The sequence below is a fragment of the Phaeoacremonium minimum genome, assembly GCF_000392275.1.
Source record: "Phaeoacremonium minimum UCRPA7 unplaced genomic scaffold PA7_03_scaffold_476, whole genome shotgun sequence".
NCBI lineage: Eukaryota > Fungi > Ascomycota > Sordariomycetes > Togniniales > Togniniaceae > Phaeoacremonium > Phaeoacremonium minimum.
Window position 1 is genome coordinate 1 of NW_006921378.1, and position 67,510 is coordinate 67,510.

General features: G+C 52.7%; 18 protein-coding genes across 18 annotated transcripts; 9 read left to right on the forward strand and 9 right to left on the reverse strand.

Moving 5' to 3' along the window:
* Window positions 1-6,767: 6,767 nt before the first annotated feature.
* On the forward strand, window positions 6,768-7,556 carry UCRPA7_6457 (putative frequency clock protein; the record flags this gene model as incomplete). The annotated part of the gene is made up of 1 exon (XM_007918995.1): window positions 6,768-7,556. One exon carries the CDS (start codon window positions 6,768-6,770, stop codon window positions 7,554-7,556), a length of 789 nt encoding a protein of 262 aa, XP_007917186.1.
* Window positions 7,557-8,126: 570 nt separating this feature from the next.
* Window positions 8,127-9,164, forward strand: UCRPA7_6458 (putative prefoldin subunit 3 protein; the record flags this gene model as incomplete). The annotated part of the gene is made up of 6 exons (XM_007918996.1): window positions 8,127-8,158; window positions 8,301-8,435; window positions 8,535-8,646; window positions 8,708-8,806; window positions 8,861-8,986; window positions 9,042-9,164. 6 exons carry the CDS (start codon window positions 8,127-8,129, stop codon window positions 9,162-9,164), a joined length of 627 nt encoding a protein of 208 aa, XP_007917187.1.
* An 819-nt stretch (window positions 9,165-9,983) lies between these two features.
* Window positions 9,984-11,212, forward strand: UCRPA7_6459 (putative sec14 cytosolic factor protein; the record flags this gene model as incomplete). Its single annotated transcript, XM_007918997.1, has 4 exons — window positions 9,984-10,181; window positions 10,238-10,287; window positions 10,344-10,467; window positions 10,532-11,212. 4 exons carry the CDS (start codon window positions 9,984-9,986, stop codon window positions 11,210-11,212), a joined length of 1,053 nt encoding a protein of 350 aa, XP_007917188.1.
* Window positions 11,213-11,655: 443 nt separating this feature from the next.
* Window positions 11,656-12,416, reverse strand: UCRPA7_6460 (putative kinetochore protein; the record flags this gene model as incomplete). Its single annotated transcript, XM_007918998.1, has 2 exons — window positions 11,656-12,162; window positions 12,237-12,416. The coding sequence occupies 2 exons, from the start codon at window positions 12,414-12,416 to the stop codon at window positions 11,656-11,658; spliced, it is 687 nt and encodes a 228-aa protein (XP_007917189.1).
* Window positions 12,417-13,676: 1,260 nt separating this feature from the next.
* UCRPA7_6461 (hypothetical protein) lies at window positions 13,677-14,362 on the reverse strand (the record flags this gene model as incomplete). Its single annotated transcript, XM_007918999.1, has 4 exons — window positions 13,677-13,792; window positions 13,868-13,910; window positions 13,971-14,038; window positions 14,167-14,362. 4 exons carry the CDS (start codon window positions 14,360-14,362, stop codon window positions 13,677-13,679), a joined length of 423 nt encoding a protein of 140 aa, XP_007917190.1.
* A 1,333-nt stretch (window positions 14,363-15,695) lies between these two features.
* UCRPA7_6462 (putative 26s protease regulatory subunit 6b protein) lies at window positions 15,696-17,026 on the forward strand (the record flags this gene model as incomplete). Its single annotated transcript, XM_007919000.1, has 2 exons — window positions 15,696-15,991; window positions 16,057-17,026. The coding sequence occupies 2 exons, from the start codon at window positions 15,696-15,698 to the stop codon at window positions 17,024-17,026; spliced, it is 1,266 nt and encodes a 421-aa protein (XP_007917191.1).
* Window positions 17,027-24,740: 7,714 nt separating this feature from the next.
* On the reverse strand, window positions 24,741-26,340 carry UCRPA7_6463 (putative amidohydrolase family protein; the record flags this gene model as incomplete). Its single annotated transcript, XM_007919001.1, has 2 exons — window positions 24,741-25,831; window positions 25,926-26,340. 2 exons carry the CDS (start codon window positions 26,338-26,340, stop codon window positions 24,741-24,743), a joined length of 1,506 nt encoding a protein of 501 aa, XP_007917192.1.
* A 1,259-nt stretch (window positions 26,341-27,599) lies between these two features.
* On the reverse strand, window positions 27,600-29,263 carry UCRPA7_6464 (putative protein-tyrosine phosphatase 2 protein; the record flags this gene model as incomplete). The annotated part of the gene is made up of 2 exons (XM_007919002.1): window positions 27,600-28,828; window positions 28,882-29,263. The coding sequence occupies 2 exons, from the start codon at window positions 29,261-29,263 to the stop codon at window positions 27,600-27,602; spliced, it is 1,611 nt and encodes a 536-aa protein (XP_007917193.1).
* Window positions 29,264-30,824: 1,561 nt separating this feature from the next.
* On the reverse strand, window positions 30,825-32,615 carry UCRPA7_6465 (putative rrna processing protein; the record flags this gene model as incomplete). The annotated part of the gene is made up of 1 exon (XM_007919003.1): window positions 30,825-32,615. One exon carries the CDS (start codon window positions 32,613-32,615, stop codon window positions 30,825-30,827), a length of 1,791 nt encoding a protein of 596 aa, XP_007917194.1.
* A 2,931-nt stretch (window positions 32,616-35,546) lies between these two features.
* UCRPA7_6466 (putative sec34-like family protein) lies at window positions 35,547-38,230 on the forward strand (the record flags this gene model as incomplete). Its single annotated transcript, XM_007919004.1, has 5 exons — window positions 35,547-35,564; window positions 35,844-36,157; window positions 36,215-36,554; window positions 37,065-37,565; window positions 37,628-38,230. The coding sequence occupies 5 exons, from the start codon at window positions 35,547-35,549 to the stop codon at window positions 38,228-38,230; spliced, it is 1,776 nt and encodes a 591-aa protein (XP_007917195.1).
* Window positions 38,231-38,679: 449 nt separating this feature from the next.
* Window positions 38,680-39,827, forward strand: UCRPA7_6467 (putative carrier protein ymc1 protein; the record flags this gene model as incomplete). Its single annotated transcript, XM_007919005.1, has 2 exons — window positions 38,680-38,788; window positions 38,989-39,827. 2 exons carry the CDS (start codon window positions 38,680-38,682, stop codon window positions 39,825-39,827), a joined length of 948 nt encoding a protein of 315 aa, XP_007917196.1.
* A 218-nt stretch (window positions 39,828-40,045) lies between these two features.
* On the reverse strand, window positions 40,046-42,673 carry UCRPA7_6468 (putative rint-1 family protein; the record flags this gene model as incomplete). Its single annotated transcript, XM_007919006.1, has 4 exons — window positions 40,046-40,465; window positions 40,516-40,565; window positions 40,618-42,598; window positions 42,656-42,673. The coding sequence occupies 4 exons, from the start codon at window positions 42,671-42,673 to the stop codon at window positions 40,046-40,048; spliced, it is 2,469 nt and encodes an 822-aa protein (XP_007917197.1).
* Window positions 42,674-44,270: 1,597 nt separating this feature from the next.
* UCRPA7_6469 (putative metalloreductase fre8 protein) lies at window positions 44,271-46,728 on the forward strand (the record flags this gene model as incomplete). Its single annotated transcript, XM_007919007.1, has 3 exons — window positions 44,271-44,655; window positions 44,797-46,141; window positions 46,518-46,728. 3 exons carry the CDS (start codon window positions 44,271-44,273, stop codon window positions 46,726-46,728), a joined length of 1,941 nt encoding a protein of 646 aa, XP_007917198.1.
* A 5,098-nt stretch (window positions 46,729-51,826) lies between these two features.
* On the reverse strand, window positions 51,827-52,573 carry UCRPA7_6470 (hypothetical protein; the record flags this gene model as incomplete). The annotated part of the gene is made up of 2 exons (XM_007919008.1): window positions 51,827-52,488; window positions 52,549-52,573. The coding sequence occupies 2 exons, from the start codon at window positions 52,571-52,573 to the stop codon at window positions 51,827-51,829; spliced, it is 687 nt and encodes a 228-aa protein (XP_007917199.1).
* A 1,394-nt stretch (window positions 52,574-53,967) lies between these two features.
* UCRPA7_6471 (putative bromodomain-containing protein) lies at window positions 53,968-57,445 on the forward strand (the record flags this gene model as incomplete). The annotated part of the gene is made up of 3 exons (XM_007919009.1): window positions 53,968-54,976; window positions 55,028-56,193; window positions 56,246-57,445. 3 exons carry the CDS (start codon window positions 53,968-53,970, stop codon window positions 57,443-57,445), a joined length of 3,375 nt encoding a protein of 1,124 aa, XP_007917200.1.
* A 955-nt stretch (window positions 57,446-58,400) lies between these two features.
* Window positions 58,401-59,222, reverse strand: UCRPA7_6472 (putative grc3 protein; the record flags this gene model as incomplete). Its single annotated transcript, XM_007919010.1, has 1 exon — window positions 58,401-59,222. The coding sequence occupies one exon, from the start codon at window positions 59,220-59,222 to the stop codon at window positions 58,401-58,403; it is 822 nt and encodes a 273-aa protein (XP_007917201.1).
* Window positions 59,223-61,215: 1,993 nt separating this feature from the next.
* Window positions 61,216-63,647, forward strand: UCRPA7_6473 (putative dna-directed rna polymerase i subunit protein; the record flags this gene model as incomplete). The annotated part of the gene is made up of 4 exons (XM_007919011.1): window positions 61,216-62,468; window positions 62,526-62,839; window positions 62,954-63,381; window positions 63,435-63,647. The coding sequence occupies 4 exons, from the start codon at window positions 61,216-61,218 to the stop codon at window positions 63,645-63,647; spliced, it is 2,208 nt and encodes a 735-aa protein (XP_007917202.1).
* Window positions 63,648-65,653: 2,006 nt separating this feature from the next.
* UCRPA7_6474 (putative pap2 superfamily protein) lies at window positions 65,654-67,092 on the reverse strand (the record flags this gene model as incomplete). Its single annotated transcript, XM_007919012.1, has 2 exons — window positions 65,654-66,632; window positions 66,695-67,092. The coding sequence occupies 2 exons, from the start codon at window positions 67,090-67,092 to the stop codon at window positions 65,654-65,656; spliced, it is 1,377 nt and encodes a 458-aa protein (XP_007917203.1).
* Window positions 67,093-67,510: the final 418 nt, after the last annotated feature.

Sequence of the window (67,510 nt, forward strand, 5' to 3'; positions counted from 1 at the left end):
CTAGTTTGCGAACATCTTACCGACAAATAAGATAGATTGTTTGATAGTCAAGGCTTTAGCAGGGCGGGAAAAAACGACTCCAAGTAGCTCGCTTCTCTGATGATTCGTGTGGCGTTGAGACTAGACTTGGTCAAGTGCTTAAGCTTTCATGGCATATTTCTGGCTCTACTGCGGAGATCGAGGTGAACGCTTTCCGTTGAAAAGTAGTAGAGACATTCCAGTCTGGCGGCACAGGCACGCGGTAGCATATGGACGAGAAGGCTCCTGAATGGAAAGGCCATTGATATTTTGCTATCCTGGTTTACGTAAACTAGCAAACGAGATGAAAGTTTAGGAAGGCGCATCCGGGGCAAGGAAATGCGTCAACTACACGGTTGGCTTAGGGGCGGGACCGAGATGTTGGAGGTGTGAAGCTACAAGATCGTGTATCTGCTGGGCTATTCTTAGGGGTTGTTCAAATAAACATTGAACGTTGCGATCTCGTCTTGAATCTATCAAGACAACAATTGGACATCAGAGATACTCCGAGCAGGGAAAAAAAAAGAGAAGGGTACTTCAGGAGCTGTTAGTCGGGACAGTGCTGAGCTAGTTCTGCTTCCGGACCTCTTCCTACACGGCACTTGGACTTCCGCTCTTCATTTCGAATGGCGATCCAACCTGATAGAGGGAAACCATGAACATCGACGACAAGGGACACGCATGCCATTCAGGGTTGTGAGCTCGAATGGCTCGAATGGGCAACTCGCGTAGTCTGTTGAGCTGAATTTGGGGCACCTAGTCAGGAACGGGTTGGCGATCGGCGGGAGGGCCGCTTCGTGGGGATCCGAGAATCTGACAATTCCGCTGCGATCACTGCATCTCAGGGGAGGACATGTGAATCTTACGGAGGGGTAGAGAGTTTATTATAAGGATCGACGCCGAAAAGGAGATATTTTGCCTCCTGGTGGGTAAGGGTTGCCACTCTGGGTTTGAGGCTCTCACAGTCTAGAACGGGGACGAAAGGCTTCTAGACCCCGTCAGCCCGGAGTGTCGTGCTCTGAGGGTGGCAAAAGAGCGAGAGATCGCTGTGAGGGCCGTATGCCGCCTCCGGGGTGGGGCCGTGTCCTCGAGTCACTCACGCCCTCTTGACACGAGAGATGGTGATAGACACTTCTGGTCTCCTACGGATGGAATGCTTTGGGTGCAGATTATTGCACTTGTCAAAGGCAGATGCCGCAGGCGAACCCGAGATGCCATGTTGCTCGGGAAGTGAGTGGCTTGCTAGTGGCCATCGCTTTTCAGGGTCCTCGCGATCGACAGTAAGGAGGCAAATCTGTTGGTGCTACAGGCCATGAGCACGTTCCTGAAAGGGGGAGAGGCGTGTGTCACGGCTATCACTCTGTAATGCGGGTGTGCCGCTCCTGAGCGACGCTGCGATGAGTCAACCCCCGGGGCGTGGATCAAGGCGGTGCCGCGTGGGTCTCCGGATGGCCCAGCTGGCCCGGCCTCCGGTGCTGGCAATAGGTGCATTTTCGTATTGGACCTTCCGGCGCAGGATGGAAGGAAAACCTGCTTTCCACGCTTCACGCGCTCTGGTAGCGTCTTCCAGCCTCACCCACACCATCTCGAGCCCTTGAGATACTGCATAGTAGACCAAAGCCAATTTTTTTATGCCAGCTCCCCAATTGCCCGAGAAGTAAGATCTTCAGGGTCTTCCTCTTCTGGGAGCCATCCGGCACCGTTTGCCCCTGGCACAAACGCAGGCACAGCAACGATAATTGCCGAGGTCGTCTTATATTGCAACACACGACTATTCTTTCGATCTTGGTCCTCGAGAACCATCAAAATCAACCAGCATAACAAGCATCTTCGTCTCTGGTACCAAAGCGATGTGATGTCATCTGACAATACCATCTAATGATTACTCCACCAGCGTGATGGTTCAGCCCCTCCCTCATCGCGATGCCGGGAAGGAGTGACAGAGTCTTCCCCACAGGAAGCACGCAGAAAATATACTGCATAGCAGAGAACAGTGATTTTGATATTGCATGGTCAGACAAGCGGTGCGATCCGCAGCAGTTTGTGTCATAGGGGTCGCTCAGGGCAAAAGACAGCAGCTGGGCGAGCACTCAATCGGGTAACAGTACTGAAAATCAAGTTTCTTGTACAGCCACCGCGAGCCCACCTGCCTGGAATGCCCACTGGGCCCCGTGGAAGGCGAGTAGTGTATTTTTCACCTGGAGACAGGCACCAGAAACAAGTGGCATTGTGGGGGCTCACCAGGAACCTGCAGAACACAGCAAAGACACATGTTTGTCGAGATACACACCAAATGTGTGCGTGATTCTACGGGGCTCTCCTGCATGGAGTCTGAGCCAATTGTAAGGCATCAAGTCTTGGAGGCATGTCGAATGCCAGCGGCCAATTTCAGAGCCACACCCTGCTGGCAGACCCTCCCGAAAGGCCCCTAGGGATGGTGTCGCGGAGAGGAGCAGTCTGGCCAGAAACTGAGGTGCCGAATGCTGTGAGAGATGATATATGATACGGGAGTGGACAGTTTTGGCCACCCGAACTCGATGCGGACCAGTTTCACGATCCAGCCCCGGGAGAATGCATGGGCATATGTGGTCGATAGTCAGCTCCTATTCGACGCACGCCAATTATATAGCATGGCATAGCGATCTCTCACCGAGGGGAGGTTAGGTGGTACGCTGTATCTTATTAGGTATGCAGCAAGAAGGGGCCGGGGGGCCGGGGGGCACCTTTCAGGTGGGCTTTGTCGTGCCAGGCCCGCATAAGGGAGTGCATGGCGCATTGTCCTCGAGGGAAAGAGCACTCAAGACACTGTACTGCATAGTAGAAGATAGAGCAGGTGTGGTGGGTGGAAAGCGATTCCTACACAAATTGACGATCGTCGGATCCTGGTGTGCGGCAGCGTGTTACCAGGAGTGGCGTGTCCGCAAGGGGAGTCCAGGCCCTCCCCTCCTCTTGCTCTCCACTCCACAGGGTTCAATCTTCGATGAAGAGGGGCGCCATTATTGGGTGGCTTCAGTGGGAATCCCCCAGCTGCCACTGGGTTTTTGACAGCCCGGCGACCGAGACTAACGGCTTGGGTCCTGAAGGACCTTGCTCGATGGCTTCCCGATGGGGTTATGACGTGAGAATGCGGCCATATTGCTGGACACACCCCAGACAGCCCGCTGCTCACACCCCCTTTTGCCACCTACTGGCCTATCCAGTGCTCTCTAGCCCAGGTACCTACCTGCATAGTAAGTGTGTGTGAAGTGGATATCACATATTGTAGACGGGAGAAGCCATAACCCTTATCGTATTAGGGCGTGCGTGTTTGCGCCTCGATGTTGGTACCAGCCAACTTTACAGGACTGCATGAAAACAAACAAGAAGACGATACTCCCATCTCGTCTCATTTGCATCGTGGTCTGACACTCTGACCAACACGACACATCAGCCAGCTCAGATTTCGTCTCGCTGTGCTGTGACCCGTAGGACTGTGAAGACCGACAAGCATACGCCCAGACGGGACGTGTGTGCGCGACCAAGGGACCAAAGGACGCCGCTAACTGGGCCCCCCTGGGTTGCCACTAGCCGATTGCGCCGCTCTGGCAAAGATCACTTCGATCGGGGCGGCGGCTACGATCTCGACGCTCTCCTCGCAACCACTGCCAAAGTCCTTCCACCACTGGGGCAGACGGCCTTTTTCTCCAGCGAGGAGTCCAGCTCCTGGATCTCGATTCCAGGCGCACGAGTCGCCTGAATTGGCTGGACCCTTCTTTGATCCTGTCGATACCGATCATTATGATGTTCAAGTTCATCAGCCCTCTCCGGTCCCTGTAGTGCCTAGCCGTGTTGTTTTCAGACACACACCTTCGCGATACATAGCCCCCCATAGCCTGCCACTGCTGCTGGAAGCAATCTTTGACCGATTCTGGCTCCCAACCACATTGTCACAGATACGTACGAACTAGCAATTCGGACACGCATACAACGATCCATTCATACCGAGCATCATCGTCTTGCACTCGTCGCTGCTCAATGTAAGTCATGCAGACCGCCTTGTCTTTTAACGCTCCCAGTGCCTTACCGCCGCGCGGTTTGCCTGGGGGGTTTGCATATCGTCGAGGGGATTCCGGAGTCCACTCCACGCCGTCCTCGCACGACCAACCCCTTTAAACTACCGCGCTGCTCGCCCGTGACCTCCTCGAATGTTTCTCGATCGTCAACCCTGTTTGGAAAGCTGTCGATGTTGGAAAAACCTTGTCTTACTGTTTAGTAGCAGGTTCCTCATACTCGAAATCGCCTCATAATCTTCTGGCCATTTCACCCTGTGCCAAACGTCCCGCGATTCCGATACGATCACGTTCCGATTGTCCAGTATCTCTTCAGTTCGAGAATCACTCTTGGATACGATAACTCCAAGTTTGCTCATAGAACGCCTTCTGCGCTCTTCGCTGTCATACCCGTCCTCATCCTCTCCCTCGCCCTTCGCCCCGTACGCGAAGAGAAGAAGTGTCGTATCCGAGTGGGCATGTTTCGGACATGCTATTTTTTGAAAGGGAAGTTCTACTCATAGAGAGTCATCTATCGGCAACATGGCCGACCGCAACAAGTCACCACCTGGCCGCGGGCATCCTATGCCACGAAGGTCCACCCCGGAGAAGTCGTTGACTTTGCAAAATCACGGTTTGCACAGAGGAGCATCGGCGCGGCTGTCCCCAGGTGCTCAAATCAGTCCCGTCACAAAGTCTCCGCAACGAAACTCTTCGGACGAGAGCCACGACACTGATGCCATGAAGTGGTTCGATCGATCGAATAAGAATCCCGGAACGCGTTTTAGTGGTACTCCTATGGATGGTGAGCTTTCAAATCTTCAACATGTATTACTCAAAACGAAATCTAACAACGATTTAGTTGACCCACCCTTCTTTCAGAAGGAAAGTGATTCGTCTAACGAGGAGCCGCAAGTTGCTCTCCCAAAACCACTCTATCCATTTGCTCCTCATGGCGTAGCATCACATACGCTGGGTCCGAGGCCGGCAGCAACCCCAAGCAGCCGTGCTGATGACTTTCGTAGTGTCATTGACGATTTGACCGTAGAGAACAAGAGACTAAAGGAGGAGTTGAAACGATTCAAACAGTTCGGCTCGGATATGATGAACAAGGAGAAGCTGTTCGAAATCAAGATGCACGGTCTGCCGCGCCGCAAAAGGAGAGAATTAGAGGCAACCTTGCGAGACTTCGCCGCCAGCCTTGGTGATGGCTCAACTGACGCTTCTCCATCTCGCAAACGGACATCTAAACACGGAAGTGCTGGACGTGGCTCAAACACTTCTAATTCGAAGCATCCATCTTCATCAACCTCAAATTCTCGGCCGGCTGATTCGGCGTATGCGTCTGCATCGACAGGACCTAGCTCCGCCGCACCGCACTCGACACCCGGAACATTCACTAGGCCTTCGGCAGAACGATCTCGATCATCTGACCAGAAAGTCGATGCATACTTGAAGGGCATCCCAGAAGGCATGTATCCGCAACGCCCAGCCATGACGGAGAGGGAGAAGAAGAAGTGGGTGGTTAAGCGTCTGGAACAGCTATTCACAGGCAAACTGGCGACTACTCAATTGGTACCCGGTTTGGACCGGCAGATGAGTGACACAATATTGCCTCCCGTTCTGGAAGCAGCAAGAGAAGCCCAGATGCAGCCACCTGAGCTAACGAGGAAAAACCGGACCCGGGATCGCTCAACCAACGATTCCAACGGCGAGCAGACGGATTCGCGGGACATCGGTATTGGCGAAGGCAGTGGGAGTGGCAGCGGCAGTGGCGGACGAAGTGGAAATAACAATTCCTCACCCACCGATCTTCCACCCGACCAGCGACCGACACGGGTTCTCGATTTAGATCCCGACCGGGCTCAGATACCTGCCGATAATCTTGATTACATGAGGCATGTCGGTGGCTTGAGTGAAGGGTCGACGGCAGCGAGAGCATTCCGATCCCAGGATGTGTCCATGGACGCTGATGGATGGATGTATCTCAACTTGCTTTGCAACATGGCACAGCTGCACATGATGAATGTGACACCGGCTTTCATCCGCCAAGCCGTGACTGAGAAAAGCACAAGGTTTCAATTGTCGCCAGACGGACAAAAACTCCGTTGGAGAGGTGGTACAGAAGGTACCAAGTTCAGCGGTGAAAGCAGCGGTGACAATTCCAAGCATAGCCCAGTCACGGATGAGTCCGAGGCATCGAACGAAAATGGCCAGAGAAAGAGACGCAAACTCGACGAGCTGTCGGAGAACCAGTCGAAGTTGGGACTGCAGTCGCAGAATTCATCTGGAGATTTTCATTACAAGCCACTTTTTGCTCATCAACATTCTTCAATGGAAACATCGCTAGATGAATCAGAATCGCCCATCTCAGCGGACGACAGTAAGCCTACTAACAATTCGCGGTGGAGTCTCAGTGGCACGGCCTCTTCCGGTCGGAAGCGGCGTAGAGTCGACGGCACCATTGTGTACTACAGCGGGGCGCCATTCTGTACAGACTTGTCGGGCGATACCGGTGATGTTTCTCCAACCACATATATGATCTCGACGGGCCAGGAACAGTCAACTGAATTGGAATCATCTGGACTTCTCGATGACGCTCGGCCAAGTTCTGGTAGGACTTGGTCCGGGTCTTCTTTGTCATTCCGGCCGTTTGTTGATGGATTATCCGCCGTTGCTGAAAATGCCTCGTCATCTCCAGATTCACAGCCGGATCTGACTATGGATGACACAGATAGCGCCATTGAGTTGGATTTCGATTTTCCGTGGTGCGATGAACCCGGAAAGGTCCATGCGAAGACCCTTCAGCCTTTGCTCGAACCCTGTGGCCTGGGCGGTGTGATGCCTGAAGACCACTTTGCAGTCCTCGCCATCACACGGCATCCTCGGAACATCAGGTTTGACTCTGATGACTACGACACAACGGAAGCCATCATCAACAGATTGGCGACCATGTCCACGGCGTCACCACAACCCACTGGGCCTTCTCGACCAGTAACACCCGTTGTGAAGTATGATTTTGTATCAGCCAAGATCCGACCTCTGAAGCCCATGCCCCTCCCGCAGCCCTCTATGTTCTATCCTCCTTTTAGCACCAGCTCTGAGTCAGAGGATGAGAGCAGTCCAGAGTCTGCTGGAGAGGCTGACGATGACGAGATGTACGACTCGCCGCTGTCTGTCCACAAGCGGGTCAACCGCAACAAGTCTAACGTCAACACCTATCCGGAAGGAGCCGATCTCAGCTCGAACGACGAGGAAGACGATGCTGAGGACGACAATGGCTACGAAGCCTCCGTCGGCAGCTCCGTGTCCCCAAGAACGCGGAATGCCAACAAGCAGCGCAGGCAAAAGTCCATGAGTGTGGCTACCAGCGCCAGCGCCAGCGCCCCAGCAAGTGGCAAGAGTGTCGAGGCTGTAAGGGCCGGCAGCTCTCTCGCTACCGCCGGTGACGTGGGTAGTGTCTATATTGCAACTAGCCAGGAGGAGGATGCATTGATTGATTTCGGATGATTTCTTGACGAAAGGGGGCTCACTGATCTGACGAGACTTTCGGGGAAGAAAACTATTTGTTATGGAGCAGGCGTTTCGAACGGCGACGATTCTCTACAGAATTGGAAAAGTAGAGAAGCCATGATCTTTCAAGCGTGGGAAGGGCATTTCACCAAAGTTACCCCAGTAGCAGGCGGTTGCGAGATTCTTGATATCCCATTAGTTCATATCATATGAGCCTTGTAGCGTAAAGGAAATCTTCGAGGACTTTATTTTCTGCTTGTGTGAATAAATGTGACATGCAAAGAGCTGTTGGCTTTGCCATCGATGATGTGAAATGGATATGCGATATAAAGTAGGTAGTTAAATTGATAAAAGGCTTGACTTGCCCTCCATGCGCCTGCCCATAGGTACCTTCCCCTATCACTGCCAACCCCACCTTAGCTGCCCCACCCCTGCAGGAAGCTCGACAACTAACAAAGCGTAGCTGTGCCCAAAATTTCCGTGCCGTCACTTTGCACTTCCAATACTGACTTGGCGACATACTTCCAAGAGCCCTCCGACCGGGTCAATGTGAGAGCCTTGACGACCATGGCCAGCAAAGGAAAAGAAGTCGCATCCGAGTGAGCAAGCGTTCCTGATCCTGTTCTAGAGAGAGGCCCGCAGAGCATCACAGAGCAGCAGGCCTAGAGCTGGCTTAGGCGGCGTCCATGCTCCGGGGCAAGAGGGAGCACAATGAACTGACCTCGAGTGTGTGTTGAACAGGAGCAGCAGCAGCAAGGATGCGCCCACGAACCCACGCGGCATTCCGTTCGCACCGTTCGTCGACAAGGTCGAGGACTATGTCTCGTCGAGGGCGGATGTCGAGCCCACGCTGCGCAGCTTCCAGGAGATGATCTCGTGAGTTTCCGGCTCCACTCAGTTGCTCGATCGGCTGCAAGACTGGATGAGGTATCCTTGCGCATGGACACGATGCTAAGAAAATATCCTCTCCGATAGGAAGTACCAGTTCATGGAAGCGAATCTACAGCGGAGGGTTGCCGGCTTGAAGGACAAGATGCCTGATATCCAGAAGACGCTGGACACAGTCCGGTTTCTGAAAACGAGAACGGTAGGCGATGGATGAATCCTGGGATGACATGGCTCAAGCACAGGGCTCAAAGTAATGACAGGACGAGTCCGACCCTATCGAGACGACATTCGAGCTCAATGATACCCTTTTCGCAAAGGCTGAGATCCCTCCGACCGACGAGGTTTATCTGTGGCTCGGGGTGTGTACAATCATGTGAAGAAAACGGCGTTCGAGATGCTGATTTGAGCTACAGGCGAATGTGATGCTTTCATATCCGATCGAAGAAGCAGAGACCTTGCTCCATGGGAGGTTAAGTGCCGCGAAACAATCACTATCGAATTGCGAGGAGGATCTAGACTTTCTCAGGGAACAAATCACAGTAGGTTACTTCACTCATAGTGCAACTTCATGGTTTGCTAACTTTAGACTTCCAGACGATGGAGGTTGCTGTTGCAAGAGTTTACAACTGGGACATTGTACAGAAACGGAAAGATCAGTCGCAAGACGAGAAGGGCAAAGGCGAAGACAAAGAGGAAGATGATCCGTCGGGCGGCTGATGAAAGATCAGAATCCAGTATTTCAGGAAAGGGATTAATATACGCCAAAAAGAATGTCTATCAGGAAGCTGGTGGTTGTACATCGAGCAACTACAGGCGACACCTATCGGTCTTCGAGGCCTATCAAGCCTATGCCGGTGTCTGAGGCATCCTTCACCTCACAATAAGCAGTGACAAAACGCCGCGGCAAAACAAAGATGATGAAGACAATTGCACCTCCCCTGAACATGGAATCGTATAAGGCTGAACTGCTCTCGTGCTCGGTGTCCGAATACCTTAGTCCGCAATACAGTTGTCACAGCTTTTTCCTTGTAAAACGGTTCTGATATCGTATGTCATATCAATTTAGAGAATACCGAGAGCACCTCCTGCGCCTCTGAGATGCATTATTCTGGATGCTGAGGCATGCCCTCTCTTCCTATACCAAGGCTGGCAGGGGTTACGTAAGCGGATATGCGTCAGGGGCGTTGAGGGAGGGATGTGGGGTTGAACAGCGCTATTCGTCGAGGCGGCAACAGCCAGCAGCAGCCAGGCAAGGGCAAGCTGGGCGGTCGCCTCGCCTATGACGAAAATTTGGACCTAACCCAGAAGCAAGCCCTCGACTATCTTCAATTAATATCGTCCGCGCGTGTTGTGCTCCACCATAGATTCCCCTAGGAGACAAGCCCAGGGTATTCTGCCCAACACCTCCCTCCATAAGCTTAGCCTCAGATAGCCACTGCAACTATCGAGACTTGTTTTTTTTTCTCCTTGCCTTTTCATAAATTAGGATCTTGACCGCCGGCTTACCTACATCAACACCCCCAAATCTGCATCGTCATGGCTACAGAGAACCCCGCTGCAGGCGGCATGGAGCTTGATCCCAAGTATGATGACTACGACTACCCCATCATTGCTCCTGTGGCTGCCTCTGGCCATCCCGGCCACTTGACGCCCCAACAGCAGGCTCAGGTTCACCAGCTGAGAATGCTGCTCGAGTCAAAGGGCTATAAGGACCGGCTGGATACCCTGACTCTGGTATGGAGTCTCCGCGTGCCCCTTTGTCAGAAACAGTCGCTAATATGTGGTCTCAGCTGCGATTCCTACGAGCGCGGAAGTTTGATGTCAACCTGTCCGAGAAGATGTGAGAAGTTTTGAACATACGAGGTGTGTCTGGGATTGCGTGCTGACTATTTGAAGGTTCATCGACTGTGAGAAGTGGCGGAAAGATACCAAGCTCGACGAGGTGCTGCCCACATGGGACTACCCCGAGAAGGCCGAGCTCTTCAAATACTACCCGCAATACTACCACAAGACCGACAAGGTACGGAGATTTCATCCCATTTCGGCTTGATGAGCCTGGATCGCTGATATATGCTACCTGACAGGATGGCCGACCCGTGTACATCGAGCAGCTGGGCGGCATCGATCTGACCGCCATGTACAAGATCACAACCGCAGAGCGAATGCTGACGAACCTAGCCGTCGAGTACGAGCGTGTGGCTGACCCTAGACTGCCTGCCACCAGTCGCAAGCACGGCCACCTGCTCGAGACGTGCTGCACCATCATGGACCTCAAGGGCGTCGGTCTATCCAAGGCTGGACAAGTGTACGGCTACATCAGACAGGCCTCCAACCTATCCCAGAACTACTACCCGGAGCGTCTCGGTCGCCTTTATATCATAAACGCGCCGTGGGGCTTTGCCGCCGTCTGGAGCGTTGTCAAGGGCTGGATTGATCCCGTCACCGTGCAGAAGATCCACATCCTGGGCTCGAGCTACCAGAAGGACCTGCTGGAGCAGGTGCCCGCTGAGAACCTCCCGAAGCAGTTTGGTGGTAGCTGCCAGTGCGCAGGCGGCTGTGAGCTGAGCGACATGGGCCCGTGGAAGGAGGCCGAGTGGGCTAAGCCTGCGAAGTGGGAGAAGAAGGCTGAAGCGCCCAAGGCGGAGGAGACCATTGAGAACACCGGCTCGGTGGTTAAAGAGGCTGACGGCAAGGAGACCCAAGCAACAGCTGAGGGAGCCGCTGAGACGGCCGTGGCTGAGGACAAGGCAACTGCTACCGCATAGAGGCTCTTAGGCCGAGGCTCGTTGTTGTTTTTTGGTTGATCAGTCAGACTCGGCATACGGCGTAGAAAGATGGAAAAGAACAGAACTGTGGAGGTGGCATATACAGCGGTGCAGCAACTTTCAACAGTCAAAGACCGTTCGCTCTTCACGTTGATGGGGTGATGCAGTGCAGAGATCCTGTAATTAGGTGGCTTCTTCGGCAACAATTCCCCCGTATTGTGCGTCTATTATGAACAGACTCACGAATTGAATGTTTTAGATTATGCTATGTGGCATGTCGTGGTATCAATAAGCCTCCCAGTGCCATCATCCTTTTGTGCCATGCCGTTCTGTTCCATCCCGTCCTATCTCAAAGACTCCAAAACGCCCGTATAACCTGTGGCTCCCTTTCATCATACAGTACACTCGTAACGTAGGTCTTGGCAATGAAGCCGAGATATGCATCACCTCTCTGTAACAACATACTCTCCCGCCACTCTTGCCCTCTCCATCTTGGCCACCGTGGCAGGCATCTCCCTCTTGAGCCGCCCCAGCGCCTTGACCGCTCCCTCGTACGCCTCCTCCACCGCGTCTTGCCTCTCCAGCCCGCCCACGTCCAGCATCTTCTTGTCGCCGGCCTTCCTGCCCTCCAGCACCTTCGCTCGCGCCGCCTCTAGCGCTTCCTCGTCCGCCTTGACCGACGTCCGCAACTGCTCTGCGTACTGCGCGGCCGCGGCCGCGGGCACCTTGCGCTTCAGCGCCGCGATCTCGCGCAGCAGGTCCTCCTCCTCGCGCGCGAGCTCCTCGACGCGCTGCCGCCTGCGGCCGTCGAACGGCTCGTACTGCTCCTCGGGACCGCGGGAGTCACCGTCATCAGCGGAGCCAATGCCCGAGAGGAACGTATCTGGGCTGACGGGGAGGCCGTTGATTGTGAGGTTCGGGGCTGCGAGGGTGAATGTCTGCTTGATGTACTGCACGGTGTCCACAACTGTCAGTATAATCCTGGTCTATTTCAGGCTTTGACTGAGGAAAGGGCAAAACGCACGCTGTACACCAGCTGCTCTATCCGCACGCGCAGCTCGTCCTCCTGGTCCTCGTGGCCCTCGACCGGCGGGAACGCGGCGTTGATGCTATCGGCCGCGGCGCGTCGCACGTTGTTGATCAGGTAGGTGAAGTCCTCTGGGGACTGCAGCTCGATCGGGCGATGGATCGAGCCCGAGTCCATAATTTCAAGTTTTTAGAAAAGTCGAATGAAGTTCAAGCCTTAGCGGTGCAGTTGTTGTGGTATGTTTTCCGTAGATTTTGATTTCAATCGTCTCTTCAGTTTTCGGGTCCTGTCTGTTTACTTAAAGCGGTACCCGGACGGCCTGTCCAATTTGGGGCCCCGCCATCAGTATCTTATCGCTGGTGGTATGGTCCGTGCGCTTAGCTTCCTCTCTCCTGATAAGAGCCGACCTTCGGACCCTCGAGTCACGTCAATGACGGGAGAGTGAGCCAGTGTGTAAGTGGGCGGGGTTCATTCACTTTGTCGGTTCACTGCCCTGAGCACCTAGCCAGGCTGTAAGATTGTCTACCACAGGTGGCGGATTAGCCGTCCTGAGACCTGCCGATATGCAAAGTTCATAATTACAAGACCTGCACATTGTTATGAGATTGGGAATTCAAAGGCTCTTGGTGACCTGGCTAGGCCATCTATCGTCCCGTAGCGCATGCCACACGTGGGAGCTTTAGAGATCCTGGCTGTTGCATGCTTGCTCTGCAGAAGCGCTGGTAATTCGCCTGCTCTGCTGTGCACGTGGGCTAAGGTTGCATATATGGCTGCTGCTGCCCCCTTCATGCATATTGGGTATTGGGTACTGGTTGCAGATGGCATGTGTTGGACAGATGCGGGAATTGATGGGCTCAGACACAGCGAACACGTAGATTTCTGCCTTACGTGTCTCGAGAGTAGTTGCAGGTCCGGGCATAAACCTCATGAAATGACCAGGGAGTTGATAAGACATCACTGTCGAGCGTATTGAATGGAAAAGACAAGAGCATGACACCAGACAAAAGTCAAGAGAGTAAACGTTGATATGAGCTGTGACAACCTATTCCCCACCAATGCCAAACGGACGCCAGAAATCCAAGTTCAAATGTAGAAACGGAACGCAGATGATGGATATAAGGATAAGCCCTCGTGAGACACCATTGAACCCCCATCCGTGTAGCAGTAAAGAGACCCAGTGATATCATAAATATGTACTCCGTCAATCCGCTCCTCGCAAAGAAGAACAGCCTGAGAGTCTTCGCAGGCTCCCAGAACCTTGTAACAAGCGTAAAACCGTCAATCTGGCCATCCGAGATACACCACAAAACGAAAAAAAGAAGTCAAGTGCCAGACGCCGTGGATGAAAATGTGTTCTCGCGAGAATGATGGGTCTAATAGCGTTGCGAAGCATGACCAGAACGATAACCCCGACAGTGTTGTAGTACACGAGGCAATTTATTGCGGGAGCATGTTCTTGACCTCCTCGTCGCTGAGCACGATGTCATGCACCGGCTCTCGTCGGTTCTCCAGAGGGACGTAATCGCAATCGATGTAGGACGGCAGGAAGATCTCTATAGAGGTTGTCAGCAGCCGACCATGAGCATAGGCGGTGTGCCTTGAGAAACATGGGATGATGAGAGTCTCACCTGGATTCCACACGAAGCCCTGGCTAGAGGAAAGATAGCCGATCTAGGAGAGTGGGAATCAGTCATACCCCTTAGGCAATGAGTAAGTCGGTGTGACACTTACCAGGCGAGGGGGGCCATCCGGGTCCGCAATGTTGATGAGAGTGCACTCCTGCTTGGAAATTGCCGTGCCTGCGAGTTAGAATGTTAGTCGTTGCTCGACACTTCACATCAAGAGTTTGGGAGCGGTAAGGCTCCAAACCCAGAGAGGAGTTGGAGTGCAGGTGCAGCAGATAACAGGAATGTGGCATATAACTTACTCAGGAGGCTCGGTCGTCGCTCATGGGTCATCTTCTGCTTCTGTGCAGAGTTGGGTGTGGAGTTGAGAGACGAAGACGGCGTCCTGGGCGAGCTGGAGTAGGTGGACGAGGAGGAGCTGGCGGGGGCCTTAGAAGAGCGGCGGTCTTCATAAGCCAGGACTGAGGGGCCGGCGGGGATAGCAATCGAGGAAGACATTGCTTGTGAGAAGAGGAGGAGTTTATAACATTAAACGTGTTGCAACTTCAGCTGAAGGCGGGAAATGGTGTTGTCGCCGAACAGACGGAAAGAAGGAGAGGAAACGAAGCATTAAACCCTCCGTTCAGTCCAGAACACCGACAAGTAGCAGTTAGGGAAGTGAAGTCACGGAGAACAAGAGACGAACAGTAGCAACAGCAGGCGGGACACAGCAGAGGAGGATCGAGGAGAGAGTTAGGAGACTGTGTGCAGCCGAAGCGGTGCTGGAGCGCAGATTGAGGTTTTGTATTGTATGATTGAAGAGGAGGCCGAAATCAGGTCTAAGTTTAGGAACGAGGATGAGTCGGATAAGAAAGGACGAAGATGACTCTTTGGCTGCTGGGCGTGTTAGTGTCACCAGTCAACCGGCGGCTTGACGCTAACTAGCGGGAGTTGCTCACACGACGTCTAGATGTTAGTGGGGACGGTAGCTAAATACAACCAAGCAAGCAGCCCACAGTAGCTCTAGACTGGCCAGGCAAGCGGCCAAGTACCTACAGTATGTATGTATATACTATCAACTGTAATGGAGGGTAGTGGAGGGGAAGTTGCGGGTAGGCAGGACAAACAGATAGTCCAGATGCCTGAAGAGCAGCCTCATGCTTAACAGCGGCCGGCCAGCGAGCACGTCTCCTCACATCATCGCCAATGCCAGCAAGAGTGGAGTAGGTAGCCTACCTAGGTACGGAGTAGGGGTCCTTACATGGTGCCTGCTGGGCTTGCAGAGCAATGTGGCAGGAGGTCTCTCTCAACACGGGCAACATAACGGGGAGTGTGATAGGTCGTTTTACAGGCCACTCGGACAGCATCGGATGGGGAATCCTGACTGAAGATGCTGGTTTTCACAAGCACCTGAAGCATCCCGCCTCGCCTCAGACGCAATCCTCAGCCAATCCTATCCATCCATCCGATGTGGGCCCAAGGTGATGCAGTAGCTTGTCCAATGACGCCAAGCTCCACCCTCGGGATACTCTTTCGGGGTGGGTCCTTCCTTTGCGTCGCATTCTACTTAATCCGATCCGGAGGGAAGGAAGGGTAGCGCACGGGCCATGCACCTCAGCTATGGAGCTTACCTCACCATGTCCAAAGGAAGGCTGGCTGGCGTTGCGTTGACCTGTCGTGCCTTGGGAGCCAGCCAGAACTCCATCGACCAGTTTCATCAAACTCATAACATCAACCTCCCCATCCTCCACCAAGCGCTCATCCGACCTCCTGTCCCACCAAGAACAACTCACATCAGGCTTCTGCTACCCTCACATCATTCACACCGGCAGATTCCTCTCCCGCCGCAACCATGGGTGACATCCTCGTGGAAAACCCAGCCAACCACGTCCCTCCTCACAAGAAGACAGCTCCCTCAACAATACCGAGCATCGAAAACTTCGAGGGCGTATCGGCAGAGGCAGGCGACGACTATGCCAGCCTAAAGAAGCTGCAACGGCAGCTCGAGTACATACAGCTACAAGAAGAATACATCAAGGATGAGCAAAGAAGCCTGAAGCGAGAGCTCGTCCGGGCTCAGGAGGAGATCAAGAGGATCCAGAGTGTGCCTTTGGTCATCGGTCAATTCATGGAGGCTATCGACCAGAAGTATGTTTATGATGTCCGCTGTGATTACGGCGTGTCAAGATTTACATGGCTAACCAGAACACCAGCACCGGCATCGTCCAATCGAGTACCGGCTCTAACTACGTCGTCCGAATCCTCTCTACCCTCGACCGCGAGAAGCTCAAGCCCTCGTCATCAGTTGCTCTGCACCGACACTCAAATGCCCTCGTCGATATCCTGCCGCCCGAGGCTGACTCATCTATTGCTATGCTTGGTGCGGATGAGAAGCCAGACGTGACATATGCTGATGTCGGTGGCCTGGATATGCAGAAGCAGGAGATTCGCGAAGCTGTCGAACTACCTCTCACACATTTCGATCTATACAAGCAGATCGGTATCGACCCTCCCCGTGGTGTACTTCTCTACGGACCCCCCGGTACCGGCAAGACCATGCTCGTGAAGGCAGTAGCGAACAGCACGACTGCCAACTTCATCCGCGTGGTCGGCTCCGAGTTCGTGCAGAAGTACCTGGGTGAGGGCCCGCGAATGGTGCGTGACGTCTTCAGAATGGCTCGCGAGAATGCACCAGCCATCATCTTCATCGACGAGATCGACGCCATTGCCACCAAGCGTTTCGACGCTCAGACCGGCGCCGACCGTGAGGTACAGCGTATCCTACTCGAGCTGCTCAACCAGATGGACGGCTTCGACCAGACCGCCAACGTCAAGGTCATCATGGCCACCAACCGCGCCGACACGCTCGACCCCGCGCTGCTGCGTCCCGGCCGTCTCGACCGCAAAATCGAGTTCCCCAGCCTGCGCGACCGCCGCGAGAGGCGGCTCATCTTCTCCACCATCGCCAGCAAGATGAGCCTGGCGCCCGAGGTCGACCTCGACAGCCTGATCGTGCGCAACGACCCCCTGTCTGGCGCCGTCATCGCGGCCATCATGCAAGAGGCCGGTCTGCGTGCCGTGCGCAAGAACAGATATAACATCATCCAGGTTGATCTGGAGGATGCTTACTCTAGCCAGGTGAAGGGCACGACCGACGAGAACAAGTTCGACTTCTACAAATAAGCGAACACTGCTTCTTTGCAACCTTGGGAGGTTCACGGCGGAGTTGGGTTACGGTAGTCGATGGCCAATGCAGTGGCCTTCGGCCGACCATAGAGAGAAGATAGCATGCGAAGAAACGGGGGTCCTTTTGACCAGCTTGTACACTAATCAGCATCAAGATCAAGATAGGCAAGGTAGCACGGGCGAAAAGGAACCGTCAAAGCTGTAATTCTATGACCAGTCTTTTGAAATATGGCGTCTCCTACTTTGGAGCTACCTTTATCTATGCCCTCCCATGAAATTGTCTCCTGTAGTCTATCTTTATTGTCTATCAACCACGGGAAGAGACAAGCCGTCCATCCCCACAACTCTGTGGCACCGTTTGCCTTTATCAACGAAGCCGCAGGTTTTTCTATGTATCCCGAGGTCTCCTCTATTCCCAGCAGATGCTTTAATATGACCATCCGTACTTAATCCATGCCCAACTCCAAACACTTGACAAATCGCAAAGCACAGATAGCGTTGGTACATGCGACTGGTCGCTGGTTCCTTTCTTCCTTCTTATCTTTCCCATCTCTTTCTGCTGTACCAAGCAGTCCCAGTCTAGATTGGGTATTGGGTATATCCCCCGTGCATAAGATCATCAACAAGAACAGCATAGCCTCCATCAATCCACTCTCTCCCCTCCGGTGAAGATCTCGACTCCCCTACTTTCGAATGGGTAAGTGCGTTCATCAACTCCTCATTAGCATTACCCTTACCAGTCTCAACGCCACTGGTCAACTCTACCGAGGAACAAAATCCTCAAAAACTATGTCGCAATAGATGCATGTCGTAAGTCGTGTGTGTATAAATATGATTGGACGAGTGAGCAGCCGTTTTCCCAGTCATTCTCATCACGTAGAAGAACTAGTGCTTATTTGGCGTGTCCTTGTGAGTTGCCTCATCCTATGAGCTTAAGACGACACCAAGTTCGAGAAGCAATCGAACAAAGCGTGAGTGCAGCTCTATGAAGAAGTCTGGGAGCCCAACAAGCTCTGCCAGTCCCCGAGCCTTCAAGGAGACACCTCCACCACCGTAGCCACCACCCAGTCGACGTGATAGACCGCCGACACCACCAGTCAGAAAGCTACTCCCGCCCGAGCTTTCGGTGGGCTGAGACTGCGGCTGCGTGAGACCCAGTCCGCCGTAACCACTGCCTGGGTTTGCTGTGATGGGACTGCTGGTTGCGCTAGCGTCGCCGAGAGCTCTCTCGGCTTCTGCCTCGGCTAAGGTCTGAATCCACGTGGCCATATCTCGGAACGCATTAGATATGAAAGTAAAGGCCTTCATAGCAAGACGCTCCCGATGAGTACTCAGAGCCAGAAATGCATAGACTCTTTTGTGGCCGCGCGCGTGGACGTCCGGAATGCGGAAGATATAGGCTGTGGTGTACCCTGCTACCGGGTCTCCGAAGAAGATTGGCCCCCCGGACGCAGCAGCCCCGGCGCTGTGGGTTGTGACAAAGGGCGAATTCTGAGGAGACATTATCGGCGTAGAAGCCGGTGAGGTAGTCCCAGGTGTAGTAGCATGGCGAGGCAGTGTCTCGAAGGAGAGTGTTCGAAGACACGATGCCCGAACAATAGAGAAAGAGGAAGGAATAACAGGCTCGTGCGTTGACGTGTAATCGAGGTAGTGTGTATGTGTGCTAAGCTGCGAGCTTGAACTACTGGACCTAGATGTTGTCGATGTGATGGTCCCAGTACGGCGGTGCAAAGGTCTCCGTGGCTGCTCGTCGCCATCTGTATCCGTGTCTGTCGATGTTGGAGGCGAGGCATCACCTGGTATCCCACCCCCGTAGACCTTAGCATACGGCGCGCGAGTTCGTAGTGTAGGAGTGGATTCAGCACCAGCTCCCCGGCTACTGCTTGTTTCCTGCCGTCGTGGAAGGGTCAAAGCACAGTTCTCGCAAGGGCCTGCCCGCTTGGTTGTATGCTCGTCATAAGTTCTCCGGTAATTTGATTCGCGTCGTGACAGATCTGAGGGTCGCTGCAGCTGCTCGGGGGCGTAACGAGGGCTGACAGGCGGAGTTTCGACCGCAGAGCCGGGTGAAGCTGTATTCTGGGAAACGCGAAGAAAGGCTGCTCGCTGAGTTTGAGCATCTACTTCGGATGCTGGTACAGAGGAGCTGCGAGCAACACCTAGATTGAGCGTCCGAAGTGCCTTCTCTATGGCGGCACTCGCATTCGACGAGACGCCCCCTGATACCTGAGAGCTGGTATGCGGCCGGTCATTAGCCGCGTTGAAGTTCGGCAGGCCATGGTCGTAGCACATGCTGCAAGGTACTGGCAGCCCCTCGGTAACCATCAACGGCGTGGGGCCATGGACGTCACAGTAGTGCGCGAGGCACAGCTGAAGGCCTGAGGTCAGCAACATGTTGGTGAACTCCCCCATAACACCGTCACCACATAAAGAGATAACTGTCGAAGAGAGAGCGAGAAGACATGGTGCGGTCAAGGCAGGACATGGAACAGGAGGGAGGGACAGCTAGGCAACGACATTATGTAGGTAGGTACCATGGGGATATGAGTGAGCTGGCCCTGGGGCGAAGGGTACACGAGAATTGCATATTATAAAACAGGGCCGGGATAGGTAGGTTCGGGAGAATAAGAAAGGAGGGTGAGGCGAGGCCTTGTCAGCGACATGGCTGTCCCGTCGCCCAATGCCAATGTGGCCTAGGCCTAGGGCTGCTGGACAGCACGTCGTGCAGGACGTGGGGGGGCCGGACCGTAGGCCGCGGCGTCATTAGGAACGTCGCGAAGTGCAGGTCGCGGGCCACGGTGAGGCGGTGTAGGCGGTGAGGAGGGATGGAGGGGCGAAGATCGCGAGAGGCAGAAGCAAGCAATAGTGTAAGATGATTGATCGAGAGGGAAATTGCCGGAGAAGCGGGCGTGCTGCACGTTGTACATACACGTACATACAATCCGCCCGCGCAACTTGCTGCAGTACAGTATCGTACATTGTACAGGCAACGGCACCCAAGACAGCGGGTTGGAGATGCATGGACATGGGAGGACATGGGAGGACAAAGACTCACAATCGACGTCATGACGCCTATCCGCAATCCCCTATCCGGATCTCTTATCCCTTATCCCTGATCTTCCAGGTGTGCACGGTGGGCTCAGCTGGCTATCTCAATCTTATCGCGGTGGTCGCCGCCCGCCCAGATACCTAACGCACGCGCTTGGGCGTAGATAGACAGATAGATACGGGGCTCCAAGGTTGATATGCGTATGTCGCCCGACTTATCTCGGCCGGGCTCGTATTAGGTATTGGATACTGTATTATGGATTAAGTTGATAAGGTAGCGCGAGCCGGGACATGAAACGGGGGAGCTGTCGACGTCCTTCCTGTTCGGAGAAGACGTCCGTTCGATGCCGGCATGAAAACGTAGAGCTAAGGTAGCAGACCAAAAAAGTCCCCAGATTACCTGGGCGTCCGTCGACTTGGAGTTTGGGAAACTGGGTAATGATTGAGCCGGGCTACCGTCTGCGACTCGCAATTTCCTCGTACGAACCGAAACCGTACCTCCCTCTTTGAGCCACTGCACGCACCTCAAAAAAGCAGCGGCAAGAGCAAGAGCAAGAGCAAGAGCAACTTGCCCGTCGAGGAGAGGGAAGTAGGAAGGTCGGGTAGGAGAGAAAGGAAGGAAGGCGCCGAAGCTGGAGAGTGGGAACGAGGAGCCCGCTTTCTTCTTTTTTTACTTTCTTCCCAGTCAACTTCTCCGAATTAGACGGCGCGTGTTTGGTCGGCTCTTCGGGGACCAGCCGGCTTCTCTCCCTAAGGTAAGCTTCACTTAGTTCTAGCTCGTAGCTCGTGTGCGCCAGCTCCTGCGGGTCGTCTTGGGTATGTGGTCCACCTCGTACACTAGAATGAGAGCAAAAAAAGGAGAACACCAGAAAAACCCCCCCACCTATTAGGTATGGCCTACAGGTGCTATGCACTATGCAGCCCTGGAGTACGGGAGGTAGGTTTGCAGTAGATAATTGGGTAGAATAGGAGCAGGTGGGCGACGTGAATAAGCAGTGCCGTAGCGTTGTGGTTTGGTTGACTAATTAGTCGCGTTGGGCGCGGGACTTAGTGCTGTGAGTTGAAGCTATATTCGGGTCTGGGCCCCAGAATTCCTGGCGGACCTAACAAGCCGTGAGTATATGGAGGTTTGAGAAGGTGTTCTGTAGGCTGTAGACTCCGGGTATTGCTGCTAGCCAGGATGGGTATCTACCAAGGTAGGTCGCCAGTCGGTGTTTATTTGATAAATATAAGAATCTAAAATTCCTCCCTTCCCCAGGCCTCTCTCCTCGACGGGCCGGGGAGGAATGACGGGGTCTTAAGAAGATGAGAGGAAAATGGAAGGATTCCAGAAGACCGGATGCTGGCCGGGCTCTCACCAAGAGAATACTATGCAGTAGGACAGGGGGGAGGGGGGTGTCTCGGGTGGGTTCGATATGTGATGCCAGATTTGTCGGGACAGTCAGGAACCGCACCAAAGCCACAACGGCGGGTGGGCGGGGCTCCTCGACCGAGTGGATTCCCCGGTGGGGCCGCCGGGCTGCGATGAATGACAGAGAGTGTACTATGTATGTGCGTGTTGAGCCAGGGGGTGGAGGATGATTAAAGCCTCTCTTCACCTTTTTCCGTGTGTCTGAAGAGCAGGATAATCAACAGAAGAGGGCTTGCTATTTCGAACACAGCCAAGGGGAGCTGAGCATGATTGCTTCTTGTTGTCGGTGAAGCAAGTTTCTGTCTTCGACCTTTTCCGTCCCAGCGGAAATACGGTTGGGTTTATATGTCCCCGCTGGCTGTCTCATCGTGAAGCTAACAGTAGCCTGTTAAGGGTTCAACTTGGCCAACATGCCTTTACCGCCCCCAGACTAGACTAGGTGTGCTTTCAAATGACTCGTTTTTATTTCCCTTGTCGAACTAAGGCACTGTCCGTCTCTCAATTCCTGAAATGAGACCACCTATTGAAATTCCAGGGTAAGTACAGGAACAGGAGTTCGGACGACAGCCCTTTCCGTGATCGACCGGCTACTATCATCAGCTAAGGCGTGGACCCGTCTGAGGCGTCGTCTTGGTTGCGCTCTACTATTCGTTCACTCGTAGTCACTTACATGAATTACACGATGAGGACTGGGGCAAGCCGGGTCCTCTCCGGTCGAAGGCAACTGTATTTACGCTTTATACATTAACGTTATATCCTCCTTAAAATATTTCTCGACATCTCGAAACTGCAATTCATACCTTTGTCTGAACAGTCCCGGGTCCGAATGTGACTCCCAGGGCAACATTCAATGCTGGCCATATTTATCCCGAAACCGCCATGTTATTTCGGGATAATCGCGGTAACGCTGCGGAAAATGTGGAGGGTGGCCGTCTCCAGATACCCGGGGCATCTGGGGTACGCCCAGCCTGATAATCAGCCAATCTTGAGTCCGGGGATGATCTCCATCCAATACCTATACCTACCTACATAGCATTCTACCGACCACCACAAGTAGCCCTTTCACTTCACATGCGCCACTACACCATCTTCACGGGCCGGCCACGTAACTCACTATGGCTTCGGCGGAAAAGTGCATGCCCATCTACGAGATTGTCTCTGCATTGATGCGTGCATGGGCGCGATTATCCGCTTCAGACCTTGAACGCTCGCACGGATATCTCCCGAGTGCGTTGACAATGCTAGCTGAAGCGCCCTCACAACTGTCAAGGATTCTCGAATAGGACGCCAGATCAACTGCCGTAGGACCTGCGTTGCGCTCCAATTTCGGCCCGGGCATCACACCGATTCCGTCATTGAGCTGTGCCTGCTGTGCTTTGCGCACAGCGCTTGCCGGATGGGCAATGGTGAGAGCCAACGGGAATTGAGCGATGTTCTTCCGCAGATGCGCTTATGTGCCTCTCGATTCCTTCGAACCAAGTGGCGGTTCGACACACTCGCACACTCGCACTCGACGCAAAACCTGAAGATTGTCTTGATGGCACGGGTAATCACACCAACAAGCGAGCTTCAATACCTTGCAGTACCTATTAGCTCCCGCCCATCGGAACTTTCTCCAACTTTTCCCGTCAAATGGCTGAGCTAGATAATGATGATCCGACCTGCCGCCCATCTCGTTCATCGCCCATCCCCTTTAAAGAATTGTCCACATCCTCCATTGCCTTCGGGATGTCGTTGACCGTGGCTGCCACCACACTTTCTTGAGCTCAACGTCTGTGCATAGCCGAGTGTACATGACATGTGGTTCTGACGAGACTTTGCATCCTCCATCCTCCCGCATCTTCATGTACATCTCCTCTCCAGCGTCCGTGCTCTCTATAGCTCGGGACACCATGCTTTTTAGCCCGCGTGTTTGCCATGTGCTAACGTTCAATGCACCGAAGTCGAATACAGGGGTGCCATTCACCGGTTGCCCTTCTGAGGTTAACCCATGATTCGGAAAACACCAAAGAGGAAATGCTCCAGAGGCCTATCAAACAGGCCGACAGGAAATTACCACGCTCCTCTTCTACTTCTCACATGCAACCAGATGCGTTCGATGGCGGTGATATATCGGCTTCAACCCTTCACCCTCTCGTGGTCTGTGCTGCAAGCTATTGAATGGTCGGACCGTTGCAGCTCCTACCCTAGCTCCAACCGAATATGGAGAACGAGTACCACGACAGTTCTGAACGAACCCGCACCTGTTGTAACCATGGGCAGGCTGCCGCTGGCCAACGGCCCGGAACGCTGGCTTGACGGCTGACAGCGTTCTGGGAGGTTACAATGCTCCAACCTGCCAATATTCTACGACGCCGCAAACAGGTTGAGTGACACGCTGTGACACATGGAAGGAATCTCAAGCCCAGGAGACACTTCTCGGCAGCAGTGACGTCGACCCGCCCGTTCTTTACCACCCAAGCAGTACAACGGGCGGCTTAAAGTTGGTGTCACAGCGGGCTATTCTTGAGATTAGCCGCTGCGGTCCGATTGTCCTTATCAACAGGACCGCAACAGCTCGTCTCGCCCGCCCTCCTTCTCCACATGTTCTCCAACTGGGGGAGCAACGCACGGAAGTGTAGTTGTCTTGCCCCGCAAAATGGCGGTTCACGGCCTTTTCCTTCTAGAAGGCTGTGATACTAGAAAAAACACTTTATCGGTGCTGCCAACCCTGCTTGCATGGTGAAACTGGGAGCACCCGGCGCATTATCTGCCACTTCGGGCCTTTCCTTCGACGGTCCGGTTGACCCCTGTCCCGCTAGATATCTTGCGGACGCTTTATCACTTGTCTAGTCGAGTTCCTACTCAGCACCTGAACAGTGCCCCGGATCTAGGGAACTGAGAAGCCTTAGACATCGTGAAGTCACGATGACGTTGGTGTGCTCATTCTGCAAAATGTCTAGGCTTGTTAGACATATGATGGCAGCAAACACTGTTGATAACTTCGAAGTGACTGGCGCCTTGGTGACAGTTTACATTTGCCATTTAGTTGGAAAGCCTCGGATTGTGACCTAGCTTCTCTTTTCAGCTCTTCTACCCTTGATTTTAAGTAAAGTCAATAATGAGAGACGTCTTCTGTTGTACAGATATATAAGTTGTGATGCTATTATTCCCTTGAATAGGATCTCCAAGCAGCTTATCCAAAGTAAGAGGTTGTGCAGATAGTATGACTCAAAAGCGCTCATTAACTCTTGATCACTTGTTGAATTGGCTTCCTCAATCAACCAAAGCCTGCTTGTCTATATAGAACATATTGATCATAGTGTCTTCCACATGACGGAAATCGATCCCTTTCAGCTTACCCCTGATACTCTCACGGCTCTTTAGAATCTCAGCCGCAATGTCACTCCACGAGAGGATCTTGCCCGTTGGCACAACCTCACTCTTCAGCACATCATCCACCTCCGGCACTTGCATCTCTAGCAGTTTGCCGCCTTCTTTGCGTAGCACACCGTCCACAATCACCGTCTCCACGTCCCGGATGCTCGAGTGCAGCACCACAGCCGCCACAGGATCTTCCGTGGCAGCGGCCAGCATGCCGGGGCTGCTGGCATCGAACACGGCGATGTCAGCCTTGAAGCCGACCTTGAGCTGGCCGATCTGGTCCGCCAGCCCCGCCGCCCTCGCGCCGCCAATGGTCCCTAGGTTGAAGACATCCTCGGCCGTCGCCGCCGTATGCCGGCTCCACCTGCCCTCGCGGACGAGGTCGTTCGACGCCATCAGGCGGCGCGCCTGCAGCAGCAGCGTCATCTGCGTCGGGAGGTAGCTCGTGCCCCACGTGTGGCAGTCGACGCCGATGCTGGCGCGCTCCCTGACGCCATCGCGCAGCGCCACCGGCTCGAAGCCCATCTGGAGCTCGGTGTTGGGCGTCGAGCTGACGAACGCGCCCGTCTCGCCAAGCCGCCCGATCTCCGCGTCCGTCAGGTACGGCGAGTGGCTGATCAGCACGTCGCCGCCCAGCAGGCCCTGTGCGTCCAGGAGGGCGATGCCGTGAGGTATTTTGTACGCCGGGCCCGCGGTCGTGTGGCTCGTTATGAGCTGGGCGGCGGGGGCGGCGCGCAGCGCCTCGAACTGCGGCTTGAGCAGCGGGCCGATGTAGATGTTGTCCATGCCGAACCCCATGTACACTCGGCCGCCGGTGCCACCGAAGGGGCCAGCGGCAGCCAGGGCCTTGAATTCGTCCATGATATCTGGCACTGGGGTGTCGTTCAAGGTGAACGGTTTCCACGACGCCACTTTGCGTGGCGGGCAGTAGCAGTAGACGGTTCGGAGACCGCTTGTCACAAGAGCCTGGATTGCTGTCTTGGCTATGTGTGTGTCAGTGAATGGCTCTGATGTTAGAAGTCCTCGGCAAGAGATATAGGCTAGAAAGGGGCACAAGGTAAGAAAAGGGGTACGCACGATAGTCTGGTCCAAGGTTCAAGTGACTATGATCAACGACCGTCGTCGTGCCGCCATCAATGTTCTCCAGTGCCCCGGCCAGCTCGCCCCAAAACGCATCCTCAAGCGTGTAGACCGAGGAGATATAATTCCCAGAAGACATGTACTCGACGAAGCTGTGGTTGGGGTGAGCACCCTTGCACGCCGTCTGCCACAGATGGGCGTGCGTGCTGATGAAGCCCGGCGAGACGATCTTGTTGGTGCAATCGATGATCTTCGTGTCTGATGAAGGTGCCGTAATGTCTGCCTCGATCTTGACTATCGTGGAGTCCTCGATGAGAAGGTCGGACACCGCGGGAGATACATGTCCATCCTTGTTGTGTAGCAGCAGCGTGCCTCCCTTGAGGAGGATCTTCCTCGGAGCCTCGGATGCCATTATGGTGAATGGGATGCTTGACTTTCAGTTCCAGGATAGAATTCGAGTAGCCTTGCGAACCTAAAGTATGTTAGCAAATGGTCTGCTGTAAGATTATAGTGATGTCAACTTACACAGTCAATGAGCTTTGTCCGAGCAGTCTCGCATGCTATATACGCACTTATTCAAATATCAGCATCGAGCTTAACCACCTAGTTATGTCTGTCAGCTTTTAGGAGTGGTAGCCGCATCCTTGATGCTAAGTTCGCTGACAAGGACTGGGTTGAGCGTGCCGCTGAGAACGACCTATGACGATGCCCCGCCCATGTAGCAATGTGCATGAGCTTCAGCCGTACCGCGATCCTAGAGGATTGGTCACCTCCCGCTCCCCTCGGTATTCCGAAAGACGCACCTGGACCGATGCCCCGCCAATATCCGGAGCGCGAGGGCGGAACGTCGCTTTCACATATGGCACTCGGCACAAGCTAACTTCTTATAGCCATATTTCTCTTGTGTCAACTACTGCTTTTGGTCACTGATCTGGTTGCTTACGAAATACGTCGAGAGTTGTTCAAGATCGATGATAAAGTGCTGACTCGGGTCCACCGATCTATTCTATAGAAGCTCAAAGCTTATATCTTCGTGGGTTAGCATAACCCTTGCTGACGAGGTAGTCTGTCCGGTCAGGGACGCGCCCAGAGATCACGTCTTAAGGGAACCCCATCAGTCAGATTATTATGCCATTGGTATCAGGGTAAATATCCGATGCCTTCGGAGACGTAGCTATACAAGTTATTCAATATTGTACAACACGATCATGTGCGATACAAAGCTGCTGCGCTTCCACCGAAATGATACCATAACGCAAAGATGCAACTGCCGCCCTCCTGACCTGCCTAGGAAAGGTGCTGTGGAAAACTTAGTTCAGGTATCGCGAGCGAGCGTCCTGTTTCCGCTGGCTGCTTCTGTTGTTGTGATCGGCTGGGATGATTCCATCTCTCAGAGCTGTGCTCTCTATCGGGTCAAACGACAACAATAACCACGACGAAAATCCCCCTTGATTTTTGTCCATGCCAATACGCCCCTTTGTCCTCTGTACATGCTATGCTAATTTGCGTTGCTTTCGCTCTGATTTGCCATCCTTACTCTGCTATTCATTGTCCAACGCCTAAAAACGTGCGGTGGTATCTGGTATATGCTTCGCTTTTGTGCCCTTCCCTGTCGTGTTCATCGTACAACTATTATGCGGGTCCTTCGTCTCATGTTCGAAAATGACTCTGTCAAGTCTCAGTTCCTGGGACGGTCTTCAAGAGTGACTCCTCGACAAATGGGTCGAACTCCAACCTCTTAGCCGCGGGCTCGTCCTCGTCGTCCTCGGTGCCGCCGTACTTGTCCTGCCAGAGCTTGCGCATCACCTGGTAGATGAACAAAAACTGCGCCTCAGCCTGGACCATGTTCCGTCTTTGTTCGCGGAGTTGATTCACCGTGTTGAAGATCATGTCTTCCTGCTCCTCCTCTCGCTCCACGGCCACGTAGCCTTCCTCAGTCTCGTGGGTCGGGGGCGCGGTGTCGTAATGCTCAAGCCGGCCGGCATCAAGTTCTCTTATCAAGTGCTCCAACGCAATAAATGTCCCGCTGCGACCGACACCTGCGCTGCAGTGTACGATCCGCGGGTTGTGCGGGCCGGCGTTCTTCTCCCGTGATAGGCGCATCAGGGTGAAGAAGCTCTCGAGGTCTTCGAGAGCCGGCACGCCAAAATCGGGCCACTTCTTGTAGAGGAAGTGCCACAGTATACGCTCCTCAAACTCGCCATCCTCATGACCGACATCAGCCACACCCTCGTCCTCGACACTCTTTGCATCATCCTGGACCTTGCCAGGCGATAGCATTGTGACATCACCGTTCTCGTCGGGCCGCACATGACCGTTTGCGCCGTTACCATTCGTGCCATTTATGCGACTGCTGTGACGATAGACGCGGATGACCAGCTTCCGCAACTCGATCGCATCTCCAGCGGGCGTCTCCTCGAGACATTCGCATCGTACACTGGCCCTGAAGCCGTCGCCAAACTCATCGTGCTCGTTTACCTCGAGTGGTGGCTCCTCCGGGTCTCGGGGGAAGTACGGGAAGCACTTCTCGATGTTCGCCTCATGCGTCTCCGTCAACATCACGATAACGCCTGGACTCTCCAGCTGCTCGACCACCATGCGCCAGACGTGGTCGGTCGACACCTGCTTCGGTCCCTGCATTGCGATGTACCGATCGGACTCCTCATCCTCCGGCGACCTCAGCTCTATCGGGGATGCATTGATGTAGTCGATACGTCCAGGGGGAACATTGAGCTTCACACGGTTGTTGTGCCACGGTTGTACATTCATGTATCGATCCAGTTGCTTGAGATGCGAGCCCGTGACGCGCGCCCACTTGAAGTCTGGCGAGTTGTTCTGCATAGACTGCATGAGGCGGTTGCGCTCGAGCCAGACTATCTCTTGGAACTTCGAGTCTATCTCTGTAGCGAACATGTTAGTTGGAGGGCTAGGAGGTTGATCATAAGCAACTTACCCTGTGAAGTTAACGTCAAGAACGACGGGATCTTGGGCGCCTTGCCATCCTTGTGAGTCGGCTCCTCTACCGGCGTCTGTGTTTCCTTCCGAAGGGATAAGGGCGAGCTAGGGGGGCGCTCATAAGCATCATGTGGGTGAAGAGCGGCACCTGGCGAGTGAGGAAGGGACGCGGGAGGCGGTGACCGCGCACGCTTCGCAGATCGGCTGAAATGCAGCGCTCGGAACGGCGAGGGCTTCTTGAAAGGGACCTGGGGCAGAGGCGGAGGACCCTGGACCGCTGGTTCGGGCGTTGTCTTGCCGCTACTCCGGCCGTCGCTGGAGGCAGGCGGCGTGGCAGAAGACTCCTTCCTGCTGCTGCGCCTGAAGCGCAGACGATCCATCGGTGAAGCCTTGTGAAAGTGTGCCAGGCTCCTGTGATATGTGGTCGAGCGTAATGCGATACGTCGTGACAGATAAAAGGGCAGTCGTACAAGCAGCGACACGCAAGGGGAGGGTCGAGAGCGCGCCAAGTCGGCAGAGAGACGGGCGAGATGACAGCGACACTTGACAAGAACGGCTGGCTGCCTCAAACAAGGCGAGTGAGGATCAGAGCGAAATGAAGCCCTCGTCGAGAGAGCCGGCGATTTCAAAGCAGGAGGGAAGGTTGTCGAGGGGCACGTGTGCTGACACTAGCAGTGGTCAGGGAGAGAGGCCGTGGGGGCGAATGGCTTGACCATGATTAAGCTGGGGCAGTAGAGTCGTAGAGTCGTAGAGTCTCGAATGCACAGCTCATGCCGTGAGTGACTGAGTGAGCGTTGCTTTGTGTCGGTCCTGTGGTTGTGGTTGTGGTAGAGGCGAGACTGGAATTTGCGACAAGCTGAAAGGAGAGGAGCTTGGTCTGGGTGTTGGTTGGTCTCTGGATGTGGTGAGACAATGGACGGGCCAGGCCTACTAAGTACATCTATAAGTGCAGTAGTACCGGTAGTAGGTAGTTTGGTAGCGGGACGGAGAAGGAGGGTGTGTGACGTTAGCGTTGATGGTCTAAGTGGGCTCCCTGGTCCGGGCCCCATTGCAGGTCGCAGAGTAGAGTGCAGAGTACCTACAGCTCTGCTATGTACCTTACCTTACTTGACCTTACTTACCTTACGTACTACGCAGTATTATCCTCATCCTCCAGAGTTGCACTTTCAGCTCACATACCCACCATCTCGGCTTGCGGGAGCCCATGAAGGCGCCCCCCTGACCATCCTGGATGACCTGAACGGGGAGAACTGATCACTACACCCACCAGTCGGCTTCACACCATCTCGACTAAATCTGCCAGAAACCTGCATTAATTCACGCGGAAAGCAGCTATGGGAAGACCCCAACCGCCCAATCAACCGGCCCCGATGTGACAAAGCTGGATTTCACCTTCCAGTGTGTCGAATGGGCTGTCGGCTTGAGGTCATACCTGCCGGAAAGCCTGGTGCACGCAACCAACGACAGCATCCAGCGGCGCATGTAAGTAATGTAGGTACAATACACATCCTGAAATCCCGCCCCCTATTTCTCGCTCTCACAATCCGGGTAAGGTTACTCTCACACACGTTCTTCTGTCGGAAACCCGGTCATTATTCGACAACTTCCGCTTATTTGCCTAGCCGTATTTGAGCACCTGCCCGACGGCTATTTATAAGCCTGGATGAACAGCCCTTGTGGAAGTAGTACACACGATGTCTTGTGTTATTATAATTGCTACCAATGCATGGCAGTTTTTAGTCTTGATGAGTCGAGTTTCGTTATGGACACTTGACTAACCCGCGCTGCCATTGTGCCGTTGTAATCATACATGACCAGTGTCCAGTTTTTCCAATTCCGCGTAACGCCCGCCTTCCAGGTGCTGGCGATAATACGCCTATATATCTGACCAACAATCAAACCTTTCATCGTACAAATGACCTAATATAGCACATGTCTGCTTCATGCTCCAGAATACACTGCAGTGACGAACCGTCCACATTCGACTCGTTGTTCAATGCTGACTTTGCGGCCCTTACCACACTCTCTCAGCTGAACAGTGGTTCGCGGAGTGATCTGGAATCGATGGGCTTCCCCCCTTCTTCCCTTTTGCGCATCGGCGACTCCTCCGTCCAACGGGCCAATGTAGGTTGGTGTGTTGACGTTGTTGCGCTTCCCTGTCCCCAGCTGGTAGTGCTCGTTTCCGCCCCACCAGACGATGTCTGCGCCCCAGTTCGTATCGTGCTCTGATGTCTTTGACGAAGCGGCGAGATTGGTGACGTTGTCCATAACAGCGGCTGCGTGGGTGCTGCCAACGGAAAGGTGCGATAGACGGATCGGGATGACCTTGTTGTTCTTCTCGTCCCACTCGAACAGGTTGGACAAAGAAGCAATCTTGGTAGGGGCGCTCGAGATGTGCGTCCATTTGCCGGTGCCGAGGCTACCGTATATGCCTTCACCGCATGCCCAAGTGTCCGCCACAACCTTGCCTAGGTCACGAGCTGGTGCTACTTGGTCAGAGACGCCTTGGCTGGCAACCTGGGTAGCGTCAACCGTGAAGTATGAATTTGCTCCTCCGGCTGCTATTGAGGTTACCTTGGGAACTAGACTTGTTCCCTGGTAGAGCTTTGTGAAAGGTAGAAGTGACGGAGTGTCAATGGCCGGGGTGTCGACTTGGGTAGAGAACCCTAGCTGGCCGGTCGAGTTGTCTCCAAAAGAGAAGACTCTGCCCTGATCATCGAGAGCAAGCGAATGGTAATCGCCGGCAGCAATCATCTTAATCCTGAAGCCTTTGAGCGCATCGATCTCATACGGTTGATCATATGGTCCTTTCGGGCGGGTGGACCATGTCAAGCCTGGAATGCCCAATTGACCTTTAGAAGGGAAGTCTTGGCTGCTAGATGCTGCAGCAAATACTCGCCCTTTGGATGTCAAAAGTAGTGCGTGTTCCAAACCACTTCTGACATCAATGACCCTCTCGCCCATACCGAGGCCCTTGGGGCTGATCGTGCGGTAGCTGATCGGCGCAGGACCAGACCAAAAGGGAACCCAAGAGCTCTGATCTTCCTTGACACCTGTTTCCTGGTCTTTTTGAGAGACAGGAATTGAATAGACGGAGCCACCAGATGAGAGGGCCAGTATTCTGTCCCGAGAAATAGCGAGCTTAGTGATATCCTTCCCTTTCAGAGTGACCGTTGGTGTAGGCGTCGTGGAAGAGAAGCCAGTGCCCCATTGCACCAGGTCTCCATTCTCTGTGACCGCGGCGCCAAACTCTCTGTCAAGCTTGACATCACGAAGGATCTGCCCGTCAAAGTAAGGAATTCTCCGTGGTGTTTTGACGATAGTCTCGTTCGATTCCGGCGCTACGACCTTCCCCGTGTTGGAGCCCCATGCATAGAGGCCTGGGTTCTCCCAGCTCTGTTTGACTTGTATATGTTGTGAGCTGATTAGGCCCCGATTGTCTTCCTTCGACACTGGAGTCTTTCTCTTCTTCTCAAACTCAATCTCGGCCTGCGGAATGATCGGTTCGGGCTTCTTCGTTTCATTGTTGACCAACAGCGGATATGAATAGACTGCAGCAGCAGAAACGGCTCCGATGGCAAATAGGCCTATCAACCTGCCCCCTCTCCGTCGCGGCGCTCCTGAGCTGGCATAGCGCACTGATACTAAGGAAGGCGATGATCGACTCGAGCTTCGTGCCGCTGTCTGCAGAGACGCATGGCGTAGAGCCGCGCGTGAGAGTAACGTCGACATGTTCGCTATATTGAATTTGTCGTATATGTCAGAGAATAGCTCCTCAATTGTCGTCGGAGCTGCGCGGCATCTTTGTCTCGAAGGAGAGGGCTTCTGAGTCGAGCTTTCGAAGTGGTGAGATCACCAGTAAAAGTCTCAGCAAATCGCAAAGCTTCAATTACAAGCACGCCAAACAGCCTGTCTATGGCTGCCAACCTTTACCTCAGCCAGAATGCCCAGGGGTGGTCCATGCACTACTAGTCTACCAACCCCACACCCAACATTAATGCTAGCACTGAAGCCCTTCGGCTAGCATACAAGGCAAAAGGCTTCTAAATACATGCTGCTAAACTACTGAACGTATCTGAGACAGAAGGGACTTTAAACGTGAGCACCTCAATAGTGAGGCCTAAATCTCATATTACGCAGTATTTCCGGAAAGTGGAATATATTTTCTGGAGCCTGAAAACCCTCCTGAGTCTCTGATACCTTGAACACACCGGTTGTATTGCATGGCTTCAACTATTGTCTACACCAACATTCAGGGATGATGGTCCATTATCTATTTTGCCTCACGGTATCAAGATCCCAGAATCGCCCATGCAAAAAGGGCAAGAGCTATGATGCGGTGACAAGTCTCTCGACCTTCCAGTTGCTCTGGTTGCAGGAATCTGCATTCTCAATGGATTCGATACCATTTATAGCTTTGATGGTTCCTGAGCCTGTGTCTTTTGATGCTGCACGGTTAACATGACAACAACAGTATGTTCTGGCCCGTGGCTTCCCACTCTTGTGTCAACTGCCACTTTTGCCTCCACGGAAGTTTCTCCTGAACCAGGCTGATACTTGTCCCTTAGATGCGGTAGGGTTATCTTGTTAGTATCCATCGAGGTTCCTTGGACAACCCAGGGACTCAGCGGAAGATCGCCATGCTTCGAGCTGTTGTCCCTAATCATCGCCCCTAACCTCTCAAGCGTTGGCAAATCATCCTTGGCCCCGAAGACACGTCTAGTAAAACCATCATTCCTTCGGTAAGGAAAAGATGCCCAGGGACCGAGTTGATCCAGGTGGTGAGGTTTCTCCAAACCACACAACAGTGTGAACCAAGCAGTTTTACCATCCAAGCTCTCGACAGCGAAATCCATGATGCCAATAAAGTGATAATCGTTGCCTGATAGAAATCGCTCGCTGTATTCATCCCATAGGTGTAAAGGACAACGTGGAAAGGTGTTTATCTCCAGTGTCGGCTCTGCTTCAAACATGAAGCGAAAGTCGAAAGAATGCCCCATGCGATGTTTGATGACGTCCGAATCTCTTGACAGAACTTTTCGAGGAATGATGATTGTTACGGCTTCTCTGTATGCCATGATCTCTTTCACAGAAAGAAAAATCTGGTCGGTATGATGACGAACAAAACCCCGAGGTGTCTTGAGTAAGCGGATCGCAATGATGCAGTTTGGATGACCTGGCGAGGTGCAATGTAAGTTGAGAAAACTGTCCAGCTCTTCTTCGGCTCCAGTATAACCCAAAGGTGAGTGAATCTGAAAGCCCTTGTTAGAGATGGAGAAGAATGGGTACTCTAAAACAGAACTGTACTCCTTGACTAGGTCCTCGCAGCCTCGAAATTCCGCAGGATTGTGGGCAAACACCCCCCTGAAATGCTTGTCTGGAACTGAAGTCGACCAGGCAAAAAGGCTGAGATCGTCTGTATTGTTTGCAATGGTCTCCTGAAGTCGCAAAAATGCATTATCTCCTTCTCCGTAGATGAGCGGCATATTGACGTCGAAAATACCTAAAAGGCAATAGGCTCGATCTTCGACTCTAGTCGTCACCCTTTCTGCTGCCCATGACATCCTTCTTGCAATGGGGACTGTGTAGACTCGTTCAGAATCTGCCAGTACTTGTCTATCAACACGGGTGATTTCCGAAATTAGGTTTTCAAGAGTAATCTTGGTGCCTCTGAAATTCCAGCTCATGTCATAGATATAGAGTACTGTGGAAGCAATCATTTCCTGCAATGTCCATCCTCTGGTGAACCACTTACAGTGCCTCATGTCGTCAATATCGGAAGTTCGTGGCAGATCTTGTAAGAAAACAACACAGATAAAAGCTTGCTTATACAGTTGATACATCGAGTTTATTGACTCAGTCAACTCAGCACTGCTGCTCTTGTCAATACAACATGTATCAACCCATGCCCAGCCTATGCCCCTCTTGCGAGCCAGGCTACATATACCTTCTATCTTAGCAAATCCTTTCTTTTGCTTGGCTCTTTCTAAGTTTGCCATATCTTCAAAAGTCACCTCGTCATCTTCCCACGTATGTGAAAGGATGTAATAATCAGCCTGGTCAGGACTGTTATAGAGCACGAGGCTGTAAGCGGAATCGGTAGTGGAAGTGTCAATAAGCCACATTTTTCACAGTCTCAGTTGGTCTCTAGGACCAAAATATACCAAGAGAATCTTAGAAAAGATATCAGCACAAGCTGTGATGCGGCTATATTGGTCTGCCTAGAAGTTGCTGTTTCCCATAAGCTTCGGAGGCGAGGCTGCCAAAGCTGTGCAGCAGATACCGGGAAATTTGCCTTACGAGAAGAGGTACCAGGCCACGTGCCCAATTACCTATGTGCTGAAGCCTGATTCCTTGCGAAATACTGAGTGTCCAATGGTGCGTCGCCTGATTTCCAGCTATCACAAACCTTGGGATTTAGGAGCTGTCGGTCAATGCATCTAATAGGTTAGCCATCTCATATTGCAGTCACGTTAGGAGCGGATCCTAATTACTTACTTATATGCGTGATGGGAGTAAAGTAGCCATATCTCTCTTTATAGGGACTCGTCCCAGTAGAGTACATCCTCCAGGGCCGTGGTAGATAGGTAGACTAGCAAAAGGAGGCAGGTAGGCTGTAAGCAACTTTGATACAGTTGAAAGTGGTCCAAGCTTCCTTACCGCATGCAAGCTCCCACCACAGTGAGCCCCACAGCACACCCACCTGAATTAGAACTCCAAAAGGCTGTCTTTCAGGACACATCGCGGTGGGCGAAGCAGGGTTGAGAGTCAACCTCTCATCTAAGCATCACAGCACAGGATGTACGAAGACGCATGGTACAATTTTGTACCAGAGTTTGGCCACAAGAGAGGCCCTTCTCAGAATATTGGGCATAGGCGCAAGGAATCGCTGCTCCAACAGCCCAATGTGAGCAGCCGCGTCACCTTAGACTTGGTGGTTGACATCGAGACTGATCACAGTTGCAGGGTATCAGCCAGCCCACAGACACCGCAGAGCCGTTAGACAACCTCTATGAAGACGTCGAGGACCCCGACACCCCTCCCGAAGCTGTGCTCTCCCGAAGAGCCAAGTCCTACTCTGATTTCTACGACATCGTCCGCGAGCATGTGCTTCACGATAGTTCCAAGAGCAGGAGGCGGGGCAGGTCAAGAAGAAACAAGAATTGGGAAGCTCTAGCTCTCCCAGATCCGAAAAATGTCGATGACGTGTCGGAGTTTCCCTCGTTTGATTCCATACAGGATGAACTACTACAGGCTAGTCAACAAGAATACTTGTGGGTGTAACACTCTGTATGGGGCATTAGGGGCAAATGCTAATCGGACAATCGCAGATTGTACTTGGATCAGTTGGCAATGACAGAACGACATCTCGATACTCTGATACAAGATACGAATGGAGCTCTAGAGCTGCTGGCATCGTTGTCAGGATCGTTCCGTGCAGTCGAGGAACAAACCACATCATTCCAGGCCCAGTGCGAGGGCCTCTTAGCCGAGCAAAGACGGCTGGAGAAGCTTGGAGAAGAAGTTGGAACCGACCTGCACTACTATGCGTATCTCGATAATGTTACTAGACGAGTCAATGCCCCTGGAGCTAGCCGTCTCGTTGACGACGATGCGTTTGGTGAGATCCTCGAGAATCTGGATTCGTGCATAGAATTCATGGAGAAGAATGTGAGTCTTTGGTGTCTTCGAACTCTTTGATTTCTTGTCACATCTACGGGCTTTGAATGCTAATGAGTGCAGCCTACCTACCGAGATGCCGAGTCTTACCTTGCACGCTATCAATCTCTGCTGACAAAAGCATTGCACTTGTTGGAAGTTGGATTTACAGGACTTCTGGATAGAGTCTCCTCGGAAGTAGCGAAGCAAATTGCTGCAACGCAATCTGAATCTGCGCGACATGCACTTGCATATGGGCGTTTCGAAGAGATGATGCTAGATTCCTACAACCTGATTCCAAACATCCAAAAGGTCGTACATAGTGCGTATGACCGGATGGGTAACGTTGTCGCGGGTGGGAACTCTGGGATATACTCGAACACGGCCAACAATCTATTTCAAGCCTACATTACGGCTCGAGACAGAGATCTACGACCCATCATTCAACATGATCTTGAAACGCTGAAAAAAGAGTCGAAGGAAGTCTCGATGGAGACAGCTGCGAGAAACTTTGTAAAACAGTGCTTTGAGCGATCATTTAACGAGGCAATGCTGTTCGCCAAGATATTCGCCGTTGAGCCACATTATAGTACCGACCCAAACTCGGCTTTCGTTACGCTCAAGTCTCAGCAAAGGATCATGGTCAACGCAACAAATGTTGTGCCGATTGCAACCAATCTCCAGTCCGCCATGCAATCATCAGACTTAACAACTATCTGCAACATCCTGGGGTGGATCACAAATGAATACCTCCTTTCAGACTACGACGAAGACGAATCACAGTTCACCAGACATTGCCAGGAGCTTGCTGCCAGACTCTTGACCGAGCACTTGTGGACGTTTACGGATGCTTCCTTTGAAGCGGAGATTGCGAAGTCAATATCAAGAGCCCCAGTTGCAGCCGATTCTCTGAAGATTGGTCCTGTTGAAGGTGGTGTCGCTTCTTCCAATGCATATCCAATAGTGAAGCGCGCTCTCGAGTTGCTCATTATGTTTGATCAAGCAATGCCTAAGGAACGATGTGTAAGTTTATTCTAAATGCCGATGTTGTCCCCTGCATCTACTAATCAACCGATCACGAACAGCAACGAAACAGTCCTGTCGTTTTCAAAATTGTAAAAGAGACTATACAGGCTGTCCATCGTGCCGTGGCACAAATCAAATCAAGCAAAATGGGCACAGATTCCGATCTGTTCATGATCAAGAACCTGCTCATCCTGAAGAACGAGTTGGTATCTCTAGAGATTGGCGATGTCCGAAGTCACGACGCCGATATGCAACACTTTGGACAGATCTGGGAGAACCTGAGCCCACAGAATTTGATCGGCTATTTCAGCAGCTTCATTCCGGGCTCCTTGTGGTCACGGAGTGCCTCTACACCATCCGCAGCCGCCAAGGCTAATGGTCAGGCTGACCAAGATGCAAGTGAGCAGCTGGATGAGCTCCTCCGACAATCTATCTATGGTTTCACTCAGCGATGGGCTACGCTCATCAATGACGCCAGAGGAAAGAAGCTCGGTGCTAAGAACCTGGGCAAAGTCGAGAAGGAGTTGGAAGATATGCTCCAGATGGCGTTCAGTAACCAGCCAGAAGTCATCGCCAAGTTGAAGGAGGCTATCGTCCTCAATGCGCAAGCGCAAAATGAAGCCAAGAACGAAAAGAAGGGAAGCAAAATCACTCGGGTTTAGAGAGTGGCATCATGAGGCGACTTGTCTAGCGAATTGCCTACAATAATAATATTTACCAATGCATAATTCATAATTGTTTGTCTTGGTATCTGTTCTATTGATATATGATATATGGTAGACAGCCTGGAGGCTGACCCGATGTCGGCACCGGCGTTGTTCCCCGATAAGAATTTCCCAGTGAGCACGCAATCAACTGCAAGGGACCCGACAGAAAGGCACAGGGCCCACTTAGATATCTTTGATAGTATCTCAACCTCCATCCACACCATCGGAATTTCCAAGCGCTTCGTTTCTGGACCTTTCCAACCTCGACTCCGCACGAAGAAGCTTCACCGAAGCTGTAACAAGAGCCCAAGTCGCCAATTGACCCGAGATCTCGTCGGGCAACTGACCGGGTCGACCTCCACCACCCGATCAAGCACCCCGAGCAGCGGGGGCGGGGCAGAGCAATGGGCGACTCTGCCGCCGATGTCGAGGGCCACCAGGCCTCAGGCGCTTTGCAGACGGCGAAGGATCTCTTCGCAGGAGCCGCAGGAGGAGTTGCGCAGGTTCTACTAGGTAAGGAGCTTCCGTACTATTCCTCTCAATCCATCATCTTGGACATGCCACTCTCGACAGCTCGTTGGAGGCGGTCAACTTCCTTCGGAGATGAGCGCTAGAGCATGAGGTCGCTCATTGTGCCTTTGTCTTTTTCCATTTGACAGCCGATATCGACAGTCATATACAGCGGTAATAAAGGTCTGCTAACTTCACCAAAGGCCAGCCGTTCGACATTGTCAAAGTCCGCCTCCAGACTTCCACTCAATACCCCAACGCCCTCAGCGCGGCGGCCTCCATCTACAAGAATGAGGGCGCCCTGGCCTTCTACAAGGGCACACTCACCCCTCTACTCGGTATAGGTGCCTGTGTGTCCGTTCAGTTTGGCGGCTTTCACGCCGCGCGGCGCTGGTTCGAGGAGCGCAACGCGGCCGCGGCCGGGACCCCCATCCCCTCCACGCCGACCAGCACCAGCAGCCTGAGCTACGGCCAGTACTACGCGGCGGGCGCGTTCGCCGGCGTGGCCAACTCGGTCATCTCCGGGCCGATCGAGCACGTGCGCATCCGGCTGCAGACGCAGCCGCACGGCGCGGGCAAGCTGTACAACGGGCCGTGGGACTGCGTGCGCAAGCTGGGCGCGCAGGAGGGCTCGCTGCTGCGGGGGCTGTACCGCGGCGAGGCGGTCACGATCTGGCGCGAGGCGCAGGCGTACGGCGTGTGGTTCCTGACCTTCGAGTGGCTGATGAACGCGGACGCGGCGCGCAACAAGGTCGACCGCAAGGACGTGCCCTCGTACAAGGTGGCCTTCTACGGCGGCCTGGCCGGCGAGGCGCTGTGGCTGGCCAGCTACCCCTTCGACGTCGTCAAGAGCAAGATGCAGACGGACGGCTTCGGCGCCGGGCAGAAGTACAAGACGATGCGCGACTGCTTCGCGCAGACGTGGCGCGCTGAGGGGGCGCGCGGGTTCTGGAAGGGCATCGGGCCGACGCTGCTGAGGGCGATGCCCGTCAGCGCGGGCACGTTCGCCGTGGTGGAGATGACGATGCGGGCGATCAACTAGAAACCGTGAGAAGGAAAAGAGGATATCCTATTCCAGGCGTTACAAAGGGGTCCGTCTTAGCTGCAGTTCTACCGGTGCTATGGAAACATCTTCAACAAAAGAGCCATTACGTAGTGAGAGCAACCAGGATATTCAAATCATCAGACGGGTAGATAGATGTATATATGGGCACCTCAAGGTTCTTTCTATAAACAAGAGATCATGCACTTGACCCATGCTTACTCGCTATTCTCCACCCTGCGCTGCAATATATGCCTGGCATTGGCAGGCGTTAGGCTCTCAATTTGGAGATCTTCCAAAAGCTTCTTCGCCTCGGTATTATCAGTGAAGACGCGGTCACTCGCCTGTTTGAGCGAAACGCCCCCTTCCTGGGCTTCTACCGGTAGATTCAAGAGCTTCACGCCATCCCATAGGCTTGCCAAAGCTGCAGACCCGTCGGGGATGTATCGATCAACAAGGGACGCGATAGCATGCACATCTCGGAAGAACTGCGCTGCGCCAAATGTGGTGAAGTTCTGCCGCATCAGGACCTCGCTCCAGAGGCTGTCCTGCAGCTTGTCGAGAGCCTCTCGCCAGATGCGGCGGAACGTAGCCGTGCTGAGGGCTTTGACCAAGAACTCGATGTTCCGCTTCATTATCTAGTAGAAATTAGCATGATTTTCTTTACGAGGTTGTGCCGTGACCCTACCCGTAGAGGCTCATCGAGCTCAGCTGTGATAGCCAATTGGTAAGGATCAACTGGATATGTTAGCAATCCGGCATGTGGCGTAAAAGGATGCAATCGACTCACTAGCCGAAGACTCCTCGTTGATTGTTGTCCATTGTGGCCGCTGTAGATAGGGTCGGAATGCCTTCTGGTGAGATTCGACAATTGCTGCCACTAAAAACTCCTGAGCGGTCTTTCTTCGGGCGCTGTAGGCTGCGATGGTCTCATCGAACAAGACACCATCATCACCATCTTCTTCGTTGCCAACAACAGAAGAAGTACGTTCTCTGACATGATCGTAGCTCATTCCGCCGGCGAGATTGCTCTGATCTTCTGACTTCTTCGCCCTGGCTTGGAGCTGCTCCCATAGAGTGACGAAGAATTCCTCGTTGCTCCAGTCCTTCAGAATATTGATGACATGGTCTGCGCTGCCGTACACTTTGCACAAAGTCTCAAACGCTCCGGTGCCCTCCAAAGCAGCGACCTGATCCGCAGTAATACCATGCAAGGTACGACCTAGTGTTGATGTGATAGAATAATAAGCCTCCAAGGACTCTTTGAGTCGGTCGTGATAAGCGTCGAGAAGCTCAAGCTGAATGTCTATCAGGAAGCGTAATTTGTGAGAAAATCGCCTGACCCGCTCATACTGGCTTGTCACGGATCGCAGCAGGTCAGTAACCCGTACGGCACCGTAAGTCGGCTTTGTTTTGCCTGGACCATTATACTCGTAGTCGATGTTTCTAGCATCCGGTGAGGCCATAATCACCTTGTATCGCTCCAGAGCGAAGTCTTTTTCTGCACTGAGCCATTGGCCGAAGTGCTTGTCTAAAACTTCCGACGCCAGGCCTCCCCACCCTCTTTCTGGATCTCCCCCATCATAGTTGTATCTAGACCGCAGATTCTCGTCAAAGGTCATCAGCTGAGAGAGCAGGCTGCTGAAGAAGGCAGGGTCGTTCAATGCAACAGCTACTGAAGAATCAAGCTTTTCTCTCAGAACCGGAAGGAGGGATGTGATCAGAGCGCAAGTCGGATCCATATATACCATTTTGTCGGATACCGGTGTCTCGTGAAACTTGGAAGCAAGGATAATGCTGAAGTTGTCCCGGAAGAAATCCTCCCATTTTTCTAACAGAGCTAGGAACCATGGGAAACAGTGGGTTCCGATGCTCTGGGGATTGCTGGTCACTTTGTCGCTTAGAAAGTGGAATCGGAACTCCTTGACGAAGATCTGCGCCATGACATCGATGGGTAAGAGGCTGACAGTGATGTCCGAATAGAGCACCTCGGGGACTTGGAGATCCATGAGCTTCTCGAAGCAGTCGCGCCACTCCTGGTCGATATCAGAACGCGGGTCCACCTTTGGCCAGCCTCGCTGGTTGAGGATGGTCTCCAGCTCTGCCCACATAGTCATTTTCATCTCGTCCCACAAGCTTGCCGTGATTTTTGCGACATGGTTGACCAGATGAACGGCCGCCTCGTCCGCAGGGCCCTGCAGCTCCTTCATGTAAATCGACAATTGCTTGAGCCGTGTATATGGCTGCAACGCCTCCTTCGGGCTCTGCGGCAGATGCGACCGCGCCGCCGACCGCAGATCCTCCACATCCTGTAGCAGTACCAAGTATTTGTGCGCGAGGTCGAGCTTCTGTAGCTGTTTCATGGGTTGCTCGAGCCGGCGGATCGCCTCATCTGGAGCGTCCGAGGCAGCCACTATCTGCAGACGGACGTCGATGCTCTGCTGGAGCTTCTGGAACTCGTTGATCTGGCTCAGCAGGGAGCTCTGGCGGTCGCCAGTGGATCGGCGTGCGAGCTCGAGCTCCTTGGTGGCATCGTCGAGCTGAGACTGCAGCTGGCTGCGCTGGACTTCGACATTGGCGAGCAGGCTGTCCAGGTTCTCGAGGTCGGTGGTCGACTGAAGCTTGTCGTCCAGGTAGTCTTCCAGCCTGATGTCGGGTTCCATGGACTGGAACTGTGGGCTGGCGAATGACGCCATTGTGGTTGTGCTTGAGATGTATTTGGTGAGACCACTAGTCGATATATGAGTACTTGTTTTGACGAGAGTGGCCTTCTGTTGTATTTGCAGAGTGTGTTAGAGCTCAATGAGGTATTGTCACGATGTACGCACGTTGACATCTGGCAACATTTGCTGTTGTTCTAGCGAGCTGGGGCACCTCCAGGTGTTCCCTGTTTGGAGCTTTCTTATCGATAAGCCATATCAGTCAGGGCCGGTCCACGGGCTCCAAGGCTACCAGGTACCCAGGTATCCTAGCACTAGGTAGGTGAACCTGCGTACCTACTTCTCAGGTTAACGGTACCTGAGCCTCGATTCGGATTACCTGCATGTAGATACCCAGCAGGATGAATGGTGCATCTGATCCCGTTTCCCAGTCTCTCTCGGATTTCAATGTAGTACATGCACTTTATATCATGTCCGCTTGTCCTGGAATTACACGATCTCCAAATTTCCAATGTGTCTGCAGCATATTTCAAGATCTGAAGTATTATATGCTAACCCCTATACTGTTCAAGCTACGCGAATTTTTCGAGATCTCCATGGGGAAATCCAGTCCTTATTGTTATTCACGGATCCGGCCAGCTTGGCCGAGATGACGAGTTGGGCCTTCAAACAATTCATTAATTGATGGATCCCTTCTCCCCACAAAGAGAGCCCAGGCGCGTCGGAGAGTCTCTTGAGGGAGAAAATAACGACACTTCAGAAATTACAGAGGAAAACGGAGACGCCTAGCCTCGTGTCCAAACCCGAGAGGTTCGAAGCTAGGCGCCAAAATCACAAAACCACGGCTGAACACGACACACTATTTCCACTACGGAACAATGGCTGCAGCTAATGACGCGTGGAAGACCATCAGTGTCCAAGCAATTCAGCCTCATGGAAGACATTGCACTGCAATTCTGTCTCTTGCGGCTTGCCGTGTACTTGGGCGCCATGGGGACGGCCATCATAGGGGCTGGACTCTGCTTAGAGCATGCATACACCCCCACGGTCGATTCTTCCCAGAGTGCCGAAATAGAGCCACAATGACGATCTGGGGTCAGGGGAGAGATGCATGGTGTTCTAAATGAAGCAGTACGAGGTCATTAAAGCTCCACTGGTAGGGCAAGATGTGCGACTACTTACCTAGGAGCCTAGGTATGTCACCCCAGTACTGCCCTGTTCTGTACTGTATGTAACCTGTAAACAGGACAAGCCCGAGAAAAGGCTCAGGGATCTGTGCCTATTTGAGAACTGGCGCCGCGGGGCTGGTTACACAGTCGCTGGCAGTGGCAGCGCCCAGGCACGCCAGCCAGGGCCGAGATGGCGCTTTTCTGGCATATCGGCACCCAATGGGACGCTGTAGGCCTGCGCGAATCAAAGTTCTGCGGTTCCTGTTTTAATTTATTAGCACCACCCGCGACTAGGAGGTGCAGTACGCGAAAGATAGATAGGACGGCATCCCAGCCGGAATAGGGGACATCCTGGCTGGTGTTGGCTCGCCGCCAATGCAACCTCGTAAATTCGTAATGCGTGCACGCATCGCTGTCTGTCTGCTTTCTCTTCGCTCTCCACTCTTCAATTGATCCTGTCCTGTCCCGTCGTGTCTCCAATCTCAGCTCGCACAAGCTGCTATTTTCTACGTCGTTGTCTCTGTGGAAACTGCATGCTTTTCAATGTGTAAGACAGAGCTGTAGAGCCTACGGTATTTTATCTCCGAGTCGCCGACCAACTGCCGCCGGAAGACATGGGCTGGCCATACAAGTTCATCAATCTGTCCGATGCAGAGAAGCACGCCCGGCGGCAGGCCCTTGACAGATATGCCGGCTACGCACAGCTCGCCGCTTTCCTGCCCGTTGCAGTCGTTCTGATCTACAGGCTCGCCATATGGACATTGAAGGCCTTCAAGAGCAGACGGGGCTCCTATGATGTGATTCCTGATTCGCCAGTCCTCAAGGTCCAACGGCGCAGCAGCTACGGCTCGCTCGCGACTCGGGTTCGCAAATCGCAATGGTGGCTCGGCGAGGATGTTTTCTTCCTCGGTCAGGCCTGGGGTCAGAGGGATGAGTGGGTTTTTGGAACAGCTTGGGGCAGTCTGATGCTGCTCTTGTGTGTCCTCCAAACTGGAGATGGTAAGCTAAGCGCCTCTGCACATCGCAATCCCATGTATACCTCAAGTGCTATATGGCCGCGCTCATTCTTCACGAACATGAAATACACCTGCGTTTTGTTTCATTTTTGAGTCTCAAAGACCTGTATGCTAACATGACTAGACTACCTCCATCTCACGAAGCGATTCGGCATGATCGCCGCCTCGCAGTTCCCCATCCAATATCTGCTCTCACTCAAGTCCATCAACCCCTTTGCTTTCGTCTTCAGATCCTCACATGAGCAGCTGAACCGATATCATCGAGTGTTAGGCCGTATCATCTATGGTCTACTGGTCCTGCATGCCACATTTTACCTGAACTACTTTGTCCAGGTCGGCATCCTAGCCCGACGGATAGTTGCCCCCGTTGTTGCGGTCGGAGTCGCTGCCTTCCTCGGAATGACACTCATGAACACGACGGCGCTACGGGCCATCCGCCAGTGGTCTTACCGCCTTTTCTTCATTGTCCATTTGATTGTAGCGTTGTTGCTCCCGCCGCTCCTGATCTTCCACGCAAAGCCTGCCAACTTCTTCATGGCCGAGGCCTTCATTGTCTTTATCGCGGACCTCGTATCCCGAAAGCTGGATACTATCATGTCACACGCAAGTCTGGAGACCATCCCCGGCACCAATCTCATCAAGATCACCGCCTCGGTCCCGTATACCAAGCTCAACAGGTTCCGGGAGCATCCAGGTTCACACATCTACCTAACCATTCCCGCCGCAGCACGCCAAGACACCAATCCGGCATCTGCGTCCTACCTCCTTTTCGAGTTTCTATACAACCCATTCACTGTTGCCGCCGTGGATGAGGAGACGGGCGACCTGACTTTGGTCGCACGACAGCGAAACGGACCGTTAACGCGTGCTCTAGCCAGATTCGCCAACGCGACTCGATCCGGCCCTGTTGTCACCGGCGATGTCAGAGCCAACGAGGGAGGAAAGATACCGCTCGGCATCGAGGGTCCGTATGGTGTGAGTACACGGTTCCCTAATCTCACAGGAGGGGACTTTGACCGGGTCCTGCTGGTGTCCGGCGGCGTCGGCGCGACGTTCACCGTGCCCCTATACCGGGCTCTCGTCCACGATAGCCCGTCCGCAAAGGTGCAGCTGGTGTGGGCTGTGCGTGGTGCCGGAGATGCCACATGGGCTGTGACGGGGCAGAATGCGAAGTCGATCATGGACGACGACAACGTGCAGATCTTCCTGACGGGAGACATGCTCGACCCGCCTGGCACCTCGAGGACAACAAGGTCGTCGGCAGCCTCGACGTCTGATACTGCTGTCGACTCGGAGGTCGAGATGAGCTCCATGTACCGCGACCGTCGACGGAATCGATACACTGCCAGCCATAATCGCAAGCGACCAGATTTAAGAAAAATCGTAGACGATGCGTTCAAGCACGGCAGCGAGGAGCGCGTGGCGGTGCTTTTCTGTGGTCCGGAGGATATGGCGCGGGAACTAAGAGAGTACGTGGGCGCTTGGGTCATGAGAGGTCGGGTGGTGTGGTGGCATAATGAAGCCTTCGGGTGGTGAAAGCTGAGGCGAAGCCCCTTCGAAGGGGAAAGGTCATCGATCACAGCATGGCGTGGGATATTGGGTACATCTGGCGTTTGTAAGGAAGGGGAAACATAGGCATGCATACACGATAGAAGCCTAAGGCACATACCTAGGGTAGAGTAATGGGAGAAACATTGGCACCTGCCTGTCACCTAATGTGGGGGCGAAACCGTCCGAACCCTTATAGGGGTGGTTAAGAGTGAGGGTTATCAACAGGTGGACAGGACGAGATAGTCAGGCCAGAGCAACGAACCAAATCCGCAAACACTATCTAACCCCCCTCAGACACGACGCCTGCCGCAGGCTCAAGGCAGGAGCAACGTCGCAAAGAAATACCCATGATCCGAAAGGAGGGCGCGCAGTAGCACAGGTCCCTGTATACAAGAACCTGTGGCTGGGCGTTGAGAAGAAACTTCCGCCGTTTCTTTTTGCCCTTTTCCCTGTCTTCGCTGTGTTATTCGGTGATCTTGTGAGGGTATCGCGAGTTTACATCTAGACCTGGAGGCGGCGAGTTCGAATCCTGCCCAAGCCCCTCTTTGCCTGTCCTGCCCAACTTTCCTTTTCGTTTTTTTTTCGACCTCTTTCCCCTAGTATCCCTCTCGGCTAATATCTAGGAGACGCCAGAGCTTCACACTGCGTTACTTAGATCTTCTGAAGTCGGAAGCAGTTCAGAAATTCGTTTTTCAACCAGTGCCAATTCATGGTGCATTCGAGCTGCTTCCCGAAATGCTGTGCAAAGATCCATGCCGCACACCGGCTCTCTGGAAGGTATATCGTCTCTCACTTCTGGGGAAATGCTTTCGCCGAGCTGCGTGTTAGGAGCTTTGTTCTGGGGCTGCGGTATATTGACGGCTTTCTGATGGTTGGTAACCTCCTCCAGCCCGCCGGGGAGTAGTGATTCGCGTAGTACTTCGTCAAATGTTGTCGCGTAGGCGAAGTTCTTTTTGCTCTGTGCAACAGAGAGCAGATATATGTACAGACACAGCCCCAAAGTAACAGCGTATGTGATGAATATCGCGTGGCTTCCTTCAACTCCTAGTGTTTCATCGAGATTCCGATCCCAGATATATCCAAAGTATACACCCAGTCCAACTAAAAATGAATATACAGACACAGAGAGGAGGTTACTAGGAGCTGAGACAAGAATAACTGCTGGTACTGATGGCAATATCTTGCCAGTGTCGTGTTCATATACAGACAGTTCTTGGTTGCTTCCACCTGATATCCACTCCCTCAATTGTTGAGGGGTGAACAAACGAGTCAGGTTTTGATACTGGCTGCTTGCAGAGTATACGGCCATTATTGCTGTCACTAGGCTGAGGGTGAAGCAGCCTCGTGCAGACCATGGTACGCTACTGAGATTGGGCAAAGCCAGAGCGGTAAGTCCTACCTGCACAAAAATAGCGGACTATGTTGTGTTAGATCAGTAAAGCCTTATTGCCCACAGTCGACTAAAGCTCACCGTGATGGCCGCCATGTTACTTTCATCTTGCATCAGCTTCCTGAAATCTAGAGCAGGGCTGGGATCATCAGAATTCAGGGCATTGAATTCTAGTTTCCATACGTTTACACTACCAAAACAATATACCAACGGACCAAAAAGACCATAGGAGTGAGAGAGATATAGGAGGCTTTTAATTGGCGAGATCAGGGCATAAAATGCTAAGATGGATGCAGGATTGGTTTGAACCAAAATGTCAATCACTTTATAATATGATTCAAGCCTATTTATGAAGGACAAGCTTCGCGCCATGATGTTTGACTTAGAATATCCCATGATCCTCGTCCGAATATGAAGATTGAGATCGAGGGCGATACGTTGAGGTCGAGGTAATCACATCAACAGCGGGCAATTGTTGGGCCGTGAGAAGGGCCACAGCCTTGTGTGGCTATGCCGCCTGTCCATTGCACCTCATTTTGAGTGGTTGGAACCCAAATTCTAGCATATTTGACTGGGTAAACATTGTCTTCGAAATGATCTAGAAATATTCTTCTGCTATCATTTCTTGTGTACTGATAAATTGCCAACGAACGCATAACAAACAGATCCATCTCACAGTGTAGTCTAATCATTCAATGCTAAGATATTCTTAAGAGCCAGAACAATATCTTTGCTCGGACGAGCTATTGAGGTTGTTTTAGTTTGCCACAGATTATATTGAAGGGCATCCTGGATTAAAATGATAACAGCACAACACCCCACCTACAGATTGACTCGTCTTCCCGACTCTAGCAACAATTGCAACACATCACACCTGCCAATGAATCTCAGAAGCGACTGGTCTGTGGATTTCAGATCAAGACATCTCGATTATACACTTCATTTAAATCCTCAGAATGGAGCGTTGTCGGGGCCTCTTACCGTAATCGCGCGGTTAGGCAGCCGTGGAGACTAGCAGGCTTCCGGGTGGCACGCATCTCAGGCAGACAAGAAGGAGTCACGCGTTACAATCTCAACACTGAATCCGGACAAGACCTCGTGTAACTCACTCCTTTGAAGAAATTCAAAGCCGCGCGGCTGTGATGTCGACGGTCCGGATCCTCTGGATCCGGGAAGTTGTGTCGCGAACCATCAAGCCGGGCAATTCAATCGCACCATCCAGGACCATATTTCGACAAGGGTCAGGTGCGCCCGTGCCGGGGTATGATGAGCATAGCCGTCTTTACGACTCTTGGCCGTTTGTTCGATATGGGCATCCGCTCTTGATGGACGGAACCCGCAGAGCTTCGAAAGCTGGGAGACAAGGCATATCCTGAAACGATGAATAGGATCGAGCGGTCGCAATACTAGATTTTGCGTGGAAGAAGTCTTCCATCTCTGAAGTTATCATTCGTACCAAGTGACTCAATGAACGAAGCACAGTCCAGAGTTGGTAGACGGATGACTGGTTGCGTTTCCCCGTTGAGAGTACCTCGGTCAACGGCCGGTGTGACATCAATACGAAGTTTGGAACGGACGTTTGGTTTTCTTTGCTCAATGCCTCCCGTGTCAACCTAGAGAGATATGGCCATGTCATAACCACCAATGGGAGCAAGTGACTCACGGGGTGCCTGCTGCCTGAGTTGGTGGGGGCCGGAAAGGCACAGTTCGCGCTTCTTTACAACCATCAAGTCTGTTTATGCTTAATGCATTCCGTTCTCATCGTTGGGATCTCTGGTGGAAGAGGCTGGGATGCAAGTCATGGATTCCGAATGCCGTCATGTGATGCAGCTTCTGATATCCTCCCTTGATGCAATGCCTGATTGCTGCCTACTGCCCACCAGATTACGGGAATGTTCAGGGGTGATGTTTTATTTCCACAAGATCATTCTCTAGCCTCTGCCTTGCCAATGCTCTTCTGTCCATTTATATATGAGATGGAGCTCTTGTACTTCACGACTTCAGGCAATTGGGATTGCAAATCTTGAGCGTAAACCGTATTCTTGGCACCAAGTCTTGTACTATGGCCGCCGAGGAGCGAGTTCCCGACATCAGCATGATGTCGTTGGAGGAAGAGGATGACGATGAAAACGTTAGTGACGGATCTGACCAGGATGGTGATGACGAGGATGATACTGAAGATGTTGAGACGAGCGAGGGCGCAAGAATCACGGACCATCTCCTACGACAACTGAGAGATACCATCAGCCAAGAACATGGGAAGGCCACCTTCGTTTGTGGGGGTGTAGTCCCCATCGTCGACAACAAGTCGCTCTCAGATATCGCGAGTGACACGTCCGACTTGAATCCATGTGCCTGCCCTCCGATCACCATTCGTTGGGATCCATCTGGCCGTGGTGAGGGAGTGCTTGCCAAAGAGACTAAGCTCGCCTTCCCATTGGCTGATGGGGCTGAGAGGAACCTTGAACGTCTCATCAGAGATTGCCAGCCAGCAACTTCGGGGAAAGGAGGAGAGGGTGTTTATGATGAGGGTTACCGAAAGGCTCTCCAGATGAATCCAGAAGCCTTCTCGGTCAACTTCAACCCATATGACCTTGGTATCATCGACACAATTGCACAGGTCTTGCTTCCCAGCATAATCGATTCAAGAAAATGTCGCGCTGTCAGGGCTGAGTTGTACAAACTCAATGTATGATAACATATATGATCCCCAGTACTTAATAATCAGAGAACTTACCCCAGCAGATCTACTCTGGCCCTCAGGGCAAATTCAGGGCCCATGTGGATACACCTCGATTCAACATGCATTTTGGAACCCTTGTTATCTGTCTGCCTGTCGAGCACGAAGGTGGCCGCTTCCAGGTCCGCCACAAGGAGAAGGAGATGACCTTTGACTGGGGTACGGCCAGAAACGATAGGGATCACGCGTCAATTCGCTGGACGGCCTTTTATAGCGACTGCGAGCATGAAGTACGCGAGGTCTTTTCAGGTCACCGGGTCACCTTGACGTACAACTTGTACGCAGCGCGCGGAAACGGTGTGATGGCAGGCAACTCTCCCACAATGGATCCAGCGCACCTACCATTGTGCCAATTCATTGAAACAATGCTGGGGGTAGACAAATTTATGACACAAGGTAAGGCATCACACTCTACAACCAATGTCGAATTAATATCAACACTCGAGGTACATAGGCGGTTACCTGGGATTCTTCTGTGCTCATGCCTACGGCCACACCAATGTTGAGCAGGCTATGCTACCTCACGCATTGAAGGGGCTTGACATGGTCGTCTGGGAGACTTTCACGGCCCTAGGTCTGTTTGCAGAAATACGACCCGTTGCCTTTGTTGGCCCTGGAAGGTCCGCCGCTATCGTGGGCAACAGCTTTCCTCTCCTGGTGAGCGACGAAGAGGTAGACGATGAGGGTGATGAGGGGGTAGAGGAGAAGTTGAAGTTTTTACAGGAAGATTGGATCAAAGAGGATACAGACATGACGAACGTTTCGTTTGATCGAATTACCTGGTTGACGAGGCCTTCAAACAAGGAGCTGCAAGCTGTTTATATTGCTGTAAGTTCCCTCATCATCCTCATTTTCACTTGGTTTGGTGGTATCTTCAGTCATACCGTCCATACATGAGCCTTAATCTGACTGGCAACAGCAAGGAGATGAGGCATCTACTGGGACTATTTACTCTTTTTGTGCTATTGTGGTGAAAGTCCCTTCTTACGGCAGGCGGGCGGGAGAGAAAGAGTCCGACGAGGAATCTGATTAGCCCTTTCACACGCAGGTGATTGAAGGAACCCATCGGGATACTACGAACGCATTGGCAATTTGTTTTATTTCTACTTTATATATCTGCCGGACCTCCCCTCCATTTTAAGATTGACGAATGCTTTAAGATAGACTAGTTGTCGACTTAAGATACCGACAGAATATTTGCGACAGAGGGCCAGATTAGTTTGTGGCTTTAAACATCATAATATATTGGCGTCAACTGCAAATAACATTATGCAGCATCGAGTACTGAGTCACTGGCAATTCTCATGCTATCATTCCCAACCATGACGATGACGAGTAGCTCTGAGGCAAACCATACTGAATCCGTCACAGTATCATTTCGTTTCGTACATACATACAGCATACAAACCACCAACGCCATCAAACCCCAAGTAACAAATTTCAAGGTTATTTCTGGAGACTCAGGCTCCAATTCTAATCGGTCCGCTTCTTGGGCTCTGCGTGATCACCATTCGGCTCGGCCTCTTTGCCCTTGCCGGCACTAGGCGCTGTGACCTCGTCGCCTACATCTGCCTCATCCCAGGCATCGATCGCATTCTCATCCCAGTTGTCAACTTCCTCCTCCAGCGACCTGCCGCCATCCGCGGCACCCGACGCTTCCGTGATGCCGGACTCCTGCGGTCCGACGCCCTCGCCGAGCTCTAGATCCTCGGTGCCTTCCTCACCGGGGACCGCCTGGTAGTTCCTGCGGACACGCTTGCGCTCCAGCATGCGGGTGTGGTACCAGCTGCACAGGCCCAGGCCGCCGAGACTGCCGACGACATTGGCGATGATGTCAAAGAGGTCAAAGTCGCGGCCGTTGGGCAGGAAGCCCTGCAGAAACTCGGAGCCGACGCCGAGGATGAGTGTGCAGACGACTAGAGTCAGGTTGAGGGTGCGCCGGCGGTTGGTGTCGAGGATCCAGTAGAAGACGACGGTCAGTGCGAAGAACGTCAGGAGATGTAGCACCTTGTCGTTCACGTAGAGGTCGAGCTGTAGCGAGGTGAGGCCCGCATAGCCGGCGAGGAGGAGCAGGAGAAAGAAGACTCCTGGGAAGAACACGATATCAGCGAGGTTGCTTCTCGACAGCTCTGCGGCTGCCTAGACCGTTGGAGCGCAGGCCGAAGCTTGAACAAGTTGACGTGATTGCTACTTACCGGCAAAGGGAAGTCTTATCCTCATGATGTGAGTGTGGCTTGTGCTTGGATACAAATGCTTGAGGTTAGAGAAGACCGCGGAGGATCTCCGTCATTGTGATCTTGTTTCAGGCGTGCACAGCTGGCGCATTCAACGTGGTGTGAAGTGAGCTGTGTTGGAGTTCAGAGCGCCGGGTGGCTGAAGCTCCTCTTTGAGCCGCTGGCTTCAAGAGCTCCACTGTTGCGGTGGTGGACCGATTGCCTAACAGGTTACGTAGACAGCGCCCCCCAGAGGCGCCCCAGTGCAGTGGCTCACAAGCGGTTTGGGGAGGTGGGGGAGCTGTGGCTGGAGGGATGGTGCTCTGGGATTGGTGCAACGCCAGCCTACCCCTGATCCATGGCACGCCAGCTATGTCATTTGAAGGAAGGGGTTTTTAAAGCATGTACAGGACAAAATCGATAAGTGACAGGCAATCTTTTGTTTATATGTTTATTGCAAAGCACATGGAGGTGGCAATGTTATAGATCAAGATTGTCAATAGGCGGCGTGTCAAAGCACAATTGCCAGCAGAGAACCCCACTCAGCAGTCATTGAATGTCAGGTTTCCCCAGATATCAAGAAGCTCGGATGCTTGATATCGATCAGTTTCTGCATGGACATCATTTATTCGTGGACCCCTTGGACATTTCTTAGTGTCATTCTTGTATTGCAAACAATGAGAATACATCCAAAATAGGAACCATAAGAGTTAACACACTGCAAGACGCTGTCTATCCTGGCTGAATACTACGTCTCGATAGAGACGGCCTGCTGAGTCAGCTGTGCCACCTGAGAACTCACGTGCCGTATCTGTCGGATGCCACGAGGCGGGTGGTCAGCGGTACTTTGCCGTTGAGTCAATTTCTCAGTGATGAGGTATCATAAATTGAGTGCAATCAATGCGCAAATTATCCCTAGATAAAGGAGGATTATTAGAATCATAGTAGACAAATTTGCATCGCGAATTAGATATCCTAGCGCTGAGCGCTGGTGTCTTAAGGGGTGTCCGCAAAGGTACCGTCTCCCTCGCCAAAACCGGAGAACCGGCGCAACCAAGCAGGAAAACTCCCTGCCCAGAAACGGCAGTGCCAGACTCCCAAATCAACCTCACGGAACCACCTCACGCAAGTCGCGCCTCACGGTATTCATCGCGGTGCCCCCACAACCATCTCGTTTGGGCTCAAAACCGGTGCATCATCTCTACAGATTGCGCTCTTTCTTCCCATGTGCGTCTAGCATCACGGTTCGCCCGGGAGCCGGCTGAACTCGAGCGCATTTTCTGGGGCGCATGGGTGACGGCGGCGCTCCGACTGTCCATCCACCAGGAGCTCAAAATGTCCTTCAACATCAGTCAAAATGGATGGCCACCGCCCGCTGCACACTCCTATACCGCCAGCAAGATGAATCAGCTCGTTGATGATGGTTCGGCGCGAACCCAGACCCCCGTCGACAATGCCATGACGTTGATGCCTGAGGCATCAGATATCGAACTCGAGAACCGTCGAGCCCAATTCGCGGAACTCTATCGCAAAAGCGAATCCAAGATTGCCCTGCTATTCGCCGAGGATGGCAGCTACAATCGAGCCGCGATAGAATCGTTTAAACGACCGCGACCCGACGCTGAGTCCCTGCTTCCTCCCACTACCGACCACGCGCCGATTCAGGAGCCGCCCCTAAAAAAGGCTAAGCGGGTCATCGATGAAGACGACTACGGTGACGATGATGAAGACGAGGAGGAAGAAGAAGAAACACAACCTTCTCCGCTGAAAGCGAAGAGTGCTAGTGTTGCTGCCGCCAAGACTTTGCTGTCCCCATCCAAATCTGGAAGCTCTCCAGTCCAATCCATCTCCTCCCCTGGGAAATCAGGCGACAAGTCAAAGGATGATGGATCGCAAGGACAAGCCAAGTCGTCCGAGGATGCGCGTAAGGCATTGGAGGAAGCACGCAATGCCACCGAAGAGGCGGCGAAGCGCAGCTTCCACACCCTCTTTTACACACTCGAGAATGATCGAACAGCCATGCTAGAGCAACAACAACTTGAGGAGTCAGAGAAGCAGCTCCAGGCTGAAATGGATAAGAACGGCGGCAACAGCGCGAACAACGGACCAGGACAGAATCATGGCTCGTTAAGCAACGCGAATCTCGGCGCGTCAAGCCTCACACTAAAACATCTTATTGCAAGAATCGATATGAAGCGTAGCCAGGTGCGCGCATCCGACGCGGAATTGCGCTCGCTCATGAATGAAGTGCGAAAGAATCGCTCTAAATGGGCGAGCGAGGAGAATGTCGGACAGGAAGAATTATACGAAGCTTTGGAGAAGGTGCTTAGCGAATTGAAAGCGCATACCGAGTATTCCACTCCTTTCTTGCAAAGGGTGAATAAGAGGGATGCGCCTGATTACTACAACAGTAAGTTTGCTCATGTTTAAATATTGGAGAAGCGATTCTAACATACAGCAGTCATCAAACAGCCAATGGACTTGGGCTCGATGACGAAGAAGCTCAAAGGGCTGCAATACAAGTCAAAGGCTGAATTTGTCACTGACTTGAATCTCATATGGGACAACTGTTTGAGATACAATCAGGACATGACCAACCATCTTAGGCGAATGGCTAACGGCATGCGCAAGGAGGCCGAGAAGCTTATTCCCTTGATTCCCGACCTCGTTGTTAGACCCCGTGCAGAAGTGGAAGCCGAAGAACGGCGAAAGCAGAATGGAGGCGATGACGATGGCGGAGACGATAGTGACGACGAGCCGATCATGTCTTCCCGGGGTCGCAAGACCGGGGCTAAAGGCACTGGTACCAAGTCAAGAAAAGCACCATCAGACCAAAAGGAAGACACCCCAAACGTTGAGCAGAAGCCATTACTGCAATTGAACGGCCTTTTGGCCAAGTCTCACCGGGAAGGTTCTGAACTGGGAGACGGGAGCAATGGCTTCGCTACCCCTCCAATCGGCTCCATCACGCCGAGTGGTTTGAATGGTCAATCTGGCATTGGAAGTAATGCAGATGCGATGGACATCGACGGCCCCTCATTAAATGGAATGGCTCTCAACCAAGCCCTGGGCGAGGCTGTAGAGCAAGAATTCGAAGATGAGGAATACAAGATATGGAAACAGGTCACAAAGAAGGATCGTGCACTTGTCGCAAAGGACAGGTTCCAGCTCTTCAAAGGCAACAAATTGAACCTTGAAGAGCCTGCCCTTCTTCGGACCAAGGCCGCAATGCGTCGATATCTCAGAAGTCAAAAGCAAGCGGAGTCAGCAGGTGTCATCATACCAGCAGGCACCGACTCATCTGCCGTTGCAGCCAAAGAGTCCTCTAAGCCGACTGAGACACTTGCAGAAGGTATGGAGGATGAGGAGGAGAAAGTCATCCCAGACTACTACGAGCCACAAAGTCTGATACCTGATATCCCTCCAAAACTGCAGTGGATTGAGGACAGCGAGGGTCAAGTCATCAATCAACATGAAGAGTATCTTCGATTGATACCTGAGGGTCAATTTATCTCTCCAGCAAGCCGACTCACAAAGAAGTTCGACGCGAACATTCGCCAAATGCAGGAAACTCGGAAACTGTGCTCGAAGATCGGCGTCATCAAACAGATGCAGATCCAGACTCAGGTAAGATCCCACACAACCTAGGTTTTATAGCAGCTTTACTCACAAATACTAGGTTTACACCAACCAATTTCCTAAGTACAATCCTGAGCCATTTATAGAGTCCGACATTGAGCCAAATTTCATCTCAGGCGATGGGCCGGTGATGGCTCCGGAACTTTGCAGGTCCGCCATGCAGCGATCCGTTGCCAAGATATTCTATCATGCCGGTTTTGAGGAGCTTCAACCTTCTGCATTGGACACAATTACAGACGTTGCCGCTGATTATTTCGGCAAGCTTGTGAAATCATTCAATGTCTACCATGAGGCTGAGAAGAAGGATGCGGTTGGTGTTTACGCAGAACGTGGGGCGAAATTCCAACCTCGATTCACTCCCGAAGAAGTGCTCCTGCATACTTTGTCCGAAAACGGCCACGACATCGAGTCGCTTGAAAGTTACGCCAAGGATGAAGTTGACCGCCTAAGCACCAAGCTAGGAGTTATTCATGAGCGCATGAAGGCTCATTTGGCCGATCTTCTTCGACCAGCTCTTAACGATGCCGGTCCAGACGGGGCTGGGGCATTCAAGGACGGCAGCGAACAATTCGTTGGAGGCGATTTCGCCGAGGAGCTTGGTGAAGACTTCTTCGGCTTCAAGGCACTTGGGCTTGACAAGGAGATGGGCCTGGACATGATGTCCGTACCTCTACACCTTCTCCAGTCTCGCGTGCGCAGTCAATTCCAGAGTCAGGCCCAAGCAGTCGGCACCGAGACTGCGGACCTCTTCGAGCCTCTTGCACCACCCGATCCAGTCACCAGGGAGAACATTCAAGAACAGATCGGACTGGTCAAGAACTTCTTCCTCGCCAAGCTGCACGCTAATGGTGATCAGCCTCTGGTTGAAGATGAGGACCTTCCCGTGAAGCAACGGCGACCTCGCCCCCGACTTGGCGCGACCGGAAAGATTGTCTCCCCGCAAAAGCGTCCTCCCAAGGAACAGATTGCGCTGGCCAAGAAGAAGAAGAAGCTTGAATCTGGAGGCTCCCAAGTCACAGATGGAAAAGGCGCTAATGCAACGCCCGAGAAGATATCTCCCTCCAAGAAACTCAAAAGCATTAGTCTTCCCAACGGAGCTGGACCGAGTAATGGTGCAGTGGCTGCGCTTCAGGCACCTGCCATGGAGAGGGTGGAAAGCATGCAAAGCCAGGGCAATGCGAGCCAGACAGATAAAGACGATGCAGTGGGCATGATGAGTCCGGAGAGCATACAACAATAAAAGATTTGCGCTCATCTCCGGAGACAGCGATCCTCCTGCGCAAGGGTGGGGGAAGGGGAGCCGGCGCAACTCCATGCTATCATGATTATTGCATATTTCTGAATCAACTATATATATATTCCTTCGGTGTCGATGGAGACATCACAAGAGCCAGGCATTGCTCTTGAACAAGCATTAGGCTACGATGCTCCTGGTATTCCAGTCTTCCTCAAAAGGCGTTGTCTCTCGATCAAGGCTCTAGGGGTATTACCCCTTGATTTCAGTACTCATGAATCAATATTGTTATCAGCATTCGACACGGGTTTCCTTTGTTATTACGTTTGTATAATTCACTTCTTTCCGCTCCCTTGGCTGGAATGGCAGGCATTTTTGTCGTTACTGTTTCCACCCTCTCTGCGATATTTCTGATGTAAATATACGGCATCAAGCCTTGGCGGCGTTTCTGGACGACTTACATTTTGGGAGGGATGCCAGCTCAAGGGCTTTAGCATTCCTTGTTGAGACGGGCTTCTGTTTTTTCCACTATACGCAAGGAGCATATTTGACGAACGTACATGGTTCGCCGGGCAGCAGACAATTGATGTGTCTCAGACCTGGTCAATGTGACGGATGATGGACAGACAAGCAGCTGCATGATGGTACCGGGATACGAAGAGCCGCCACGTGCAAGTGAGGATCAATGAGGATGTGGCAGTGCAGGCTAACAGGAGCGAGGAGCGCTTGATGTGCTGGAGTGGCACGGCAATGTTGCCATGGATGGATGAGTGGTTGTCATGGAGGAAGGGTCAAGATGTGGAGCAGTGGCGCAAGTGATGAAGATACAGGATGGCGTAGCATGAAGTGTAATGATAGGCTATCCAAGCCGCATTTGACCAAACATCAATTCCGTTGCCCGTGATATGTTGTTGCCTTCGCTATCTGCTCTCAAATCGGCACGTTGGTAGTGCTACAGACCCTAACCGGCAGCAGTTCCGCCTCGACCAAGATCTCTTCTCACTCTCCAGACTCGAGATCCAACCGCTCGCTTCTGACCTCCATGAAGCGTTTCCGTCCAGGGTATCTCAGACTGATCAGCCAATGACTCCTGCTCGTCCTCGGCGTCATCGGACATGTCTTCATCTGTGTCTTCATCCATAACCTCAAGCGACTCATTCTGCTCGCGTTCTTTACTCCTGGCAGAGTGCCCCTGACTGTACCGGTCTTCCACATATGCCCAGGTTGGTGGATCAAACTTGCCCGCAAGCGGAACGATCACGCTGCCATTTTTCCTGGCAGTCTCGATCTTGTTAGGATCGAGTGGTGTTAGGAGTTGTAGCACCTCACGCTGGGTATCGATGCCCCTTATGAGCGCTAAGCCGATATTTTGCGTATACTTAGGGTTCAGCGATACCTCCTGTCGAATGAAAGGAATGCTCTCTGGCGTTCTTGTCACAGATAACTGGTCTAATGTCGGTGAGATATGTCCCTCAGCCTCTTCGAGCTCGCCAACTCCCATTTCAACATCCTGTGAAATTTCATCAGAGCTAATCCCGTGCTTCAAAGCAGTCTGGAACGCCTTGGGATCTTGAATCTCGACAACAGCTATAACTGTGCCATTGATAGCATCTGCTAGGAGGTGTGGCATCAGGTGCGAGCCGTAGCATATGATTCCTGCAATGCCCTGTGATGGTCCCGCGTATTTCACCTCTATTGGAGGTAATGATGTCAATGGCGCGGGATTCCATTGTGTGACTTCACTGGGGTTTCCATCCATGTGGAAGTATGACATGGTCTGCATTGTTCTGAGATGGAGTGCGGTCCTTGATGTGAAGTCGCCCGACTGTGATGGCAGAGTCGAGAAAGCGATAGTTCCGCAGACAGCCTTGAGACCCTCCACTGTGTCTTCAGGGCCATCCTCGGACATGTATATGACTTCAGCGGGATGAATGCTGCGGATAAGCGTTGAGAGGAGCTCGAGGCCTGTCCCTTGCACCCACCCGGGCGTGTTGATCACCAAGGGATGCTTCGCCCGTATCGTAGTTTGGTAGTAGGAGAATAGGTCGAGAACACACTCTCGGTATAGTCCTGTATCAAAGGCTGGGGTAATAGCAGCCAGCGCATGTGATCTTAGCAGCTGGTTGTCTGGTAAGGATGGGTGGCCAAACGAAGGAGAAAGATTGGGCTTATCGAGGCGTGCTAAAGAGATGACTCCAGGAGGCGAGAACTCTGGCTGGCCTGGATCAATATCTAGTATAGCCACGCCTGCCCAGGTTCTCTTCTTTGTTCCGCCGCGGTTCGTTATCAAGCGGTTGGCGAGAATTTTTGAAAATGTTGATTTGCCTGAGGACTTTGGGCCGCAGACTAATATGATGGGCGGTCTCTGATGTTTGGACGAGACCAATGACACGATCTTCTTGTTCCACTCGGCTGGAGACTTGAGGTCTTGCAGCATTGCCCTCTTGGGGCCATCATCAGTGGTGGATAACTGGACAAGACTTTAGCAATAGAAGTAGCGGATATGTTGGCTTTAAGGGGCATACTATTTGAAATGTTCGCTTATGACCACCAGTTGAAGCATCTTCGTCTTCATTCCACAAATTTCCAAACACTGGAGACAATCTCTCCAACTTCCGCAGGTTATCAGCTTGGGGATGTGGAAGTAGTTTGATCGAAGACTCATCAGAGCAGCGAAGCACCGGAAGAGCGTGGCAGTGAGGCGCATGAACCCAATGTACTGTCTCTGACGGATATAGAGTGGCACCTGCGATGGTGGCCTCTCCGCTTTCAACTTGGATGCCGTAACTTCCGAGGATGACCAGACGTTCCCCATCGGGAAGTTTCAGTTGCACGCTGCCATCTGACTTTCTTTGACAGTTCTTTTTGTTGGGGCTGAATGATGAAAGCTGGAGCCGTTTGCTCTTCTCTGGAAGTAATGTACTTTCAAGTGGCACAGACTCAACTCTTTGATCCAATTCTGGAGCTATAGGTAGGGCTGGAACCTCCTCTGCCTTCTGAACTGGCAAAGCCTTATTTCGGCCCCGCTTCACGATAGGAGGCTCTTTAACTTCTTCTGAAACACCTTGCTCATTGACATCAGGCTGTGGCTCTGGCTGTATCGTGCCTTTTCCCTCCAGAAGTTTGCGTCGCAATGCCACAGCACTCATCACTAAGTACGTACATGTTAACTCAATGGGTTTTCTTGACTAGTGGGTGTTCCTTACTTTGAGGTGCCTGGCCGGTGTCAAGCTTTCTCTTTTTGTTGGAGGCCATTATCGCGACCTTCTCACAAACAGGTTACTCAGATAAACCCTTCACAAAAAATGTTGTAATCTTGCCCTGTATATGGAAGACATTGTGACAATATAAGACTTCGTGGAGTCTTGTCCTGTGCGCTGAACCCCCTGCCTCCATCTCACCTTTAACAATAGTCTAGGAACTGGCCCAAGCTGGTTCAAATAAGGTATAGAACTTTTTCCGCCTGCCGCAGTGCTACCGGCCAGTAAAAAGCGCCAATGCCTCTTTAGCTCCGCCGACAACGCGAGCCACATTGACGCGACTAGGGACTGGGGGACCTGGGAGCTCAAAAAAAATTCACTACGCCAAAAGTACCCTTGAAGGAGAGTTCACCATCCGCACTACCCTCACCTCTTTCCGGTCTTTTTTTCCTGGCCGCTTTGGGACAATCACATCCCAGCCCAATTTTAAGCTCACTGCTCCTCCTCCCCGACATACTTCCCACCTCAGTCAAAATTAACGTCACAAAGAAGATCTTCGACTTTGTCGAAGGGATCATGGCGGGGCCTCGGGCGCCTGTGGGCACGCTCGGTGCGCATGTCGCGAGCGCTGCGGCGCTGCGAAGGGAGCAGCGCCAGAACTCGCGGATCTCAAGCAGTGCCCCGGCATCATTCAACAAGAGCAAGGATTTCGCAGGCAGCTCCAGCAGCAGCAGCAGCAGCGACGAGTCAGGGAGCGACAGCGACTCCGATAGCGATATCGATAATGGCGAGACGGCGCTGCAGTTTCAGAACCGGCTCAGCCAGTCCGCTGCGACAAAGATAAACGGCACAAAGACAGCTACAGCGACAACTTCGGCGAAGCCCGCATTCCTTAAGAGCAGAACAAAGGTCGAGGAAGTTGCTGAGAGTCCCGAGAACTCTCCTACAAAAACAAAGTCATCCAAGAAGAAGGCCAAGGAGGAGATTGACGAAACCCCACTCAAGTCTCAAAGTAGGAGGGATGTCATCCAAGAGACACCTACAAAGTCGTTACCCTCAAAGAGCCCCACAGTCAATGGCCTCAAGGGTAGGGTCGAACCCGACTCCGATTCTAGTTCTGAGGAGGATTCATCTGAGGATGAGGAGCCCGCGACGAGACCGGTTGTCAAAGCAGCGGTTCAGGAAGATGATACGTCTTCCTCCGAAGAAAGCGACAGTGATAGCGAGGACGAAAAGGGAGGCGCAAAAGTTGTAACGAAGGAAGCCGAGTCAGAATCCGACTCCGAGTCGAGCGAGGAAGACTCTAAGAGTGACGCCAGCGAAGATCTGGGGTTGGATACAGAGAGTAAGGCTCCGACGGCAAAGGCTGCGGTTCCAGCAAAGAAAACTGTCCAGTCGCATTCGGAATCAAGCTCGGGCGAGTCCGAATCTTCGTCGTCTGATGAGAGTGATAGCGAGAGTGACGAAGAGCAGACACTACCGAAGACATCAAAGCCTCCGGTCAAGCCTGTAAACCCTGCATCAAAAGCAGCGGAAGAGAGCTCGGAATCTGAATCAGGATCTGAGGAGTCTGAGAGCGAGAGTGAGGACGAGAAGCAATCATCGAAGACGGCTTCTCAAGCCATATCGAAGAAGGTCACACAGAGCGTCGAAGGAAGCAGTTCTAGATCGGACGACGAATCCGGCGATGAGAGTAGCTCTGATTCAGGAGATAGTGAGAGCGATGCTACTAGCTCTTCGGGTTCTGATGAGGAATCCGATGTTGAGATGGCGGACGAGTCTTTTGCAATCACTACCAGGACCAATGGAGAGCAGGCACTGGCAACAGCGTATGTACAAATTTCGCCCCTTTTCATTGAGATGTCGCATTCTGACAAAAATCACAGTGGTCAAGTTCCTGAACTGATTGCCCCGGACTTCCACCTGCGTAAGGCTGGAGAGCAAGGCGATGCTGCCGATGTTGCCGAAGTCTTCCGCGATGCTCAACTTAACGGAAAGCAGATCTGGTACTTCACGGCTCCGGCTTCAGCACCAATCACTGCGATCGAGGATATGGAAATCCCACTCGATGACGCTGACGATGGAAAGCCTGTGATGTCGCACAACGGCGTTGATTACTCGATGGCGTTTGACGACGGCTCAGCTCAGAAATCGGTCACCTTGGTTATCCCCAATGCTGCAGGGGATAAGTACACTTCGGGTAAGTCGGCCACATCCTTTTCTTATTGTAGACTAAGTCCTAATCTAGATGTTTCAGTAAACCGGCCAGTCGATCGTGTGATACACTTCCAAAGGACTACGACATTTCTTCCAGGCAACGGAGTCGCAAGCAGCAGTCGTGCTATCGTGCCGGCGACAAAACAGCCCCGTCCCCAGCCTCCGAACCTTAGGGTGCGATTCAATCCGTTAGGAACTCCAAGCGGACCCGTAACGAAGAGCATCCTGAAGGCACCACGGTCACGAAACGAAGATACTGTAATGACCGAGGCGCCAAGAGCCTCTGTTTCAACGCCTCAGTCAGACTCAAAGAAGAAGAGGAAGCACGCAGACGAGGACGAAGAGGCCGCGTCCCAGGATACGGCCAAGACCAACAAGTCTGAGAAGAAGAAAGCCAAGAAGTTGCGCCTGGAAGAGGAGGCCGCGTCATCGCAGCTGAGGAGGAAGTCTACAACGCCTATTCCGCCGCCTGTCATCAATGGAGTCTTTCCGTCTTCTGCAAAGGCACCCGCCAAGCAGACACCGGTACTTCCACCAACTCCTAAATTGGCTACCAAACCATCGAATGGAACCAATAGAGCTCCAGCATCATCACCCCCTCCGACCAAAGTGAAGTCGGAACAGACCACATCATCCAGAATCGCCAGCTCGCAGCCGGTGAAGTCCTCCACAGCCAGGCAAACGCCCGTCCCTCTGCCGAGTTTCCCAGTGCCTGCCTCAAGCCAGCCTATCAAGGCAGATGGAGAAAAGAAGAAGAGAAAGAGGCACAAGGTCAAGAAAGAAGAATCTGATTGAGCTGTGTGAAACCCATTCAGTACAAGGGCATGATTGAAGAGACACGAAAGCGTAGTGGGATTTGGAAAGGGTGATAATGGAGGGAATTATGACCGGCTCGACTTCATGAATCGGTCTGGCCGGTCAGTCGAGACAAGACGCCAAGCTTGGAACTGATTTCGTGTTGCTATAAGGTGCCACATCTTAAGCACAGTGTCTGACTTATGGCTTGCTCCGCATAAATGCAAGCACAGGAGCCAGTCGAAACTTCCACTCCTAGTAAAGCCTTGCAAGGCTTGGATCAGAGTTGAATTGGTCACAGGGGAGTTGAGGATGCTAAACTTGTGTGAATTATCTGTCTGGTAGCAACGGCGTATTTGGACTTGCTCGGACCCTGCTTGACACAGGCCTATAGAAGCAGCATTGCATATTTGCTCGGTAGGCTCTTCAAGGGCAGTAGTATAGGATGAGATACTCGAATACAGTGAATACCAAAACAAGCCTCCTAGATTGTGCTGTTTCGTGTGGATAGCAGTTATCCTCTTCCGTGACTGTGAGCAGTCCGATCAGCGAGATCGTTCTACGGTAGATAGACTCCGAGGCTCAAAACACCCACATAGTAGTGCCATGCTACGTGTCACTGGAAGGAGGACGGCGTTGCCTATCTACGCAAGCAGTCAAGGTTGTACACACCTGCATCAGATCGACAAGGTGCGGAGCAGGCAGGCAGGTCGTCGAAATTCTCCGACTCCGTACACTAGATCGGCACGGCAAAGACACCATGACCATGCGGCTGAGACCGCCGAGCAAGCCACCACCACGTCTTCGAAAACGGCCGCAAGGGCAAGGCGGCATCGGCGTCCTATAGTCTCTACTCTAAACCAACGTCCTCGGATTGACGTGACTATGATTGGAGGTTGACCGTATTTAACACGATGGCAGAGCATGTCAGCTTGAGTTATGGAAGCATGCAGAGGGAATATCACAATACCACACAGGCAAATGCAAGGTTCAAGACAGGTTCGTGTGACTTTCCCTTAAACGAGGGTGTTTGTTCTTGATTTCTTCTTATTCTCCTTCTCTTCCATTTCATATGACTTCTCATCGTATCCACATACATAACAACGGGGCTGCGTCCGTCTCTTCTATCCATCCCCTCCCTCTTCCCCTCAAACAGCCCACTGGATTAGAGTGCAGCCAACAGCCCGCGGGGGCCTTGGCGTGCCTAAACACACTTCTTCTCGGCAGTGCGTTCGTGCACATTACACGCACGAAATAATTACTTGACCACCAAGTGGATGCTTTCCTCTTTCCCTGTACTTTGCTGTATTTCCCGTCCGTCGTCATGCCAGACCGAAAACCGTCCCATGAAGTTCCCTGCTCTTATGTGTATGTAGTATGGCCGGGGGAGGGTTTGTTCACGAAAAACCCAGTGTGTGTTGCCTCTCCCGGGGAGTTGATGCCCTCCTTTCCAAAAATGATGAACTCCGACACCGTTTTTGGGACACGACTTATTCCCCGCGTGTCACTTTCTCACATATAACGCTTATAGCGAACGCCTGCAAATGCTGGGGGTTGGATGAGTGTGGTAGGTGCTGAAAAAGGGGGCCAGGCAGTACTGGCCCATGCTGAACAAAGAATTACGTCGAAGTTATAAAGGGGTTATTAGCGGATGTGTGGTGGTGAGTTGTAGTAGTAGTAGCAGTAGCGAGAGTATGGGGGGGTCTGTTGTAAAGCGAATGCCTGCGTCGATGGCGAGGGTGGTCACGTCGAACTCGGTATTAAACCTTCGTAAAGCGGAGGGCGTAAGATTATCCTCGCCGATTACACAAGTTCGACGTCGACGCAGTTAGGGGTATCATTAAAAATGCGGTAGCCTGTCGCAAACATGCCGGATGAATCGGGCGTGCCGTTCTCGTCTGGTACGCGATGCTTAGACTCCGCGGCGCAGCTATGGCGCCAGAATCGAATTTGGTTTGGGTGCTCTCGCAGTGAAGCTTGGTGGTTTCGTCAAGTCGGCTGCTCATCGCACCGCTACGGCTTCGGCAAACTCGCTCTCCCGCCGGAGCAAGTCGCCATCCCAAACGCTTCCCTGAGGAACCAACATGTGTCGGTATTCGTCCTCGGGTGTCGATGGGCTCATTAGAGTCGGGCTGGTTGTGCTGGTTCGGCCAGATGAGCTGAAGCTGGAGCTGCTGCCCAAAGTCCACTCATCGCTGTCACCGACGCTCTCCCTCTCGAGAAGCCCGAGACCGTAGCCATCGGCAAATTTGTAGCCGTATTCCTCGTCAAATGGTCTTGGGCGGTCGCCGATCTCGACGTACTCATACTGCCATCGGTTCTTCTTGTCTGGCTGGGGGCGCGGTAGCCACCGTGCCTTTGCAATATAAAAGATTATGCATGAAAGCAGACTTCCAGCAACCAGATCGACTGCGTAATGGTGGTTGAGGTACATGGTAGCCCACCACAGCCAGCCGACGTAAGCAATGAAGAAGCCTCGGAAGCGAGGGAAGCAGAAGCTCAGAAATAGCGCCTCGATTGTCGCAACACCAGCGTGGAGACTGGGGAATGCGCCGAAAGGCATCGGGGCGGTTGTAAAGCTGGTAGTGTACATATCCACTCCGAACATGGCATCAATCCGGGCCAAGCCAGCCGGCGATCCAGGCATGCCATAGTGAGCGGGCTCCAGACCGTTAGCCTTCTCATACCAAGGCGGTGTGCATGGGAAGACGATAGCAATGGTGACACCCAGAGTCGAGAGCCATCCAAATGACTTGGCGAAAATTGGGGTGGTTCCAGGCGCGGCGAAGAGGAACAGAGCCGCAGAGGTCACTGCCGGCCCTCCAAAGTGTCCAATGCCGTAGGGGAACCAGGCAAGCAGATCTAGAACAGGATGCGTATGCTCTGACAGAATATTCGACAGGTTCGCACCGTACATGACGTTCTCCAACGCGGGGAGCACCTTGACCCAGATGTGTGGGCGGTACTCATAGGGGATGAAGCTAGAGCCTCAAATTAGTTCGTGGTCATAGACTGGATGTCCAAGCTTTTTTTTTTCGCTTACCGGCTGCAAAAGAAATATAGGAGGTATACCCAGATGACCATAGACGGCAGGAAAAACTGTCTTGTGGCGGGCATGAGAAGCAAGAAGGTCGTGAGAATAGGCACCACGACCCGCACGACGGTGGGCATGGGAGCAATTGTCATAGAGAAAGCCATGAGGAACGCCAAGATGAAGTACTGGATGTCTAGGAAGTGCCATCTCTGACGCAGAAGCGCACGAACGCCATCTAGAGGGTTGAAGGAGGTCTGTAGCTTCGTGATGTCGGGCTTGTCGTCGTAGGTTGGTCGCGACTTTGTCCGGCTGCGTCTTCGGTTGGGGCGGAAACTCGGGGGGATGGGGTTGAAGCTGGCGAGTTTGAGGGCGCCGGGCCAGTGGAATGGCAGCTTGGGCTTCGCCATGGTGTTGAAGTCTTGCATCGTGAGCGGCGTCTTTCAGGCGGCCGTCGAGATGAGCGGCTGCCCGAGAGAGCAAAGGAGTGAGAGGGAATCGAGGTGGCGCTGCAGGCCACGCGAGTCGGACAAAGGGGGCGGGATGACGATGATGCTATTGTATGACCATGCGCATATTCGCTGCTTGCTCTCGCTGAAGAAGAAGGAGTAGTAGAAAGAAGAATACCGGGGAGAGGTATCAATCTATCTAGCTAGCTATCTATCTGGAAATGTCAGAGGAGGAGGATTATGTTCGTCGTGGGCGGGTTAGTCGGCGATCCAGAAGGAAAGAAGGAGCGTAGGAGAGTGGGAGCGCCGGGTTGTGCGGGAGTCCCAAGCTTCATATGTAAGCGTGCGGCAGTAGCGAGTACTTTAAGGTAGAGGAGAG